The 72,089-nt window shown below is 38.2% G+C and overlaps 1 protein-coding gene across 1 annotated transcript; it reads right to left on the bottom strand.

Annotated features, from left to right (window-relative positions):
• Positions 1 to 18,238: 18,238 nt before the first annotated feature.
• Positions 18,239 to 61,525, bottom strand: FAM83B (family with sequence similarity 83 member B). The gene is made up of 4 exons (XM_066545880.1): positions 61,082 to 61,525; positions 31,289 to 31,453; positions 22,673 to 22,797; positions 18,239 to 20,594 (listed from the first exon to the last, which is right to left on the bottom strand). The coding sequence occupies exons 1-4, from the start codon at positions 61,523 to 61,525 to the stop codon at positions 18,239 to 18,241; spliced, it is 3,090 nt and encodes a 1,029-aa protein (XP_066401977.1).
• Between the last annotated feature and the right edge of the window lie 10,564 nt (positions 61,526 to 72,089).

The following is a 72,089-nucleotide window of genomic DNA, read 5'->3' as shown; positions in this document are numbered from 1 at the left end:
CAATGAACATGAGCCTTTCAGGACATTTTGTAACCTGCACTTTCAGGTGAGTCAGCAGGGAGCCTGCTTAAGTGGATAGCCATGCCCATAATTAAGAGGCTTGGCTTGCAGACTTCAGAGTCTTCATTGGGTGTGACATCTCTAAGGAGAGCCTAAGAAAGTTCAGAGCAGATTAATAAAAAATGCCATTCTAGTGAAAACTCTTTAAATTTTATTTAAACTTTATTTTCTGCAGTCACACCTTTTCTTCAGCTGTGCCAGTGTCATTACTATGGGTATGTTCTTGATTATTCCTCTCCTTAGAGCTAAACATTTTGCACAGGGGAGACCTCCAGGTCCCACTTTCTATTGGAACATAGACATCTACTAGGTCATTTCAGGGTAGATTCACAGAAGAAATTTTATAAAAGAATTGAGCAATATCCCCTTTGCCTTAGTTTGCATTCCCTTAAGAGTTTATCTTGCAGGCTAGTTATTTATTAGACTTCACTGATATTTGTAGGTCAGATCTGAACCAGGTGTTTTCAAGAGAAATACTGTGATTCGAATAAATCAGTTTAGCACTTTATAAAAAATTATCAAAATATGTACTGAATGTCTGTTCATTAACATGAAGATTTTATTACAGAGTGCTCAAAATGTCCCAGACATGTGATAAAATGAAGACTCCCAGCACACAATGAGTCATATTTTCTCTAGGGTTGAGATATTCACAGCTGAGAGAAGAGCAAGAGAGTATCTAGGTTAGCTGTAATTCAGAGATAAACATGAGAACTAGAAACTAGATCAGTGGTGCTCTGGTCTCTGCTCCCTCCCCAGACACCCACACTGGAAGGTGACCAAGTTGAAGCAGAAGTGGATACTGCTGAGAGTAGAAGGAACACCGAGGAAGTCCTCAGTTTGCCATTTCTAGTAAATTACCTAGGACAAAACAGATGTCTGAGGCCTAACATTTTTCTCTTGGCCCTGCTGAGTCCTTTGAAGTATTGGTAAGACTCACCAGTTGATAGCTCCAAGGCATTTCAGCTTTAGTCCTATAAAACCACCTCACTGCACATTTGACAGCTATACCTTGAGAACACTGAGTAGGATTTTAATTGTGAATATGAAATAATTATAACTTCACACAAAATAACAACATTAACAGCAGTAAAGGAATATTTATGGAATATGACTGTGAGTAATGACTTCAATGTGGGTGATCCTGACCTACACAATGGCACAGTAAATCCTCTGTAAGGGACAAACACACACAAACTTTTGTCCAATCTCACATCACTGAAATCTAAGAAAATCACTGTGAAGGCCAGTGGATTTGTTCAGATGCAAAACTAGTAGGAAAAGAAGCAGTTTTTTCCAGATCCCGTGATAATCATTAATACACAATTTTCACAAACAACGCCTGGCAAACTTGGCACAATAGTTGCACATTTAAATGCAATAAAACACTTTGTCTTCACTATTTGTCTTCATTCCTGCTTGCTGATTGTAAGAGGTTCTGAAGGGTTAACCACATAGTTGGGAGGCAAGGAGATGCAGGGAAATGTAGCCAGCTGTTGAATGAAGCATCAAGACACGAACAGGACAATTACTTGAGGCAGTTTTCCTGCCTAAAACAACAGGAAGCTTCATCTACTGGATATGAATTTTTAACAGGAGACCTTTGAAGTGACTTCAAAGACATCAGGTGATTAAAACAGATAAAGGGAGCAAAGGGAGAGGCCGAGCCTGTGCCATAGGAGGGGCTGGATGCAGAGGGGAGTTGGCTGGGGTTTGCAGACAGGAGCCTGGCCAGCTCTCCAGCTCTCCAGGGACTAACACAGCAGCCTCCCTCAAGGACTGCCCTGCTTCCAGACAACAAGTACACACTGCTTTGTCTCATACAGAAATATGTGCTCAGCTGCTGATGGTCTCCATCCCGTGAGAGGGAGCACCTTGACTTGCCTGGCTCTGAGGCCACGGGTGAAGGAAGCACCCCAAGGCTCTCCTAAAACCAGGTTTAGGAGATGTTGCTTATCAACAGGAACTGCATCTGGGGCTAACTGCAAGTTTTCTCTGAGGATGTATTGATAAGATACTAGCTGAAAACAAAAGTACTGTTTGGGATAAGGGCACAATACCTATCCTTCACACCCCCTAAGAGTTATTCTAACACATCTTTCCACTGGATGTTCTTAACACAGACCTGAAAAGGAGCAATATTTTCCTTCTCTTTTCAGAAAGCAAAGTCTAATGCAGCTACTGTATCATAGCTGGCAATTACAGAAATACTTGTGATAAAGGACTTTTCTGATGGTTTTATCCATTACTCACAAACTTGTGAAAAATCTCATTATTAGCAAATTTGGTATTAGCAAGCCACACTTTTGAAAAAAACACTGCTAAGAAATTTTAAGTGCCCAATTTGGGACTATATTGCGGCTGGAATATCAGTAAAGTGCAAAAAGCCTTTTAAAGTATCTAAAACAAAATGCAAAATTATTTTGTTTTACTGGCATGTCAGCCAAGTTACTTAGTTAAAGGATTGTCTACTATTTGCAAAGAAAAAGGAAGGACTAATTAATGAATTTCCAGCACAAAGTTATTCTTTTCAACACAGAACAACGGTCTAAATTTTAAGTTCTCATTTAATATTTGATTTCACTCATGTTGCTTCATTTTGTACCTCACTACACAGGAGGGTTTCTTTTGGCCTATTTTCTGGAGTGGGAAGGAGGAAGAGTCTGAAATTTCTGAAATTTTGTGGAACATCTGTGATATTTTGTGGAGCAACAGAAGCTCACAGGTCACAATAATAATGAATAATGCTAAACTACATCAGGAAATGCTGTATCTGTTAAAAAAAGATCCCAGACCCCACAGAGGAGGCTTACGTAGACATAGTCTGCAGATGCTCAAACAGAGTCATGAAGTGCACAGTGCAGCTTGCACATTAAACCCAAAGGTTACAATAGATAACTAAATAACTTGTGCATCCCTTGAGGATACTCCCTCAAGGAAGAAAGATTGCCAGGTGAGAAGAATAGCAGCAGCTCCATTTGCAGCAGCAGTTTCAGGCTCCAAGCAGCAGGGGGGAAACGGAGGTTTCCCTCCAGCCACGCTGCACAACACCTCTGTGACTGCTGTAGGACGTGCCAGGGACTGCCCAGCGCTGGGGGCTGCAGGCGGGAGTGACAGTGGGACACACCAACCACTCTGCACTGCTGCACTCAAGGCAACTTCCAAAGCTTCAGCAGAGCCAAAATGATGCTGGGCAGCCATACAAAAGTCAGCTGTTGTAAAATATTCCAAATCAGAGAACGACAGAAGAGAGATGGGACCATTTCAAGATGATATTTAACAGTCATTCCAATCAATCACTTTTGTTGTTTATGTTTACCCTTTTGTACATGCTTCTTCTTTGAAAGTATATGTTCCTTTTTGAACTGGTTGGTCTGAAATTTCCGCTTCCAGAATGACTCAATGCAGTAGTCAAGCTGCTTTGGAAAAGTGTTTATAAACACTTTAAAGTCTAAAAATTCATAAAAAGGGGAAGGGGAAAAAATGAAACTGAGAAGCAGCAGTGAGGAACAAAATCCTCCTTAAAACGTTGGGAGCTACTGACAGAGACTTGGGGATTAATTTTACATCTTCTACCCTCCCTTCTGAGTGTTTGGTCCAGTAGTCCCCAACATCCTTCTTCATTCCATGGGAATCACCAGCAGCCTTCCTTTCTCTATAGCACACTGGCTTTGCTCTCAGTGCCATGAGGAGAAGCAGACACATAGATGCCTTGCATTTGTCAGCTCATTTTTCCATCTTGGCAGAAAATTGTGAGAAAAAAACGATCAACAGAGTGGAATTAATTCTACAATTGTTAAGTAATGTTACCTTAAAAAGCAGCAAACTTAGAATTACTGTTTTGTTGCCACAGTACATTTTTCAAACCAAAATCAAACATTTTAGTTTAAGAGCACCGTTGAAACAAATACAATTATTGCAGAACAAGCCATGTACATGCATTCTTATTAAAAATTCCAGAAATCCACAGATATTTATTAGTTATACTGCTGCAAGTGCTGCAGATTGCAATGACCAATGTTAAAGATATTTACACAGCAGAGTTGTTTCCATCTTTTTTCACAAACCTGTGAAGTTACACTCAACCTATTCAAATAAACCTAGCGGTAAGTTATAGAAGCAGTTTCACCTAGTAAAGAAGCAAGAGAAACTTTTTCATCACTCTGTCCTGAAGGTTATAATAACTCAGAAAATTTTAAAAAGGGATACATTAAGAGAAAATTTAGGATTTCTTACTGTCTAGACAGAAAAGATATGAGACTGCAGCCACCAAATGTACCATGGACACAGGAGATTATTTTGTCCCTGGTATGCTGTAGACAGGTAAATGTCAGAGTGTTTAGTTTTTTAGGGAGTTTTTTGGGTCTTCTTGTTTGGATGGGGTTTTTTATCTGTTTCGTTTTGCTTTTGCTTTTGTTTTGCATTTGTTTTTGTTTCTTTTCCTTTTACAGTGTGGTTACTATGTACAGTAAGAGCAAAAATGGACCAGAAACTACCCCAGCTAAAGTATCTCCAGCATAATACCCAATTTACTCACATTGATCCAAATTATTAAACCTCATAAGCCAGCCTGGTTTCTTCCAGACTAGAAAGTCACTGCAGACACATAAACTGTCAGTATTACAATTTCTGACCACTTAAATTCTGCTTTGGTCACCCCTAATGGGCCCTGATCTTGCTGGCACAGTCATCTCATCTTTCCCATATCTCTGCCTTTAAAGTTTCTCAGTTAAGCTTTCCTCCATTTTTGCATTTAAGGTACCAGGATGTTCCATCTATCCTTGGTCTTTTTGTGTCTCTGGCTGATAAAAGAAGTCAGCATGGAGCTGAAGGAGAACCAGTATCCCCCCAGAGCTACCCCTGTAGGAGCACCACCGATGAAGATGAGCAATCAGGTAGTGAAACAGGCAAGGACAAGAGAAGAGGTGTCTGTTGATTGTTGGAAGAAGAAATCCATCTTTTTGGTCTTTGTATCTGTCTCTGCTTCTTTATTTTAGCTTAGAGGACAAACAAAATATAGAAAAATGGGATTGCTTGATGTGTTTAGAAATCGAATCCTGGTTGGCCACATAAGAAAACTATGTAAGAGCTGCTGAATCTTAATCTCCCACATGCTAGTCCAGTACTTAATTTAAAAATATTGCCCATCCTGAAAATCAGGACTTGGGACTGCCCTCTCTCAGGTGTAAATCAGCATGGAAATTACCTTAGGGTTGTTTAGATGTAGCAGTTGTGGGCTCTAGTATTAGCTGGAAGTAATGAATACATTGCTGTTTTACAGCAAGCAGAATGCATCATTCATGCTACTTTCACTTTATGATTGGTTTGTAGTTTTTCATCTATACAGGGAGTATGCATGATGCACATAAAAAGAAAATCCAAACAAAAAAACCCCAACCAACCAAACAAAAGAAAAACAAAAACAACAAAAAACACCAAAACCAAACAAAAACCCCAAACAAAAACCAACCAACCAAACAAACAAAAATAAAACAAAAATCCCAAAAAGGTGATTGAAAAACTCTGTCATCAGGTTGGTGTTTTCTGTACCTGTTTTTCTGCCTGCATCATCACCATACTGAAAGCAAATTAATTGCATGTTTCCTAAGTATTATTTCCTGTAAGTGATTACTAGCTAAAGTAAAACTCAAAGAACACTCTGTTCTTACTTGAAGGTCAGTAAGGAACCATCTGCAAAACCAGAGTTGTTTATTAATTAATGCACTTTATTCTGGGGCATTTTACTACCTTTCAGATCAAACAAATCAGTATTAAGTATTGACTGATTATTTATTTAATACTATAAATTTTATGTGTATAAAAATATCACAAGATATAATCACTTGTCATGTGAAGACTACTATCACACTGGTACATTGACATGGAACCTCAAAAACTGGAGGTGGTTTAAATGCCAGTTTTGTCATCTCTTCAGTAGCCACGTGTATACTTTTGTCAGTGCTAAAGAACAGAGATACCTGAGCAGGCTGTGAACTGTGGCACTTCAGATATTTTAGCAGCCTCATTACACCTGCAAAATTGACTGTAGCTTGCATATTTCTCTGGAGTATGCATTGGTACTGATGGTATGCTGGACCCATGAATGCATGGGTTGCAGTGTGAGCAGAGAAAAAGAAAATTTCTTTCAAGAAATGAGGAAAATCTGAGGACCAGGTTCTTTACAATGATTGTGTGGTTTTGACCTGTGAAATTTTCATCAGACACCGAACACCACAGAGCAGACCTGCTTGAGACTTCTCAGAAGTGCTTACAGGAATAGCTGTTAACTCACTGTACTGACAGGGTCAGATTCCTGCTTTGTATGGTTTTGTGTCACTTTGTGCTTTCCAGTGGAGAAGTGATAAATCACACCACTGGTTCCTGCTTTGGCCTTCTCAGCACTTCTCCCTGACACAACGGTCTGCTTTCATGTGAAAAAAACCCCATAATAACTATTGATGGGAGAGAATTCTTTTGCTTTCTCTCTTTTTGTGATATTTAGGAAGATTGTTTCAGTTTCTCAAACAGCCTCCCTGCCAGTAATAGCAATCTCACTATAGCCTGGTGCGGTCACTCATTAGCATCAAGAGAAAAAGTTTTGGGACTGAATTTTCTAACTGCATTATCTGACAGTGCATGAGTCAGAACAGGATACAGAACTTCTGCCTCTAGGTTTGAGCTTCACACTCAAACAAATAAAAGCAATTATAGGGAGGCTAGGGGATACATACAGAGCATTTGGACAGGAGTTCATGCCCTTGCTGGGCAATGCTAAGAAAGAATGCCAGGTGAGGAATCCCCTGCACTGTGTGCTGAGCACCCTGCTGGGATGGGCTCTGCCCCACCTCTGCTGCTCAGAGTGGGCAAACTCTGCTCTCTGCTCATGAAAATAACAGTGGAGTCTAGCTCTGGTAATTATCTGAGATTTCTGTGAAAGACTAAAGGCACAGGTGAGCATAGTGCTCTGAGCGAAATGTTACCCTGGGCTTTATGAGATTTTTAGTTGACACCTTATTTTGTTTGTCACTTTGAAGCACTGCTGACTTGGCTTGCTGCTGGCAGGGAATTAAAATATGCCAATGTACATTTTGATTGCCTTAAGCAAGTGGAGGGATTAATATATCTTTCTGTACTATGATTCTTTTTTGCATTTAATTAAGAGATGTACATATGTGCATACAATTTTTGTGATATAAATGCACTGACCTACATTTCCTCTCACATAAAAAGTATTTCTAAATAGTTCAAGGGCATAATGGCTCTTGTTTCTCAATAAGAGAAGAAAACATTCCATTATTTGTGAAGGAACATGCTAAAATATGCTTAATGGCATATTTCTTGAAACTTAAGGTACAAAAAAATTGCAAAGTCATGTCTGTTTGGTTTCAATAATTTTGGAACCCAAGGCAGTGATTATATTAGAGTGAATTATTTAAAATTCAAAGGAATAAGATCTATTTATTAATAAAATACTTTTGATCTTAGGAAATGAAAAATTAAAAGTTTTTTTTTGCAAAAATGAAGCATACTATATTTCTTGCTCAACGAAATGCAGATGAAGTAAATGTTGTTTGAATTTAAACTGTCAACTATCAACTTCATTTATTATTAATCTCTCCAGGTAATGAGATTAACATTTTTATAAATAATTGATCTGAAAAATAATCCAAACAAATTACTGGTTTGTTGACTGAATAAAATATTCCCTATTAACCTAAAGATTATAGACTGTAAATTTTTATCTACTGATAAAGTAATCTCTTTTGGATTATAGTCCATTGTTGAATATACTTGTCTTAAGAGTCTGATCAAGCTGGAAAATAAGCTCATGTGAGAATGTATGCATGGAATATAGATAACCCTTAAAATATTAGCTCTATAACAAGTAATACTCCTCAGGAAAAAGAGATTCCCATATAGATAATGCTTTTCTCAGAGAGGTGAAAGAAGTAATATGATGAGATGAAAGCAGGGCTAAACACAAGTCTGTGAAATGTGGGTTTGAGGAGCAGTGTAAGAGGAGCAACTTGAGCCCACAGGCTTGCAGCAGAGACATAAAACCAATAGCTAGCACAGAAGTCCTGTTAGGAAAAAAGTATGAGCAAGTATAGGATACAAGGGTGCCTTCTGGTTTACTCTTATTTTCACAGCTTTTTTTCCTCTCTGTATACATTTGTGGTGTGGGTGGGGGGGAAAAAAAAGGACAAAAATGCTTCAGGCAAAACCTTCATTCTGCCTATAATCTCCTAAAGTTCAACACTTTATTGTTTGAGAAGTTTTATTGCTTGAAGTCTACACACTGTATATGAAGAAAAAAGGAAATTCAGTTAAAAAAAAAAAGCTAATTTGTGGAACATATGTTCTTGAAATCTGCAGAGCAAAACAAGTTTCCCTTTCACAGCTGATGTCTTCCCAGCAAGTGAGAATACTATTCCAGATCCATGATTTGTGATCCTATCTCTGCCCAAACATTTGAAGCATCAAAGGGCAATGACACAATCTCTTGGACAATGGTGCAATCCCTTGGACAGTGGCAGTTACCTGGCTGAGAAGTGGCTGTATACACTGCATTGCTCCAGAATATTCCTCCCACCACCAAGAATTTGCAGTGCAGGGACTGTATGAGTCCAAGATAGGTGTCAATGAGGTAACTAAAACCCAGCAGGTTACTTATTTGTCATGTAACCAGTGACAGATGCTGTCCTCCTAAAGGCTTTTTACATAGCATGAGAAAAAAATCTGCTGCCAAACAGGTTTCTGACCTTCCCAGATCTTTTTTCCTCCAGTTTTTTCAGTTTTCCCCCAAACCCTTGTTCTGATCAGAAAAGGAAGAACAGAGGATATGAATCTTGAGGCATGCATGACATCTTTAAGGAACCTTTCTGGCTGTGAGAATAAATATATGGCAACCACCTGCTTCCCTATGGCCTGCATTGGTTGCTGTAATGTTTTTGGTTAGGGAAACAATCATGAGGAGTTTCTGAGAACATCTTGACCCCAAGGCCTGTCTGCCCCATTGATTTATCCACTTACAGGCTGAGTCCTCTGCATCACTCTGGTGTAGGCATAAACACACTTGAACAGACTTAAGAGCCACATGCCTGCCCCACCTTAGAAAGCACAAAGATATTTTTGTTTTGATGAGCAAGTTGAGCAGAACAATTGTGAAGACCATGGGTAACTGATTTGAAACTGGCCACTGCACACAGAGTAATGGTTAATTATTTTTTTCTTTGTTTAAGGGTTTTCTACTTACTGACATCTATCACAGTATAGTGCCCCAAGTCCTACTAGCCACTACTTCAAGACAAAAATAGCTGGGTATCACAAATACAGTGTGAAAGTTTGTTGTTTTTGAGATACATAGGGAAAGGCCATTTAGTACATACAAAGATCTGCAATTTTACTGGCACTTAATAGAATCATGGAATCAGTTAGGTTGGAAAAGACCTCTGAGATCAATTGAGTCCAAACTATGGATACAGACTTTACCAAGATTTTAGTTTGGAACGTGCTTGTGCTAAACAAGATCCAGTTTGCACAGCTGGAAATGGACTCTCCGAGTCACCATATTACTGGTAAATTCAAGGCAGAGGGACCAAATGGAAGTAAAACAAGGAGACATCCATGTCTGCAGCCACAGCTACTCTGGCATGCAGCAGCAGTAAAGCCTTGGGATTCCTATATGCCAAAAGGGGATGACAGCTCTTACTCAGCTATGAGGAATCCTTGGATAATAAAGTAATTCTGCCAAAACTCTAAATATTCTTGTTTTCAAAAAAGTTTTGACAAAAAATTTTTTCTCACATTTTCAGTAATAACTGGCATGCAAATACTTTCCTGCAAGAAACCCCCTACTCATAACATTCATTGGTCTTGTCCTCATTAGGTTATATGCATACCTTCCTTCTCAATCCAATTGATATGTCCCAAAAATGAAAAGGGTTTTGGTTTTTATATATTTACTTACTGATCATACATTTCAGAATGATGCACACAGAGTTGGTGGCAGGGTAAGGTTGTCCTAAGTAAGGAAAACACAAAGTAAAGGAGAGGAGGCAGTAATTATTATAATGATTTTGTGTGTGGGAACTGGGAAAAGACTTGAACTCAATGAACCATTATGAGTTTTACTTAAATTACAATGTAAGTAGAAGTTCCTGCACAAGCAGGAGGCTCAGTATTATGCATACAGGTATGTGCACCGGTGCCTGAAGACATCATGCCACAACCCCAACCATCAAAGTCTCCATATGTGTAAATCACCTCACCTTTTACAACTGAAAAAGCACAAACTTCCTCTCTTTGTCTTAATTTCCTTCTTCCATTAAGTCTAAATATAGACCATAAGCTGTTCAGAAAGGCTACTATGTTTTCTACTGTTTTTTCACAGGCACTGAGCAAATATTAAGGATTCAAAATCAATTTCTCATGAGCCATCCCATGGTACAACTCATGCATGGAGTTGTCAGAAGTAAATTCTCACAAGCCATGTGATGGGAATTATTTTTCCAGTAGCAAGTACAATGCAAGAGATAGTCAAACAGATTTTCTGAAGGATGTTTCATTTAAATAGGGAAGAGGAAATTAAGTCGGAGATAGGAGGAAAAAGAAAACACTATTGAACCTGACATTACTAGCAAGGCAGAATTAACAGAAAGGCAAACAAACCCAAAATATTACAGCAAGGAAGTGATAGAAGGCTCTGAAAGCAAACATGGGATACTAACACTGTGGACCTTACCCCCCTACATCTTTGATCCCACTTACTTTCATTATTATTATACCAATATTTTATTCCAGATACTTGATTTTAGTGATGTTGGCTTTGGTCCTTTCTCTGTGGTTTCTGTGAGTTCTTGGTCTCATAGAAGGTGCAACAGTTCTGCAAACAGTGATGCTACCACAAAACAGCTTTGAAACCTCAGTTTTTTAACATTTCACTCAACATTTCTGATGTCAGCATTTTTTAAAAGATGTTTAAAATTTTGAAATAGGAATTGTTAATAACAGTATGAGCCAGTGAAAAACCAAACAGAGAAATGAGCTGAGCTTTAAAAGAAACATTTTATTTGGTAAAAAATAAAGGTAATAAATTATTTCAAGGCAATTTTTGGTTTGTATTTGTACAAACACAGTATACCCATAACATAGCTGCTATGTAATCCAGGAGTTCCATCTTAGGAAAAAAGGATTTACATATCAAGTAGTTTTAAATGAAACCAGCACAGTCCTTTACACCTGTCAGTATAGAAACCAACTTGGAATTCCTTTCCCATGCTCCCCACCCCCCCCCAAAATTACACAGGAAAGTCCATTCTGGGTCTTGTGTATTTGTAGCATCCATCCCTCACACTTCTTTTGCACCTAGATTAGTATCTCAGCTTTTACTGGATTAGTAGCTCAGCTTTTTTTAACCAAAGAGCACCTGATTATTATGTTTCCTGCCCTGTTGGTGCACTAGCTTTCATTTTCAACTGGTAAAATGTTCAACTGGTAAAACATTATGAATATTCACTTGTGATTTCATCTTCAGATTTTACTTGTTTCCTTTGCTGTGTGTTAAGATACCTGCAAATGCTTTTTAGTTTTGTCTCTTTGTTTTTTTAGTAATTCAAATTCACGTCCATATCCTCTTCTTATGGATCATCGCAGATCCACATACTCTGCTTTAAAGAAGATTGATCTAAACTGAAATCAGAATATTTTCACACCAGCACACGTGACATTTGAAAGACACATATTAGACATGAAGTCTAAATGTGGTGCTGCCATGGGTCAAAATCAGACATGACTCAAAACAATGAAAGTACGTAGTCAACAATTACCCACAATACATCAGGTAGGATTGAGCTGAGAGTTTTAATACCAAAATCTAAGAAAACGTGTGCGTGGTATGCTTTATCCTGGGATGGCCTACTTTAAAAATCTAGCATGTTTTTAATGCCTCATTGGAATAGTTCTTCAGAGTAATATTCAAGAGCTTGGGAAGCTGTAGACCATCAGTCTGAATTTTGAGCAGGTTGATTGCTAAATGAGGCAAGAACAGACATACAATAGACATGTAGGAGTCCACTGTTTGAATGCTAATTGATTAGTTGCATTCATTTCTCAAACACAATAAAATGTTGTCACTGGTGCTCAGTCTTTCAAATATTTCCACTTCAACTGGCATAAATTCCATGTGTTCTGGAGAGACAAGAAGCAATTTTTTTCCCAGCTGTATTTATATATGGAAGTAACATTTTCAAAATAAGCACATATCATGGCCCACACATCAGAAATTATTGGTTTTCCCTCCAACTACCATCTTTTGCACTTAACCATTGAATTTTTAGGTATTTCAACACACATGGTGAAAGAAAGATACATAGCCATGACAGAAGCTTCTTCTGAAGGGATGCCAAGTAATTTTTAGCAAACCAGGTTCTCCTCCAGAAAAACACAGAGATATTTTGTAAAAATCCACAAAGACATATATGAAAAAAAAATTATTTATGTCTTTTGGAAAAAGGGAGAAAATTAGAGGGGCCAAAGCCCATCTGGAACTTAACCTGGCCACTGCCAGAAAAGACAAAAAAGATAAAAAAGCCTTCTCTGAACATATAAACACATCATCAACATGAATGTTGAGGAAAATCTCTATCCTCTCTTGGATGGGGGGGGTGGGGGAACATAGTCACAATGGATGAAGAAAACACTGAGGTACTAATGCCTTCTTTGCCTCTTCACTAGTAAAACCAGTTGTTCTCTGGGTACCAGCCCCTGAGCTGGAAGACAGGGATGAAGAGGATAATGAAACCCCCAAAGTCCAAAGGGAAATGGTGAGATACCTGATGCACCACTTAAACACACATATCCATGGGGCTGGATTGCATCTACCCAAGGGTACTGAGGGAGCTGGCAGAAGTGCTCACCGAGCCCCTTTCATTTACCAGCAGTCCTGTTTAACTGGGAAGATCCCGGGTGAGTGGAAGTTAGCAAATGTGATGTCAACCTACAAGGACCAGAGGAGGATGCAGGAAACTACAGGCCTGTCCACACTGATCTGAGTGCCAGGGACACCATTTCCCACAGCATTCCCCTGGAGAAAATGGATGCTCATGGCTTGGATGGGTGCACTGTCTATTGGGTACAAAACTGGCTGTACGGTCTGTTGGTGGATGGAATCCATTCCCATTGGCAGCCAGCACAATGGTGTTCCCAAGGGCTCAGTGCTGGGGCCAGTCCTGCTTAGCACCTTTACTGATGATCTGCGTGAGGAGATCACATGGACCCTCAGTCAGTCTGCAGGTGACACCAAGTTAACAGGGAGTGTTGACCTGCTGGAGGGTAGGACGGCTCTGCAGAGGGGTCTGGACAGGCTGGATCAGCAACAGCGTGGCCAACAAGACCAGGACAATGATTGTTCCCCTGTGCTTGGCACTGGTGAGGCCACACTTTGAACAGTGTGTCCAGTTCTGGGCCCCTCACTACAAGAAGGACATTGAAGTGCTGGAGTGTGTCCAGCACCAGTGTGTCCAGAGAAGGGCAACAGAGCCCAAAGGGTCTGCAGCACAAGTTTTATGACTTAATTAGTCAACATCACAAAAGCAAACTCAGAACTACCAGCTTTGCTTAACAGCAAAGGAGCCCTGTTCTGAGCAAGAGCAAATGTTTTCTCCATCCTGTTTATAAGTACAGAAAAGCATTCTCAGAACATGCAACATGTTTAGCATCATGTGAAATGTGACAATTGTAGACCTAACTGTAACTCTTAGAGCTGAAAATTGTGAAAGATTTCAGACCCCGAGTAAAGGTACCCAGACATCTATCTGTAAGCACCACTCTGAAATAAGGAATGAAATGGCAAGACAGTCCTTTGAGCAATGCAGTCTCCTCTTGTCACTGGGGTGCTAATGGAATACGTACTTGTGAAAGTGAAGGCAAAATTGGAGGAACATGCTTCAATTACCCATGAACTACTGCAGCTTTATGTTGCTCTAACTCTCCTGACTTAAATGAAAACAAACTAACAAAACCCCAAGTACTGTACTGTGCAATACAACACTGATAAGGGGAATAACTTACACTAAGTACCATGGTAACCTTACTGATCTCTCTGCATTACACAGTTGCAAAGCTACTTGTTGATGGTACAGCTTACCCCACATAATGCTACAAATGAAAAAACATATGTATTTATCATACAGCTTGGTAGAGTCAATTTAAATTTTATTTTTACATTGTCCTGCAACAGATTTTAGTATTTTTTATGATGTCTTCTAAACCACAATATGTTTTAATACATCTCAGAAAGCTGAAAAATGATCAAACAGTTGTTGTCTTTGAATAGTAATTTTTCACCTATGCACAAACATCTAGTGCCTGATAAGCTTTTTGTTTTTCTCCAGGTTTGTCACAAATACTACTATCCTCATTTATTAGACAGCTGGCAACTCACTTTTTCTTGATTTATAATCTTTCTTCACATCTAGTTCGTGTTTGTTAGCATGAATAAAGAGGGCAGTGCAAGGTCATTAATAAGAGATCAACCAACAATTCTGCAGTCTGAGAGGCAGCAAAAGCTGTTTATTACAAGGCTGAAGAAATGAAGCAATTTATTCACTGTATATTATGACTGTATGCAGGGGTAGTTTATTTGTGACACAAATTGAATGAGCACTGTATGAGGAACCTGCATCTCCCAGCTGCACTGCCTTCTGCTCCCAGCAGTGCTCCTGAGGGAACTCAGCACCCTCAGCACTGCCTAACTCTACCCAGCTTTCACAGAGATGTGTGACAGTGCTAATGTTGTTTTATTTAATGCAGGAATGATGTGACATTTCTTAGGGATTTCACAACTCCCAAGCCATGTGGCCAAATGACCATCACACATGGCAACAGCTATTACTTCACAGCCTTACAAAACTGGGAGTGCACTGGGTGTGTGCGGGTTGTAAAACTTGTAACATGAAATGCACATTTAGGACACACTGAATGAACTGCATCTCTTTGGAAAGGCAGAAACATCAAGACAAGCTTTGGGAAAAAAGACGTTGAAAAACACAAATTCCAACTTTTCCCTCCAGAAATCTGCACATCCTTTTTCTCTGCTGATAGACGGATTTTTTTGCCACCTACATTTTCCTTCTTATTTTATGGGCAACTGGGTTCCCATGGAGACATGAGGCTATCACATCAGACATGAGTACATCAGACAGTACTGGGTGAGCATTTTCCCACTAACACAGGCTCTGGAGGGAACAAATGAACACTTGGTCCTTGCAATATCTGTGGACCTCCCTAGTGTGCTTCCCAACCTTCAAAGCTGTAGCTGCAGGCAGGGCATTAAGCTGCTCTTCCCATGGTGTCAAGCAGAGCCTTATCCTCCCCAAGCAGCACTGGGTCTTGTTACATTCCTGAAATAGGGATGTCAGTACATTAAGAGTCTGATCCTACTTCCCCTGAGGTCCATGGAATTCATTTTCATTAACCTCGGATCAGCCTGAGCACAGACCATTCCTATGTGGGAATTCTGAGAAGAAGAGAGCTGAAAATGAAAAAAAAATGCTAGTTCTACAAAGATTTTCTTTTTGCACTATCAAGTCTATGAGCAGGCTCTTCACTGAAGGATCTTAATCTTCTCTGCAGGTAAAAAACAGCAGTACATATATCTACAAACACAGGTGACTTGGTAAATTAAAATATCTGCCTTATGAAGACTCTTTAATTAGCAATGTACTTTGAAAAATACAGTAAATATTTCCAAATTTTATGAGTACAGATTTCCCAAAGCTTATTCAATATGGACAGAACTTGCTCTTCTAAACTTGGCCCAAGACCCTTGTTCTCCCTCTTTCATTTCCTTCCCAAATATAGTTCTGCTTACAAGCATTTGTCAGAGATCACTAGGGTACAAAGGAAAACTAAAGATCTTCCCAAAACTAACCCCACCATTTTTAGCACCAACTGCACTTCAATTCAGGTACTAACCTGGGCAAATGTCCAACTGGCTAAAAATTATTAAGTGTTTTAAAAAGTACAGTATGGCATTGCTGGTGTCTGCCCAGCTGTGGAAGTACATTGTGCCCATGCTGAAAACATGCCTTGAGAACTAAGACACTCTTTATCTTGGGTCTGAACATGTTGCCTCTGTTGGGACAGAATATTTAAATATAAATGTTTCTTTGGGAAAAATAGTAACTATGGCATTTCATCAGGGAATGAAAAAAGTGCTCACCAAGAAATCTATAAAATCTTTTGTGATCACAAGCAATGGAGGGACCTAAACTTTCAGCAGAGGACTGAGATGCAAGTCTTTGTCAGTCATATAAATAATTAGCATCCCCACAATGAAACAGTTATTGCTATGATGTATGAGCCCTAAAAAAGGTGCCTAAGAGCTTGAATAAAAAGCTGACACTGCTTCATTGAAATCACTGACAGTAACTATGAACAATGGGAACAGTAACTATGGTGACTTCATGGGAACCCGAGCAGGTTCTCAGTGAGAAGTACATTTCCATTTAAAATCTATTCCCATGGTCACAGGTAGATAGGACAAATTGACTTCTTCTAACTGGTGCATTTTTGCCTTTTTGGTATTTCTTTCTGAAGAATGATGACGAGACCTTTATGGTGGACTCCTCCACAGAACACTGTGGGACCTTTCAGATCTGAGACTGAAGTTTTCTCCTAAAACTCTTTCCTGAAACACAAAGATCTGTATAAGAATTCTAAGCTTTTAGCAGTGAAATTTCAAAAAAAAAAAAGAATTTTAAACAAAACTGTCACAGAATATCTTACAGCTAAATGGTTATGGAGTCCTTCTAAGACACGAACTTCACACCCAGGACAGGCTAAGCCAGTTGAATGTTCTGGCTGTGCACTGCAGATGAGAAGTGAATGCCATGCTGCTGCCCAAACACATCACCACACCTCTGTTTTTGTGAGCACTAACCTGTAGTCACCTATTACTGAGAAATTTTTTATGATACAGAGGCTCAGATAAACCAAAGGTCCCTTAGACTGCAGTTAGGTGCCTCAATCCCTTCACTGAAGTTTAACACTTTCTACTATCACCCTTCACTGGTACTTTCTTTGTCTTAGGAAAGGTGCCCTATCATTTGATGTGTTGATTTTTACAAATCTCACTTTTAGCTACCTAATTCCTTGCAAGCTTGTAATAGTCATCCTGACATAAGGCCATTAAAGCCACAAAATACCTGGCCACACTTAAAGACCACAGTTGCAAAAATATCTGCCAACACTTTAAAAAGACTGTTGCATGTGAAACTCAAAAACTTACCTGAGAAATGGAAGTCCACAGAATTTTTTTTAAACACCAAATACAAAAATGTAATAAAAAAGCTTTTTTAGTGAAGACATTACAGAATGCTGGCATGCTGTACAAATGTGATTAATGCACTGAAATTTAAACTAGTTGTAGGGTTATGTTCAAGGCACCTTTTCTAGAAATAGCTGTTTTAATGCTCATTCTACATTCACACTAGTTTAACCATGTAAACAAGTCCGTGAAAATTCAAATTAAGGTCACTTTCAAATCTGTATGCCAAATACTTCAGAAAAATATCATATTACACAGAAAATTCAATAAAGTAAGACAGATCCATCTACTGCCCAAATAGTTCAATAGATGCTAGGAGGTAAATTATTAACAAGATGAAACCTAAAAGAGGTTTCCAAAAATTAAAGGTAAGTAACATGCAATGCATTAACATTTCTGTTTATCATTTGAAAGTGTGCATAAATGCTGAAAAAATACTATTTACTATTCCTAGTGCTATCCTATTTTTGAAGGGCAAATCTTTGGAGACAATATTAACTGAAGTTTAAAAAACATTCCCCATCTTTTTTACCCCACATTTATTAATCTTAAAATATACTAGAATGTATTTTCTTCACAAGGAAAATGTATAAAATTAATCTTACAATATCAACACTATAAACAACTTCCTTGAAACATCTTCTGGACAGAGAATTTCTGTGAAGATTTAAGTATAACAATTCTAGAATAATTATTTTTAAAAATATGTACATTCGTTCCAATGTCCTAGACCCAAGAAGAAATCCAAGTAAACTCTACAAAAGTTAGCCACAAGTCTTTGTCCAGTTAAGATTATGTCCAGCTTTGCCAGTCTTGCTGTATTACAATATAATCAACAAAATTATAACATTACTTGTTTTTGTGTAGGAAGTTCCCAAACTTTTGCATAAATCCTCTCAGCTTGTTTTCATTAGGCTGCAATGGGTGGTAAGCAGCTGAGTTGTAGCTGACCATGTGATTACTCCTGCCATAATTATTCCCTAAGGTCTTGGTTTTGATATCTGAGAGATGTGAACTGCTGTTGGCTGCATTTCCTGCAGGTTGGCTGGCATTTTCCATCTTACAGAACGGCTCAAAGCGACTGTAAACACGCCTTTCACTCAAACGAGACCTCAGCTCTTCTTGGTGCTTTGAGCCTGTCAGCTGTGGTGCCACTGAACTTGCTCTTTGGAGAGCAGAAACAGGAGCGCTTTCGGAAGTAGCATTTGTGGAGATCTCCTTTGCATCTTGATACTGAATCTGTTCTGTATTAAATCTTGGAGTAGATGGATCTCCTGCAGTTTCTATGAATTTACTTTCAAGGGGGCACAAGAGAGGACACTTTTTATTGCTCTCATCAGATGGAGGTTTTGGAGATTTTGGTGACTTCGGAGACTTTGGAGACTTTGTTGGACTCCCGGTGACATCTTCTTTACTTCTGTTCAAACTACCTTGAGAATTTGATGATGAATTTCTTTTTCTCCTTGGGGAAGAATCTGTTTTATTTTCAGAAATCTTCGGTTTTTGATTTTCATCTTCAGAAACCAACGTGTCAGAACTACTACACATTCTGTAAAAGGCCGGACCTTTGTTTTTTGACAAGTTTTCCTTCTTGTCTGGTGTGAGATTAAGAAGTGACCGCAGTTTCTGGGATCCTTTCTTCAGAAAACTTGGGGAATTCTTACTTTCTTTCTTCGATGTGCAATCCTTACTGGACTCCTCCCTGCTAGCTTCAGTGAGAGCTGCCATGGAGATTGCCTTGCTAGCAGTTGGGCTCTTCAGCTCTCCTTTCAGGTCCTTTTCCTCCTGTGGTGAGTGACTGGTTACACTGTGCAAACTTTTAGCACTCTTCAGCATGTCTTCTGGAAGTTTTGGACTAACTGGCTGCTTAAGTCTATGTCTAGTCAATGTGCTGTAAACATAATTGGATGCATGTTTGTTGGTACCAGGATCCAATATGGACTTGGAATTAAACATGGGAAAACTTCTCCTTTTGAGCATATTTTCATTTTGAAGGTTCTTCATATTTTCTGCATGTTTGTCTGTACACAGTGTTGTGTACAAATACAGTGATGAGTCGCCAGCTGCATTTGAATTTACCCTAGGTTTTGTGTCATCTGCAACCTGAATTCTGTGGCCTGTTGGTGCATCTGATTTAAGAGGAGAGTTTGTGCTAAGCTCCTCTAAATTATTATCCGTTCCATTTTCCACACTGGGAGCATGGTTAGATGTCCCTTTGGGTGTTGCACTTCCCTCTGACCCAATTATAGTTGAATTTGAAGAACTTGCACAGCTGCTTACTTCCTGCTGTTCAGGTAAAGTTGGCTGAAACACCAACGACGACCGCAAGCGAGAATGAGAGTAGAGCGCATGAGCTTTAATATTTTCAGCTGTGTCATAGCTATCATATCGGTCACCCAAGGCTGACCCATTTGACTCTACTGGACAATCTGACTGGTCATTCAAGTAGGACTTTATTCGCCAGTTACGTAGGAATGATTTTGTTGTGTGCTCAAGGGTTGGCATCCTCTGCTGCAGATGGCGGATATGATTGTCTGTCCCATTAAAAGACCTCCGTACAATTGAATTTCTCTCTGCAAGATTTACCTTTGGTCGTGAGAACTGATCAGCAAAACTCTGCTGGGGAATATTGTAGTTATTGGCATATCCTCCTCGTAATGATGACACAATACTAAGGCTATCAGATGGCATTTTCCAAGTATTTGGTAGATTGTTTGCTCTGTTAATAGCTCTGTTGAGCAACAGGTAAGGTGTCCTTTCTGGCTTCTCCCCAGCATAACTATGTCTCTTCCAGTGCTCATTTTTTTCACTAGGTTGATACTGCTGCACTGGATTTTGAACATTAAAAGCTGGATTAAATGGTTGCTTATTATAGGCTTGATTTCTCAAGCCGTATTTATCTATTTCATTTACTGCATATCTTCCACGACCTTTCCAAAGAGGATCTATCTTGAGAACATTGTCTTGCCTACCAAAAAGGTTTCTTTGGCTAGAAACTGAAGCCAAGGAAGACACTGAATGTTGGTATGTGTCATTATCCCAGAGCATCTTGCGACTGTTCACCCGCACTAATTCTGGGGCAAACGAGCTGGGAACGGAAGAACGGGCATACAGAGTCCTGAACTCTTCATCAAAGGATTCAACAAGCTGTCCTGTGATAACTTGAACCATGCTGAGGTTGGTTTTTTCAAATGACCACATAAAGCTGAAAGAACAAATGACCATTAGATACAGTTCTTTTGAGCTTAAGTATTATACCAGTCTTTCTTGAGAAGAAAGCTTTTACACAAACCTTGGGTTTGTAAAAGTACCTTTTAAATAAATAAGTTGAGGGTATGATTCATGTAATTTAGACTCAGAAGGTCTAATCTAACATCAGATTAATTCAGATGGAGTTTTTCCCACTGATTTCAGTGGGAGCAGGAATGAGTCTATAACTGCCCTTATAAGAAGTATTCCAAAAAAGGATTCACAAATGTAGAACAGTAAAGTACAAATACCTAATGGAAAAAAATCACTTCTACAAAGTCTATGGCAGGACTAACCTGTACTCACTAAATTACCTCTTCTGTCAGAGAATGTTACTGTGTGATTATGTTGTGAAAAAAATACATTTGAAATAACATGCAGGAGTGTTTCAGCAATTTTGAAAGTACTTAATTCTAAAGATTTTCAAAAAGATCCACCTCAGAATTTGAAAAAAGTTTACATTTTCTAATATGCACATTGCATTGGATATGAAAATTTCTTTTAATTGCAATGATAATGCTTTGATAATGCTTTTTACTTTTTTCTGCTGTAAAAGACTGAACACATGCTCAAAGCTAAGTAGCTGCAATTAACTTACAGCTACTAAATGAGATAAAATAAATTAACATGTACATTAAGGATGCTGCAACAAGGCTAATATCATGGAGCGAAAAACATACAATTTCTAGGTTACAGAAAGAAAAAATTGTTTTGAAATCCTATTTTTCACGAAAAAAGGAAAAAATAAAGAATTTATTTATTTGCATTTTTCTTCTAGATGTTAGAAAATGGGTTAGTTTTGTTCACAAAAATAGCTTACTGATTAAGGGGTTGTTTTTTTTTTGATGTTTTTGTATTTTTCAGGAAATTACAGCGTATCAAGATTAAATCAAATCATGCGGCTAAGTTCTTCTCCTATTAATGTTCACAATTAAGAACAACGTATAATATTGGAAAAAAACCCTGAACTTTAAATTGAGTTCAGTGACAGAGTTCAGAAAGATTTGTTTTTCCTGTAACAAATCACTAGATTCTTTTACCAAGGTGGCCTAATTTCTACAGAAATTGATGATTCCAGCCCCTGTGGTGCAAGGTGTTCAGGCAGTGCTGTTTTTCAAATTGGAATGAGAAAACCTATCCCATTCCCAGAGACTATGAAGTGTCATCTCACACAGTGGTGTGGAGATGTCAAAGCATGCAGGCTGTTCCTGCAGTCTCTTACCCTGAGTCATTTATGAACTTGTCACTTACCTCACTACCATTTATACGTGTCAGTCTGAATTTGGGGCTGGCTGAGTCTTAGAGGAAATAAAAGGTCAGATTTTCAACAGCTTACAGTGGTGGAAATCTGTGAAAGGCAGTGGCTGTGGATCTGGTACCCAGGCACTATGCTGGCAGAAACTAACTTACTTGGGCAAAGGAGAAAAGTGTAGCATGAAAAGAAGGAAAATATTTAAATATATGTGAGTTAAGACTCTCTCTGCTTTAACTTAGGTTTTTTCCAGCTCTGCAAAGCTGTTAAGTTCTTCCAGCCTGTTTTGCTCACATACACTGAAAATATAAAGGAAAACAGAATACAGAAACTTAGCCAAACACAGAAAGAGACATGTGCAAATTTGATTTTGACTATCATATACTAGAGAGCCACAGAATCAGTCTCTAATGTTAGCTTTAGATTATTACATGGAGGAACTATCTTATGAAAAAAATTTGACACTCACTTCTCTGGAGTGAATGTTAAACAAGAATAATTCAGAAAACATAAGACAAATCAGGATTTTTTTATTTTTACAACTCTTCGGCTGTAGCAAAACCTATATCCTTTATTTCTTATTTGTGAAAAATGAACAGAGGCTCTCTTAGGCTAGTTAGCAATCAGTATCTATGAATGCTTGTTAAATTACAGAAAACAAAATCAAATTTACTCATGTGATTCCCCAGAAGAATTTTCACAAATACAAAACCCCAAAACTCGCTATAGCAGCAGTAATGAGATGACAGGTTTGCTACAGACATTTCAGTGATTGATCTTACCTGTAAGAACCATATATGACTTTCTTACAGTCAACAAGAATGAATTTTTGTTCCATTTTTCCATGGAATTTTGCTCCTGTTTTAGAATAGTAATCTTGTCCTTTCACTGTCCGCACCCTCATATTCTGAAAAAAACAATCCAAACACTTTATTTCATCTACTGTAGTCTGTGTTTAACATTCAGAGGGCTAAAATTCAGAGGAGCAGTAGGAGAAAAGTTAAATTATTACATATTAATAAATTCTGCAGGGAATGAAATGCTGATTCAACTTATCACCTAGGGACCAAAATGGCTGGTTACTGTTTTGGCTTCAAGACTGATGAGATTCCCTAGGCCTCAGAAAATGAAATTCTGCTTTTCCATAGCGATAACTTCAGAAAAGAGGTTCTGGCAGAAAACACCTTCAACAAAGGGAAAGAGGTTTTGTACTGCAAAAAAAAATTATTTCCATCAGCTGATGCACATGTTTATATGATTTCCAAGTACCTCAGCTAATCATAGAGAACACTTAGAAAAGCCAGGATCACTTTTATTTTAATTGAACAAGGCTGTTGTATCTACAAATACATATACCCTACTCTGAGATCATCCACTGAATGATACCACCTGGTGCTAGAATCCCTTGCAGATTTACCACCAATAAAATTTATCTATCAGCTTTGCACCATGAGATCAATCCCATTTTTAAATTCAGAGACACTAACACAACATGCATAGGTAGCACAAACTCAATGCAGCAGCTGATTTTGAATTCCATTAAGCTTTATGCTTTATTCATGCAAACTCAGTAAATGGCACTTGGGAAATTTTCCACACTGGATCTCAAAGATATGGTGAATTTTTATCCCAGATTACTGATGAAACTAAATTACTGATGATTCAGCTAAGTCAGCATCTTGTAATTTTTCTCTCTCTACTGTCACTTGGGTTTTTATGCTCATAGAAACAGAAAATTTGAAAGAAGTTGTTACTATACCTCAGGGACTGTACTAATAACAATTTTCTAAAAGTTCTTATGGGGATGTAGAAAAAAAGACACATTTAACAGAAATTGTTACACAAAAGGTGCTTACTTATCTAAAATTTATATTCAATGCAAACCAACCCACAAGCAACTACTTCATGTAAATATGAGACAAAATGCTTCACGAGAGATAAAAGCAGCTTGGAAGATAACTGTGAATGATCACAATATTTACTGTAGTTTCTAGCCTTGGAGTATTTTTTCTAGCAACCCTAAGCTTTCCAGAGGGAGTAAAATCCATAATTTAGTATTGGCAGTAAAAACCAAGAATCTACATGATTACGACATACTCTGTACATATGGAAATGGTGGCATGTAAGACCTGTGAGTAGACAGGAATGTCACACTTCAACAGGACTGCCACAAGGGCAGGCTGCAGATCACAGCAGATGTGCTCTCTAAAGGTCAGCTATGGGTGGAAGGGTTGCTCATGAAGCAAATGGAAAAGACTGTGTACATGGTAATTCCAGCGAAATCAGGAGGATTAAATAAATATGGTAGGGTAGGATAGGATAGGATAGGACAGGACTATTTCAGATGGAAAGGAGGTACAATGATCATCTACTCCAACTACCTGACAAATTCTCGACTGACCAAAAGTTAAAGCGACTTATTAAGGGCATTGTCCAAATGCCTCTCAAGCACTGATGGGCTTGGGGCATCGATCACTTCCCTAGGAAGCCTGTTCCACTGTGTAACAACTCCCTTGGTGCTTCCTGATGTCCAGTCTAAACCTCCTGTGGTGGGCTGCACCATTCCCACACATCCTGTCACTGTATACCAGGGGGAAGAGACCAGCACCTCCTTCTTCACTTCCCATCCTCAGGGAAGCTGTAGAGATGTTCAAACTTACAAATTCATTTAAAATTCCAGTCTATAAAGTGTGACTGAGTTTGCAATACAGTGACATAAGCCTTCATTATCTATGGGAGCATTTCTACATTTGCCTAAAACATATGAAGTACTGGTAGATAGAGGCTGTAGGAGTTTTAAAGATAGCATCTACTACAATCCAATTCACGTTATCTTTCCAAACAGAAAATTCAAAAATTAGGATAAAATATCCATGTATCCATGATATGAAAGCACATTTCCAAATAACACATGCTTTCTAAATCAGTGTATATTTCAGTGTTGGTTTCTTGAAACTTCTATCAAATGAAAAATCCAACCCCAGAAGCAAGAGTTACACTTAAAAGCTGCTGAGTTGGAAAATTAGGGTTTAACTCAAGTTATCAAAGTTGTTTAAACTTCATTCACTGTTAGGAGAGTTTTTGCTCTGCATTTTTGTCAAGCTTTGAAAAAGCTCAGCTCCATTAAAATGTACTCAATTCAACTCAGTTAGAATGTACAAAGACAGCATTTAAGAATTACTTTTGTTTGTCTAGCAAATGTAAAACATGTCTAACAAATATAAAACATAAAGTTTATCGCTTAAATAGATAAATACAAGAAGTATCATCTAGAAGTGCTGTAACATTTTAAAAGGTAAAAAATTTAAAAGCAAAAATACAGGTGGATACTTAGGTCTATTTTCAGAAATAGCTACAAAAGAATTAATAACAACCCAATTTGCATTACTGAATGCCAGGTTAACATAAATTTGCATCTCTAACTGCTAATCACTTTTGCTGACCTAATGTTCTGTCTTTTAAGTTTTCTGCATTCCAATTAGAAGTTTTCTTCTTGACAAAAATCAATTTTTGTGCTTTTCCAAATGATTTTGTTGAACTTTGAACAAGCCCACTGAAGAAAATAATTTCTTCACCAGCAGCTACTCAAGCTTCAACTAATTATGTTAAAAGCTTTTATTTGAAAGATAAATACTACAGAAATAGTAATTCTTGAAAAAGAATAAAATACTGAAATTTACCCATTCTAAAGATAACCATAATAGTAACCCCTTACTTTAATAAAATCCTGTGAATTAGTAATGAAATTTGCATTTACTTTGATGATTGTTTTACCCAGCTCTATATACCACATAATTATATGTGTTTTTCAGACATATTTAATTATATTTAATCATATTTATGTCATTATAATTTGAAAAAGGTAACTTGAGAGCAGCTTATACATTTTCAAGTACCCATAACAAGTAATGCTGGCCTAAAGACATGCCAGTTGAACACATTAAATGTTCCTTAGATAATGTCTGATCAGTATTGGACAGGACATAATTTGGGAATCAATGCTGGAGGCACAACCAAGTCTAATGGCTTGCAAATTACCATACTACACCCAAAAAAACCTTTGCCTTAGGTACACATAAGTTGATATATAAGTTTAAGTAGGCATATGTAAAAAAGGAATACAATTATTTACATTAAATTCCTGGGTTGTTAAAAAAAATAATTGTAGTCACTGTAGTCACTCTTTTGCTTTTGTTTACCTTCTCTTCAGTATTTTCCCCCTTGTAGCTTTTCTATCCCTATTCCCTGATTCTGAACTCTTTTCTTCTCTTGGTAGGTCATCCATTACCAGATGGGAACGTGACAAGTGGCAGAGATCATGCTTACCTTTCTCACATAACACTTCCTTTTCCTGCACAGTTCATCCAGCATTCTTCACCAGCTTTAAACCCTCTAATTAAGGTGACAGGAATGCATGCTTTTATTAATCACCCAAAATCCCAAATCACCCAAACCATATCTGGAATATGGAAACAATGCATTTCACTTGGGATTAGAAGCAGTAAGCATACACATACTGAATTACAAGCCCCATCTGGTAAGAAGTGCTGGGCAAGATGAAACTCCTGCCCTGGCTTCATCCTCAGGCTATAGGACTGTCCTAACAGCAGTGTGCTCATCACGGCATCATTGTGGGGAAAGCAATCACTCATTTACAAATGGATCTCCTCTCTTGTCCAAGAGTTTACAGGACACTCAGGAACATTTAAAACATCCAGTGGCTGCAGTTTAAGGATAGCCACCAGTGCTATCCAGTTAAATGACCCAATGATGAACAAGAAACAAGCTCTAACCTCTTTTCTGTACATTTTCTGTACATTTTCTTTACATTTTCATTCCAGAGAGTGCCACATAACCATGATTTAAAATTTTGAAGTATTATTCACCACTACACATTTATTTTCCTTAGTAAAATCTCTCAAATATGGTAACTAGGTACAGTGAGTATACTGGTCTCAAACATTTCATTTCAGCACTTTTTATTTGTAGGCACTGCTTTTATCAGTGTTCCATTACTTGCCCTGTATTTGCTGTCAAAATATTTACAAAGAAGAAAATGGATGCCTACCTAACATTTGGCCTAACAATTTCAAAGGAAAAACAGTCAAATTTCTCATACTGTTCCTCATTACTATAATTATTTATTGTCCTGTGCCTCTCTTCTCTAGTAAGACAAAAGAGGTCACAGAATGATAGAATACCAGATTGGAAGGGACCTCAAGGATCATCTGATCCAACCATTCTTTGCCAAAGTACAGTCTGGTCAAGATGGCCCAACACCTGCCCCCTTGACTCTTAAACGCGTGCAGTGTTGAGGAATCCACCACTACCCTGAGGAAATTATTTCAATTATTTTCACAGTGATAGGTCTCACTGTGACAAAGTTTCCTCTTGGAATCTCTCCTGGAGTAACTTGTTCCCAAGATCCTTCATCCTTTCCATGTAACTCCTTGTAAAAAATGAGTCTCTATCCTCTTTGTAGCCTCTCTTTCCATGCTAGAACACAGTGATCAGGTCTTTCTTTCTCTTCTCAAAGCTGAAAAAACTCAATTCTCTCAGCCTTTCCTCATATGGCAGCTTCCCAGTCCTTGGATCATCTTTGTGACCCTTCTCTGGACCTTCTCCAGCCTGTCCAGATCTTTTTTAAGTAGTGGGGATGAAAACTGAACACACTACTCCAAGTGCTGAGCAGAGTGGGACAATGACTTGTTAATCTCTGCTGGTGATGGTGTTGCTGATGCAGCCCAGCACGCTGCTGGCTTTCCTGGCAGGAGCAGCACACTGCTCACTCACACTGAGCTTGCCACGGGCAGAACCCCAGCTGGCTATATCCCAGCCTGTGCTGCACTCCTGGATTATGCTTCCCCAGGTGCAAGACTTTATCTTCATGCTTCCTGAACTTTGTAAGGGCCTTGCTAGCCCACTCATAGCTAATCCAGGCCCTCCTGCAGGGTGCCTCTCCCTTCCATAGTGCCCAGTTATTCACTCCATCTGGTATCACCAGCAACCTTTCTCAGGGTACACTTGATCCTCTCATCCAGATGACTTATGAGGATATTAAACAGCATTGGGCCCAGAACTGATCCCTGGATGATTCCACTTGTGACAGACTGTCAGTTTAAAAAGTAGCTATTGACCAGATATGTGCTGTACAAATGCCAAGTAGTTTTTAAGTTTGCTTCTATTCTGACTCTGAATATGACTCAATGACCACTCAAGACTTGACTGTAGTCTGGCCCTTATCACAGAAGTTTGCCCACAGATACAACATCATGCTGCGAGTGCCTATTTAATAACCAAATTTGCCTTAGATGTGGAAGTACTGGAAAATTTTTGATGATTTTGGTAACACTAGTGAGGAAAAACAGGCTGCAAGCAAGTCTCAAGAGCAGCTCCTACTGTGTATTTAAACATGCATATCTGGGAGTAGATTTCACAGAAGGAAAGTAAAATCAATTAGTGGTTTAATTTTCCCTTTCCCTTAATTCATTAAAAATATTAAGAGGATTATCAGGTAATAAACAGGTCCTGTCAAACAGCTTTCAATATCCTCCTGTAGCAAAATGATTCTTCATTATTAGCAGAAGAGTAAAAACGAGGCTCCTACAGAGCATAGAACCTCCACCGTCTCACCTCATATCAAATAAGATACCTGTCAGTAGCAGAAAAAAAAATTACTTATTACTTTCTGAAAAATCACCTGGAAAAAAAAGTTTGAATCTGTAACAACTCTTCATCTCTCTATGCAAATGAATTGCTAACCAAGTAAGTCAGACCAGGGACAAAGTTAATCAAAGAAGCTTAGGTAGAGAAAAAAAAAAAAAGAAGAAAAAAAAAAGAAACAAAGCAATTAATTACTGAGGACAAATGCAGTACAGCCAGAAAATGAATGAAACTGGAAAAGAGTAATGGGAAAGTACAGGAAAGGAATTATTCAGGCTTCACTGATGGATGTGATGTCAAGATTGAGTAAAATACTGAGTAAATATTGAGTAAAAAACAACCTACATGAAAAGATGCTGCAGGAAAGACTAAAAATTATTCTAGTAACCCCTGATTTCCTAGTTTCCTACATGGAATTCACAAAATAACAGCAGAATATATGGTCCATCCATTTTTTCAGCTGTATGTTTCAAAAAAGAAGAAAACATGCCCTGAATTTGGAGTCAGACTTCAGATGAGAAAAACTGTCTGCACAGACATTTAATGAAGATTTATGAACAAAATCCTCTTTCTTTTCCATACAGAAGACTACTTAGTTGTAAATGTGAATTAAAAAATACAGTATTGTTCATTAGTGCATTTCAGGTTTTTTACTGATTCAAAGGGAGAGAAAAAGATACAGAGGTGTTGAGTCTGAAACACTTTGCAGAAAACTCATCACAAGTGCAAGGACTAAGATGCATCATCCATACTCCAACAAGACTGAACCAAATCGTGCCAGACAAGAACAAGACCAATGCTGCTGGTGCTACATTTTCAGGAAAAACAATAGACCCACACAGCTCTGTTCTCTTCTTGCCCTTCTCTTCACTGAATAGAAGGGCAAGACTAGAAGCCAGGAGTACAAAAAGTTGAAGATGTTCATCTTTTTTCTGAAACTTGAGTAATGTGAAAAAGGGAAAGGGAGAAAACATCTTCAAAATACTGGCTGTTCTTTCATAGTCACCTGCATTTCCCTTTTATCCTCTAAAAAGGCACAGGAGTTAATCTGCAGGAGTAACTGCTATTCTCTGAACTGCTAGTAAACTGCTATTCTCAGAGCAACAGTCACTGGGAGTAGCCCATGGATGAGAAGACCATTAATTTGAACAGCTTTATTACAAGCTAAACTGGAAACTCAGCACAAAACAGGATTATTGCTTAGATCTTTGGCATACATTTTTTATTTTCTGATTAAACTCAAAGTATTCTAAGTTAACCTTGCAGAATAAAGATGTATTTTATTTCTCCCACCAAAACCCAGAAACCTATAAAACATAGTGTCACTGAAGAGGCTGCATACAAACCTCTCCAATCCCCACTAATCCATACAAAATCCACTCTGATCTAGGTATATTAAATTTTCAACCATAATATAAATACCTAGAAGTCTATAAAACTGCCTTAAAAAGACAACCTTGAATCCAAGGAAGGTAAGCTTTTGAAACAACTGTTCATGGAAACAGTTTTCATATTTTGAAAGTGCATATGGCATGTTTGAGATATCACTTGAATGAGACAGTCTTAATTGATTTTTTATTTTGGAAGGAAAAAACTCATTCCATATATGGACATAGACCATTTTTGGCAACTTCTATGGTATAATTAGCCCAAGTAATCAGCAAATGGTGATATCTCAAGTTCCAGAATATGGAAGTACTGCCAAATACTGACTTCATGAAGGCAATCACTACCAGTGTTTATAAAACACCACAGTTTTGGTGGTTTTTCCTCAGAAGTTCCCATCACTCTGTGTATTAGGCAACCAGAGACAAAGAAACAAGCACAGCAAGTAGAATGGGAATACTTCCGAGGATATAAGTCAACACTACAGAATAAAAAAGGGTATAAAATAGAGTTTGCTCCAAACATCTACCAAAAAGTCTTCTTTATCCTCAAAAATACACCACATCTCTCTGCGATTCCTGGACTGGGTTCTTAGAACAGGCAAGCAATTTCAAATGGAACTATGAGTTAAGGCAGTGCTCAGAACTTTGCAAAAAGACTTTGACAACATCCTTGGAACTCCTTTATTACTGCCAGCAGTACAGTAAACCTACAAGTATTTATGAAGCACTTATGTCAGTTCAGTGCAGCTCATGGTTTATATTCTAATCCCTGATAAACATTTAGGCAGTGCAGGACATCTCACCAAAATGTAAATGTCATCTTGTAATCTCTCTTACAGGATAAAATTACATATTTAATGTGTAAAAGGAATAGGACAAAGCACAGACATGGAAATATGGATTTTCAGGAAAACACTACAAAAATAGAATCTTGGGCCTCCTGAAGTATTTTAATGCAGAACCTTAAAGAAGAAATCATGAAATGGAGTACACGAATTTATCTAAGTCTTATGACTTTATCTGCAGGCAACTATAGGAGAAAGGATAAAAAGAAGCTTAGTTTTTCAGTATTCCTAAATACACAATAATGGAAAAATATTTTATAAAATATATATGGAAGTTATGATATTCTATGAAATGCTCTTATTTTGACACCTGAAAAAGATGCTTTTAAAAATATATATATATCTGTAGAGAAAGTTCTGCTGAGAGCTTACCTATTTACACCTGGTTTTTAATTTGAAAAATTAGTATTTAATAACCACTCTTCCAATAATAATCACTTTTCAGTGGGCTGTGGACGAGTAAGTAGTGAATGTTCATGCAAAGGAAGACAGTATGCCTTACCCTGAGCCTCTGAACTTGACAGCCTTGTTTCTCTGTCATCTTCAGAAAGTGACTGAAGTTCGATTCATCAAGCAGGATATACACTGCAATTCCTCTAGTAGATGCTTCCACGATTTCTCTAAAAATATCCACATCTGTAAACATGTCCATAACAATGGCAATGACCTGAATCAAACAGGAAAGACACAAATTATTGTATTGTATAAATCATATATAGAATTCTTCACTGAAGCCTGCACTGAGCAGCAAATACACTAATATTTTTACACATTAAAATGTTCTAATTCCTATGTAGTTCCACTAAACCTGAAAGCTTTGAAGACCACTGGATCTTCTTTTTGAGAAATCAAGTGAGCACCTGGGTGATGTTTGCCACAAGTACCAAAGTCCAGCAAAATGAGTTATGGGTTGTCTTGATTTTGTCTGGAATCAAGATGATTTTGTTCCTAATAGATTGTACCATGCTGTGGCTGGGACTTAGCACAAGAAAAATGTTAATAACAAGCTGATGTGGTTGTTGCTAAGTAGAGTTTACCCCAAGTGAAGGACTTATCAGTGTTCCATGCTCTGCCAGTGAGCAGGTGCTTAAGAAACCAGGAAGAAGCACAATCAGGACAGCTGACCCAAACTGGCCCAAGGGATATTCCACACTGCAGAATGTCAGGGTCAGGGTGCAAACTGAGGGGAGTTGGCTGGGAGGGGCCCATCACTGCTCAGGGACTCTCTGGGCATTGGTCAGTGAGTGGTGAGCGACTGTAATGTGCATCACTTGTTTTATTGGGCTTTACCTCTCCCTCTCTCTTATCCTTTTACTTACAATTATTGTTATAAATACCAATAATATCCTTTTATTATTATAATATTTTACTTTCTGTGTAAAAATGTACTTTACTATAGTAAATTTACTTATTCAATTATTAATCTGTTCTTATCTTTACCCGCAAGGGTTTACTTCTTTCCAGTTCTCTACTCCATACCACTAAAGGGGTGAATGAGCAAGTGGGTGTGTGGAACTTGGTTGCTGGCTGGGGTTAAACCATGACATGGGTGTGTGTAGTGACTGGTTTTATGAGGGAAAAGGAAACTTAGTAAGGGTTCCCTCCCAGAAAGGGAGGGAAAAACAGCAATACAAATGCTGTGGAAAAACCTTCAAAATACAATTCCATGATGCATTAAAAAAAAAAAATCAGATAAAATTTTTGTACCTTGAAGCAGCTAATAGGCAGACACTGAAGAGCTGGAGGCACTCTTACTGGGACAAAATGTTCTCAGCCTGTGAGAGCTTGGTTCAAGAAGATCAGCATGCTGAACACCAGCTGCCAACACCCTTCAATCCACAGGGATAAAGCAAGTGTGTCTGATTTGGAAAAGCAATGTCCCTCTAGTGGTATTTTGGATATACATATATAGAAATGTTGTACTGTTGACATAACTTTAGTAATTTGGGAAGAACTACTGTTGAAACGTGAAAGGAAATAAGAGGAAGAACCAGGGTCTGTGTAACTTGTAAAGGTATTATTTTTATCCACTAGTATTTTCATGAAAAGTTCCAATGAGATGTCTTAGGTGCAAATTCAAACCAAATAAAACCTTTCACAGATATCAGAGCAGGTTTTACCATTTTCACGAATCTTTAAACTACCTATACATCAACTTTAAAGGTGTAATTGTTAAGTTGCAAGTACTCGTCTTATTCTAGAACTGAAATATTTACCTCACACAGCTAAATGCTGTTGCACACAACCAGGTAAAAGTTATGTCTCCAGTCAGTTGTACAAATTACCTTTTTTGAATCCCACCTGCTTAGAACTAAAAGCTTCATTTATGCTGAACATGTAATTAAATCACTAGAACTATAAATGAGAGAAGACTTACATAAAGCAAAAGTAAAATAACAATGAAAACAACTAGAAAAGTAAAAAGACAACTCCCGAATAAGAGAAAAGGAACGAACTTGGCTTCTTCATTACATGTCACCTGGCAATAAAGTCTTCACAAATCCACCAGTCAAAGAGGAACTGAATAGCATCAAAGAATTCCATTCTTTTGAATATCTTAAGTAACATGCCAATGCACTACCTCATTTTCTTTACTGACTTTTTGAAAGTAAAACCTAAACGTGTTTTTCTCCAGTACAGAATATGTTTCTTTATCTGAGGACTGAAAACATGAATGTTTATCTTGACTCCAAGGATCTCATCACTTTCAGACTGCACCTTCTGCTTGGTCTTGTTTCTGAGATATACAGCGTTAACTGAACAAGGCAACCCTGTTTATTCATCTGTCTTGTTTCACTTGTGTCTGAGAAGAAAACTGCCAAGACAGATCAAATATGGTAGGTAAAGACCAGCAAATAACCTGTTCTCAAATTTGAGTCTGTTTCATTACCTGTTTACCCCTTCCTCTGAACTCCCTAATTTCTTCCTAGAATTTTCTTTTCTTCAGATCTTCAAGGAATGGGTGCCCATTGCATTCTGGGATCAATTTAAATGTAAGAAAAAAATCCTGAATAGATTCATTAGTGTTGTACACTGATACAAGTACATCCATTTGTGTATTTCCTACAAACCAGAGGTGACTCTTCTTGAATGTCCTCATTACGCTGCCCATTTACTCTTAGCAACACTCAACACTCAATTAAACACAAACATAACTAGGCTTGGCTGCTGGAGAAGAGTGCCAAATTTGAATAATGCATACAATACACATATGATACATGCAATATGTAAAAAGTCATTAAGAGTGATAAGGTAATTTCTGCATACTGATTTCCATAAACCAAAACAGATGTTTGACCCTAAACTATAAATTTTCATTCAGAAAGAGTGGATTCCATAAAGGTCATGGAACAGTCTGGCCTTTAAATGTATTAAACTTCCTTTTTTTTTTTCCCCCCCCTTTTAATAGGGGTGTGTGTACATTTCCCCTGTTTCCATATTTTGCAGCAGAAGGGAGTATTGCACATGGGAAAAGACAAAGCAAATACAGTATTCAAGGTTCCAAGTTTTGATTAATTAAGGAGACCAAGATTAGGAAATTACTTCAGTGAGGTATTCTATAATGTGTACCTACCTTTAATTAAAGCTGCAAAACCAGCTGCAGGATTAGTTACTTGCTGCATCACTTTGGAAGAAAAGATTCCACTGCTGTGTTTTTACTTTTGTTTTTGCAATTGCAGAGCTAATTTCCACCCTGGTACTTACAAGAACACAACAGTGGATTCCAGCAAGGAAGAAAAACTGATATAATTCAAACTGCAGAAATACCTCAGAAAATTGCCTATTCCATACATCCTGTTTCTTTTAGTCATAACAATACTATCCTGAGTCAAGAAAACCTCCTCAAGGCAGAAAGCTATAATGTCATACAGGAGGTTTCCTTACAAACTGCCTTTTTTCCAAAGCATATTTGTCTTCCACAATGCAAAGATCTTTTTAAAAGGAACCACTCATGCTTTTGAAGCAAATACCGTGGCCTTCCAACCATTCCAGGAAAACTGGATGGGTACAGCAGTTTTTTGATGAAAGCACCAGAATTCTGTGAGAACTTTCCAAACCTTGTCAAACTGATTATCATCCTGATCAAAAATGACCCTCATTTGGGAACGGCTAAGCAAGCATGTTACAGGAAGGAGAAAATAGTTGATAGAGCAGACACTTGCTGTACATAACATCACACAGCACTGAAATTATGCACAGCAAGAGGGAACTATCACCACCTGGGTGGGTACTGGATAGAAGAGAACATTTCAATGATCAACTAAAAGTGAAGACAATGCAGAAACCAGTTTTTATGCTAGTGTTCTTCTCCCAGAATTATCTTTTGATTGTCACTGCTAGTATTTTTATCTTATCTACCCATTCTTCTTTTTTTTTTAAGTGATGATTATTTTTTAAGCTTAAAATTTGGTTTCAATGACATCCTTACAGAACAAGAAAATCTGCTAAAGTCAATAAGCACAAAATTACTCCTAAGGACTCTGACAGGATGATCAATTTAACTGGAGGCCGCAGTAGAGCCATATGCTATTATCCTTCTTACTGTCTTGACACTAAGACTATGCTTTGCAACAGAAAAGTAAACTATACACCATTCTTTGGCATTTAAAAACATGTAAATACAGAGAGGAAAGTATAATTTTGTTGAATAGAACTATTTTTATGTAAATATCCTAAACTGATCTTTTTCAGAAAGCTGATTTATTTAATTTGCATGTTAGTGAGGAAAGTACCATTTTAAAGCTCAGTATCTCTAAACTATCATCACTCTGTACAAATACAGAGTATTCTTTTCATTCTTTCAAAGTTCTTAATCTTCAATTTCAGTAAATGACAGACTCCTATAAAAAGTACCAGTGACAAGGTTCATGAAAGACACATATACATTTCTTTGTTGGTTAAAACAAGAAGCTATAGCTGGAATATCCTGCATATCCTTGATAAACAGGAGATTATGTACATGGTAACATGGCAACAGAGTGGATAACATGACATAATGGAGGCAATGTTCAGTTCTGTGGCGCCTGTTATGCTACATGGTAAGTTACTGCTACTTTGGGCCCATCCATGTGCATTGTAACTGCTTAGATAGTTCTCACCTTCAGAAACTAACTCTATTCAGAGGCTTATCCAGAAAGAAATTGGCACAGGCTCAGTGCTATGTGAGTCTGGCCCTTCTCAGAGAGCAGGCAATTCCAACAGTGCAGAAGGAGGATTCAGGGCTGTGTACCATGCTGCTAGAACAGGAGGCAGGCAGCAAATGGACTGCTGAGTTTCTGGCATCAGAAGAGGAAAATTTGGTGGTCAATGCAAACAACCTCCCTCTAGTAAGCTATATAATATGTCCCACAAATTATTGTGGTTCTTTTCTCAATTATATTATGTTGGTTTTTATGGTTGAGGGTTTAGGTCCAGTTTACTTTTCCTGCAATTCATATTAACAGCTCCCTAATAAATCATCTGTTATCCTTACATTCTGGCACTGTTGCTCACACTAGAGTGCTTCTAAGAAATAAGTTCATTAATTTGGTATTAATTTGCAAAATTGAAGACAGCCCTGAAATGCTTTGCACAACACATCCTTTTATGGCAAAGTCTACTTTGAAACCATTTGTCCTGGATGAATTGCTGAGGTCTCACAATACAGTAACAAATGAGAAGTCTTCCAATAAAGTGCCAAAGTGTAATGTAATGAGGGAAGCCTTGCTCTGTAAATACAGGCTAATGCAATAATATAAATAGTAATCAACCATCTGAGTATTATCCATTCTCCTACAATTTCTGTGGCAATATAATGGAACAAATACTGAGATTATTTATACCTATGCAACATTCATGAAATTAATATCACTACTTGTTGCATTGTCACTACTTGTATTATCATCATAATTGACCCCCTGAGATCTTATTTAATATATTTAATTTGGCTCTACAGACACAGAGCAATATACCATAACTATGCAGTGTACTTGGAAATGTTCTCCCACTATTGCATTCTTTAAAAGCAATTTAATTAACTACAGGGTGAAGTCTGGCACTTCATTATTACAAGCAGCTACACCACCTCAGAATCTGCTCTCCTAACCCTCACTTATCCTCTTTTCCTCCTCCTGCTCCAAATTAGTTCTACCATTTATTCTGAGGATAGAAAAACACATGCTCTCAGAACCAAGTACACCTTCTGTTCTGATCACCAAGCCTCATTTTATCATGCCACATATCACCTACAAAATCTAAGAATTTTAAAGTAAAAACTAAGTGTATGTGGAATAAAAATTAACTTCCAACAGGTACATGAGCAATCCTCAATAACCTTAATAGTTTTTCCCTGCAACAGGACATGACAAAAGCTCAACATCAACACAAAATCATATAAATAAGTTCACTGTCCAGAAAACATAAACTAAACTTTTAGCTATCTCCTGCAACAGAACAAGAAAAACCAATGCAAACTATTAGAAAATTATGAAGGTGGGTAACCACATAAGGCAACTATACAAATAATTTTCACAGAATTCACAGAATGACAAGGATGGAAGAGACCTTAAAGATTGAGTCCAACCCATGCCCAAACATCTCACTAAACCATGGCACCAAGTGCCACATCCATTATTTTCTTAAACACATCCAGGGATGGTGACTCCACCACCTCTCTGGACAGACCATTCCAGTACTTTACGACTCCTTCTGTAAAAAACTTTTTCCTAATATTCAACCTATATTTCCCTTGGCACAGCTTAAGACTGTGTCCTCTGGTTCTCTCAGTTGCTGCCTGGAGAAAGAGACCAACCCCCACCTGACTACAGCCGCCTTTCAGGGAGTTGTAGAGAGTGATAAGGTCACCCCTGAGCCTCCTTTTCTCCAGACTAAGCAACCCCAGCCCCCTTTTAAACTGCGTTTACCTGTGCAGTCCATATGGTATCTGTTCTGTCCAAGAAACACACAAAAAAGATGTGCAGTAGGGGAACTTTCTAGCTACCAGTAACAGGGGAAAATGTTCTGATTCTATTGGTGAAGAGTAATATGACAATAAAAACAGGAGCTCTGAGAAAGGATGCAATTTTACTTTGAAAAACACTGGGAAGATCAAATTTTTACAGTGAAGAATCTTCTTAAAACTACACGAGAATTCTGCCTTTTGCTCAATTTGGGAACTTTTGTATAGCTTAATATGTCTAAAAAAAGCAGATCAGAAGACCAGCATTAGATCTTCGACAGGTGAAACTAAAACCAAAGCAAAAGTAAAGTTTTCTAAAATGGAAATAGGTCTGTTTTCTCTGAAAAGTGAATGTATAGGAGCCTTCTGCATTACCTTTCAGAAAGCTATTGCAGGCCAAGCTAACAAGTCCTTACCTAACACCACCTTAAAGTGACGCCTTGTCTGTCACCCCTTGAAACTCACACAACTGGGAATTTTATCTTGCAAAACCAATGGGAGTGAGCTACCTTAATTCTATAAATGTGATGTTTATCCATGAGTTTGGTAGTAGTTATTCTGGCTGAAGGATTAGTAAGAACTCATCATGAGCTGACCAAATCACAGGAGATACCTCCTCACTCTAGCCAGCAGCAGAGGCAGTAATTCCTCTGAAGCTTTACTTCCACACAGGCAGAACTGAGTGTCAGCAAGTCATGGCAACGAGAAGATGAAAGGGGATATTCCAGGGATTCTTCACGGGACATTCCAAAGAGCATTCATAAACCTAATCCTTGGAATGAAGGATCTGCAAAGAAACAGCTGCTACTCAGTGCTGGGACACCATAGACAAGAAAGTATTTACCTAAATATGCAAAAATCTGTCATGCATGATTAAAACAACAGGCGTTCACAATGCTCAATTTTAACACTTTCCTTCCTGCTTGCAGTGCTCCCATCAACAATTAAAATGCCTTAGGTATTTAGCAAGCAAGTTGTGTTCTGTCACTGAGAACAGAAGCAGGCAGAGGTCCTACAGAAAAGGACATAAGGCAGCACAGAAAATCCTTATCCTTGGCAAGATGGAGGGAATGCATTAGGGACCTTCCTCTGCCCTTTCTTCTCTTGCCATTGGTATTGCTGCTGTATTCCCAGAGCCATGTGGGCTGCAGCTGGTTGGGTAGCAAGATTATAATATTTGTATTTAGCCCTTCAGAATGTTCATATTCAGTTGTTATGTTGAGAAGCTGCCAAGCTTTTTCTGAGGAAAGCACTTCAGAAAGGAAATGCCAGGATTTCTGACGGCCTACGACTCTGCTATACCACAATGGAAATTCATGACAAAAACCAAAGGTACTTCTCTAGCCTCTGGCTTTCTCTATGATGAATTTCAAAGACTTGCTGCTTCAGAAATACTTTTTTTATTTAAAAGAGTATTAACAGCTTCAATATGAGGGTTCTCATGGGATCCCTTAATATTTAGTGAATGTTTAGGCTACTTGAATTAATATTATAATGTTATACTTTTTTTTTTAATTTCTTTATAAGTAGAAGCACTTAATTATTCATGTGTGTATTTAGTGACTGCACAAAACCAAACAATGCACAGCAGTGTGATAAGTCTCAATTATTTTATTTAAAAGTCTCAGTAGTATGAGTTACTACTACAAGGTTAAAAACTCCTTCAATACCTGAAATTATTATCTCACACCTGAGAACAAGGGAAAGGGATACCTCAAATGCAGGGAGGGATAAGGGAAGGCAAAGGGACAAAACCTTTTTTTAAAATGTATGAAAATTGTCCTTTCAAATTACTCCTGCTTAAAAATGCCCCTCATGCCACAGTAAACTAGATTGGACATTAATACTTCTAAGGGCTTTTCCTGTGATTTCTTTCAAGAAATATTAAAATAACTGACTGCTTATCAAAGAGTCAAAGTAAATGTATGAGATTTCAGCTACTCTAGATAACAATTCTAGAGAATATTTTAGGGGCTTGCCACTTTTAACGGTACATTTTGGTGGGGTTTCTTAGATTAGGAATGATGTTCTGAGTCAGTCTTCCTTCCCACTGATTCATTTGGGTTTCCTCAAGAGTCCTGTACACATTTTCAATACTAAACCCCTCTTCCTGAGAGTTTATATATTGAAAAATGCTCGACAACGTATAAAACCCCACAATATAAATGAACATTTACAGGGTGTAAACTTTAATCTATAACAGAAGCATTTCCTAAAGTATAGAATTTTGTTGGCATTTGTTAATTAGTCACTTGGAAACAATGAAAGATTCTCTTCATCAAAGGCAGATTTATAGGAAGAAGAGATGATTCAGACCAACTTCTCTAGACCAGGAAGGATAATTTTGCTTTTAAGTTTGCTTATGCAACAGCTGTGTACTGTTTGTCATCTTTAGGACCTTAATAGTAAACTGCCTGAAATCCCTTGCTCTTGCTTACAAGAATAAGTAGGTACAACAGGAACAACTTGCACAGAAGAGAATCCAAGAAGAAAGGCAGGTATGTAACACAGGGGTGGAAACTACTGACTGACTCCACAGTAGATGCTGGAAAAGAATAGAGTTAAATGAAAGTAAGGGTCTCAAAAGGAGGAAACACTTCTTTTTGCATTTATATGCACATGAAAATTTTGGTGTATCCAAGTCAGCAGACAAATCTGATGTGTTTCAGAGTGCCTTATGATTTAGAAAGATAGACTTTGGAATACCTATATGCAGTATATTAGACACAGTCCACATGGATGGCCTATCAACATTTTTAGCAAGTGGAAAAATAAAAGCATACAGTTGAGGAAGACCTGTAGGCCATGTACTGCTAAGTCCACAAGTCTTACACCAGGGTGACCCTGCATCAAGCAAACACAAATTCATGCAAAGACTAATAATTTCTAACATGGAACGCACTGCATCCGAGAGAACACAAATCTATTTTTGTAGGCAGTGCCCAATTTAAAACAACAACAATAACAAAAAATCCACCAAAAAAAAAAAAACCCAAAAAAACCCAAAAAACCAAACCAAACCAAACAAAAAAAAGTTCAATCACTAGATTTCAAATCAGTGAAAGGCTGAAGAACAATGAGCATGACCTGATTATATAACTGACTTTATGACCTTGATACTGAGAAACAAGTCCTAATTATATCATTAATTGTTGAAGGTTAGTCCTCTATAGACACTCAAAACTTCTTCCAAAAGGTAGACTGCATAAGAACACTGGTAGAAGAAAGTGTTGCAGAGGTAAGTGTAGGAAAAAAAGAAGAAGAAAAAATTGGGAGTCCTTGCAGAAGACACTGTTGTATGTCCATCGAACCCCAAATGAGCTAAAAGCAATTCTGGTTAAAAAACTCCTCTGGTTCATGGTCTAGAGAATGTAATACCGAAGTGAAGAAAGGAAGCCTCAACAGAGGCTCCTGTTAATCTTTGGAAAATAGTGGCATAATTTCTTTGTCTTTAGGTTAAGAAGGAGCATTACAGTCTACTGCAATAGAGTAATATTTGTTGCAGCTGCAATTAGCAGCCTGACCTGGATGGATCACATGCAAGACAGCAAAATAATTTTGCTGTTGGTCCTTTTTAATTAAACATTTGAGTATCAGGGAAATAATGCTTATGGCCACAATTCAAGAAACAGCTTGATGACCCCAAGCTGGTTGCTCAACCTGACTTCTGAAAGGAAAACCAAGAAAAGAGTCAATTAATACAGAAATGAAGGCTAATCACATATTTAGGGAACGGTAAATGGGAAAACACCTTTTCAAATATTGCTTATTTCATCCATTTTCAAAATACAGCTTTTGTATTCAGCTCCATCCATGTGATTGAGAGGAGTCAGTAAAAGACACGAGGTATACACACTTAAGGACTGGTTATTGGCCAGATGTATAAACTAGTTGTCCAATGAAAACATTTTGATTGCATGTATTTCTAGCAGCCTGTAAGGCTCAATGATATTAAAGATTTTCATACAGTTGTCACAAAAGGGGAAGCAAAACCAGTATAATTCACAGATTATTATGGCCTATTTCTGTTCCCCCTTCCTTCTGTGACTGCCTCGCCTTACTACCCTCTTCCCTCGACCTCCCCCCTTCCACTTCACTCCCTTAATTCTTTCTTTTCCCTTCCTGTCCCTTCTTCCCTCTTTCAATGGAGTAACTCCAAATGGATTTAAATTTGAGACTGAAAAGAAACTGATATTGGATACTGAATGTGGGCTTAAAATGGGCTCCTATGCATTTTATACAAGCTTAAAAATACTCCCCTTTTTATTCTACATTTTATGACTATACCCTTACGATATTCACAACAAAGGTTTGATTCCTGCTACAACTACGATTTGCTTCCATGCTACTAATTTCAAGTTCTATAGATGTACTTAAATATGTTTAAGGAGGTGAACTCAAGCAGTAATACGGTTAGAATAAACCAGAAAAATACAGAATGCAGGCTGTTTAAAATTACTGGTCACAGGTCAGTAATGGGTCAGTATAAAGGAAAGCCAGTGATCCTCTGGTATAAATAAGAGAGGACGAATAATGAAAATTTCCTGCAAGGTTTAGCTCTGCCAGATTCTCTGTTCACCTTCAAAATTTTTCCAGTATAGCTACATGACATAGTAAAATGCATTTATAAGTAAAAATAGAATGACTGGACAACACCTGTAGTAACATTTATGTTGCAAAAAATGCAACAGCAATTATGTCAGATCTCTATTCTGAAACATATATCATAGACATAAGGTAAGCCTGCATTAAGTCCATATGGCACACAGTTACATCTGAATGCCAGTAAACAACCTAATCAGTTGATTTAAACTATTTACTTTTTTAAACATGCTGCCAATTGAGCAGGAACCTTCCCTGATACTCAAGAGAAGCAGATTACACCACCTGCTCATAGAGCAGCCACAGCTACTTGTGCAACATATTGCTAATGACTGTGTGCTGGCAGACTGCATTTCAATTTCACCTATTTAAGACAGGTTTTGAAACTAATTAATTAATTGTTGTCTGCAAATCATGTTCAGGTCCTCAGGTGAAATCCATTACCCTGGCATGCCAGGTTATTTATTATAGATTAAATGAAAAAGGAAAAAAATAATTGCAGACTAGTCTGAAAGCATCGGCAGAATGTCCTAAAGATAAGAAAAGATTAGTCTTGTTAATAAGTAATTATGTGCAGCTTTTCAGGAAGAAAACAGATTTAAATTTTTATGCACAATAACATATGGAGCAAGACATCTGAAATAGTAGGGAAGCAATTATAGAAACCCTGCTCAAACCTTCTGTGAAGCAAACTGAAATGAAGAAGATAAGTAATGCTGCAATTCTTGTAGCCCCAGTGGAGTGAATCGTGAATTGGAACTAAACAAGGTACTAAGCAGAATTTAATTTCTGGTCAAATGCAGCACTTAAAAAATACAACAGTAAAATATTTACAAATAATTTTTTTTATCAAAGAGTTATAATTTCAGTACCAATTTTATACTTTAAAAATACTGTATTTATAAAAATTATTTAAATTTTTAAATCCTTTAAAAGCTTTTTAAGTGAAACCTGACAATTCTTGTTTGAGTGTGAATCCTGCACAGGTAGTGAAGTATTTGAGGGAGTTGCAAGTCAAGGGATAATAAATGGAATTAAAAGACACAAGTGGAAAAATTTTTAAGAAAAATTTCTTTCTTATTTGTTTCTGCCAGGTTTTTGCTCAACTGATCTTTTGCCTCTGTGCGAGCTGACTTTTGAATAACCATCTCTGTCAAGGAAGAAGCAATACAGCTTTACAATTATCTTGGTGACACTATTATTTTGAAAATGCAGTTAGCATCAGCTTTCACTGATCTGCACAGCTCTTCCATAAGACCACACAAGTATTAATTCATCACTTGCAAATTGATACTACAATTATGAAAAATCAGAGGAAGGATTATTTGATCCTTTTGATAAAAGTCTGGTCAGGTATTTTTAATACTCCATTTTTGCTATATACTACTCTTTCCAATTAAATATAAAAGTTTATTTTTGATGGTTACAAGTTTATTAAGTGTATTCATAATGTTTTCTTAAATCAGACCCCTAGGCCACTTCCAGGACACATCTGGAAAGGAGCAGACACACAGCCAGGCTGCAAGACTTCCCTCCACGACCCAGATTCCATCTGCCTCAGCCACACATGGGAACCATGGTCTGCTCCTCTCATTTTTCTCATTCTCACAAGGATAGGATGCATAATGAAGCACTCATTCAAGAATCATTAAAATGAACAATTATTCAAATAAATTATTATCACTGTGCAAGTAACTGAACCCTTTATACTCAATTGAGCTAGTGACCAAGTTAATGGCAAGTTAATAGGGTTTTTTAAGAAAAAGAGAAACATGTTATGACAAGTCTTCCAATGTACAGCTTCATGTGTGTGAGAGCATTCCCCTTTCTACAAAATATTCCTCCTACTGTGCATTGCATGCCAGTTCACACACACACACACACACACACACACCTAACTTCCATTTGGGTAATGATATTTAGATATCTAATCAGGAAGCCTGCTGAACATCAGCAAGAAATGCAAAACTCCTGCTAGAGCAAGGTGGTATTCTCCAAAACATCACAGCAGACACCTGAATTTAAGAATGGAGGAAGAAGAAAATCAGTCTCAGGGGTACCTACTGCAGCTCTTCAGCACCTTTCTTTGCAAGATTTGCTGCCTATTTGTGCCAATGAATCCTCTGTAGCCACAAAACATTCCTGCATTGAATATCTGTGTACCTCAAGGGTATATATGTTAGGAAATATGAGGGGCAGAGAGGAAAATTCACTTATTTTGCTATCAAAAGTGGAAACTTCTAATAATAAGGAGTGAAAGCAGAAACACCACTGACTAAACCACCCATGGATTTACAGTAAGCCACGTTCTATTGGCAAATTGGCTCTGCTGGAAAATGTGCCAAGCATGCTAATAGCTATATTTATATGAGTTAACTCATATATTTATATGAGATAACTTCAGTTGTTTGAAGTAAGGATGGAGGTGAGAACATGCAATATACATCTGTGGAGGAGAGGTGAACATTTTATTCCAAGAACACTTTGCCAAGTGTTGTTTTTCAATGCAAAGTAGTGCCTTTCAAATAAATATTTGTTATTACAAAGTACCTCTCAGGTCTCAAGAAACATGTTCCCTTGAGTAACTTGCCTACTCCAAGAAAGCCTCTTCCCTTCCCAGACTGCTTTGCTCCCTGTGCCTGTGTGCATGCATGGAATCCACATTTTCTGTAGCACAGTGCACATTTTCCATGCGCACATGTGCACACACACTGACTGAAAAAACCCATTTTATTATTTGCCTATTTCCTTTCTATAAAAAGTTTCAAAACAGCACTGTATTGACAAAAGAAAAATAGAACAATCATTCCAAATGTAGGAACAGGACAGTTTTTATCCTTTTTTCTTTCTCACTTAAAAAGGTGTACACCTTTTCCTGCTCTTCAGAGTGTTTCACTGTAATTCTGAATCTGTTTTCAGATATTGGTACAGTGTGCACTCACTCAAGAAGTACAGCTGTCAGGAAGGAATTTTTCAGTGAGTCTATTATAATTTTTGGTTTCCTGTGACTAGCAGTTCGTAATTAAAAGATACTCCAATCTCTTTTCAATATTAGACGTGCAATATACATAATTTTCACTAACACGGGAACAATTTTTGCAATGAAACAAGACTCAGGTATGCAGAGGTAAGACTTTCATGACACTTCTGTGGGTGACTGAGCATTTGCTGAAATGCAACCTAAATTAGAAACACTATTTCAAGTGAACAACAAAAAAGTTATTCTCTTGTTTCTCATGCATAGAGGGACATTTTGAAAAAAAGTAACATCAGAAGATGGGCAGATAATGGCGAAGCAAACAACTCTGTTTCATATGTGGATATCACTGAAATATTTCTGCTTGAATGCTCTAAAGGAAACAATCTCATGGACAAAACAAATACACAAAAGATTAATGCAAAATATAAAGTTTTAAACCATTGGAAGCACCTGAAAAAGGTAGATTTCAGCAAAAACCCTTGTAACTGTTCCCTACCCCTAGCACAAGGTATGCCAAACTATCTATGTCTCCACAAATCACTCTGAGATTATATTCATATTTATAACTGAGGAGTCTGCGTTCTACAAGGAATTTGTATACAAGTCTCCCAAGTCCTAGACCATTGCATTTAATCATAATTTTTTTATATTCAGCAAAAATGAAAACATACAAAAACCACCATATTTTTTAAAGGATGTAAAAGACCTTTGAATTGAGACAAATGCAGGGAACTAGAAAAACACGTAAATCACTCCCATTTTATCCAGTTCAAGAAGATATTAGCATAGAAATATATTTTTAATAGCGTAATGTTATTTACAGCCTCCCGAATCATCCCTGGAGCAACTAAAACACCAGAAACTTACTGAAATCTTTTTCTACTACTTTGTTGTAAAAGACTCCAGAAGAATTACCAGAAAAACTAAGCATCTTTTTTAATTCCTCTTAACACTTAAATGCACACAGAAAGCTTTTCTCCTCTGTAAAGTGCAAACCATTCCATAAATGCAGGAATAACATATTGCACCTATTTTTATCTGGGAAACTGAACAGGGTGTGTGTGTGTGTGCGTGTCACGCTGCTGTCCTGTGCAGGGACACCTGAGTCAGCCCAGTGCTAATGAGCTCTGCCACTGGGAACAGTCTGGTCACGCTAAGGTGATGCTCCAAGGAGTTGAGGACACTCTGCTCCTCCTGAGTGCCCTTGTGCACTGATCCCTGCTGTGTGAGCAGCTTCTCAGAGGCCAACAGCCAGGCACTGTGGAGAGGCTGAGCATCCCAAGGTCCCCATGAAAGCAACTCCTGCAGCTACAGATCAGCCCGAGCCTCACCTCACCCTCCAGTCCTGCATTTAGAATTCTCTGCACCTTCTCCTTTGGCTGGCTGTCATGTTGAGTGATGAGATACACAAGCAGAAAGCTCAAGCAGGCTTGGTCTGTGTTTGCAACCTGGATTTGCTCAAGCAAATTCCATCATTTAGAGAAAAGTGATTGTCTAAAAAAAAACCTTATCTCCTGGGCAATTATGAATTAGTTACCCAGAAGTGTTGACGGTAAGACTAGCACCCACCTGTTTTAAGGTCAGATTTATTCTTATTATCAGCACTTTGAGGATGCAACACTGTCAGGCTTGTGTTATGCAGGGGGTCAGATGTCATTATCATTACAGTCCCTTCTGACATCAAAACCTGTGAATCTCTCCGTTTTATCAGCCTCTGCTGATTTCACAGTCCAGAAATGGCTGCAAAAATGAACAAGGAGAGCCCAATCAAACTACGAGTTTTCAAAGGCTACAAACACTGATCACAGGCTCACGTTTACCCAGCTCTTTCTTAAAACAACTCCCAGTAAAATCACTTAGAAAATCATATCTGAAAAGGAAAGCAATGACAAGGCTCATGAAGAGGACACATGAGCACAGTAAAAGCAGTGGTATATAATCAAGAAGTACAGAAGACTGCTTTATATGAAAAAACAGCATTCAGTAAAATACCAGAATAACTGCTAGTCTTGAGGGAAAATCATCTCTATGAATTGAGGTCAAAATTACAGGCCTGCCACTGGGATTTTGAGGAGAATGAACCTGGAGTATAGGAATTACAATGCAAAGAGCCACTCAGTTCAAATTCCCAGGCACAGAGACCCCCAGAGCATGCCTAAAAAACACCAAGGAAGCAAAAACTGCAGATTCTGTGAAGCATCCAGGAATATTTTACAACTCGAAAACAAATGAAACATTTAAATTGGGATTTTCTCAGTTTTGTGGCTTTGAACAAATTTGAGAATGGAAGGAAAAAGGAGTGTACAGTTTATTACCATGAAAATCCTTCCTGGACAACCTGTTGACCTTCAAGAGCCAACCATGACTCTGAAATTAATTAAACTGTCCGAAGTGAAATACCATTCTCAATTTTCATAATGCATTAATTTAGTTAACTATGTTCATAATTACAATGAAAGATTTTTGGCATACATCATATTCACAGGTGTTTAGCATTTCAGAAAAACTGCTGACAGCAAGTTTTTCAATGAAATTACAGTGTGTGTGTGTGTGTGCGCGTGTATTTATTATATTAATATTTTGTAACCTGCTAATACAGATTATTTAAAAATATATAATGTCAGTTCTTACTTTTTTTTCAACAGGTAAAGAGATTTCTCTTATTGCATTTATATATTTTATAAGCATAAAATGGATCAAAATAGGATGCTTTGCATTTTTACTGTTTCAGGCCAAAATCCAATTTAGAGCCACAGATCAGCAATTTAAAAACAAAATCCATAATAGTTCAATGCTTATTACTTACACTGGAATTGTTTTATTCATGGCTGTTGAAAAAGAAAAAATACAAACCAGTGTATTTTTACTGTAATTTAGGACAGTCAGTGGAAGTCACTAAATTAGATAAAAAAAAGTAAAGTACTGGATTATTTTTAACGTTTATGTTACAATGCTTTCTATATTTCCAATTTTCTCCTCATTAGAGAAGTAGCTTAAATTCTAGCCAAAGTGATTTCTTTCATAATCTCCAACTGAAGTATATTTAGCATAATTTTCAGAAAGCTCTCCACTGTTAGGACAGCAATGCCTCCAATAGGCATTGTCAAGAAGCTTTTTTGTACCATATCAGGTATTTCTTTTCTTTAGGGAAAATTTTAGATTCTTTACACAGATTCAGCCAAGACTGATCAAAGAGACTGCACAGATTTAGATCTACTGAGTAAGGAAAAATTATGCTTACACCCATATCTGTTTATTTTTGCATGCACTATATATATATTATGAATCCCCACACACACTGTATGACAAAAAGCAGCTCTAAATTCCGTTTGAGTTTTTAAAACTAGAAAGTCTGTGTGAACATCAGTGTGAAATGAAAGGCAGCCTAAAATGCCACTGTTACTTCTTTGAAATAGGGTCAGAAAGATTTCTGTATTTGGCATTAAAATGCCACAGTTTTTCATTCAGTATCATATTTCCACAATCACAGTTTCTCATTCAGTATCATATTTCCACAACAGGTAACTATAAATGTACTCCTAGAATGCTTCAACAAATGTGCTTAGCTGGAAATCCCCCCAGATCTTTAAACACCTCGCTTTTTGTGGTATTTTCAACCTAATTACATTCTATGGAAAAAAGTCTGACAAGGATTATCTTCTAATGAGACTTTCAGATAGAGTACGTAGCTTTGTAACTTCAGTTCCTGCATTGAAATACTGTTATTAAATATTTCAGAAATTAGATATTTTCCCTTTTCAAATTATTTCTGGTTTTGTTATGTGCAGTCTACTAACTTAAAAATAGATGGCTGGGTTATGAACTAGACAGTAACACATTAAACTGTTTTCTTCTTTTACTTTAGTAGTCCTTTACTCAAAGGACTACTTTGTATAATTAAATTTAGCAAATAAACTCTCAGACAGTATGAGCAAGGTCTCTGCACAGAATTTAGCAGACTATGAAATTCTGATCCCTAGAATTTTTTAAACACCACTAAGAAAATTCAAACACCATTCTCTATCAACATATCATTATTGTCCATTTCTCAAGGTAACTGTTTTGTTTTAATTTAAGAATTTGGAGCATTTAAAAAAATCCATAAACTATTTTGGACAGTTCTATCACAATAACTAAATTCCAGATGTTCACTTCTTACTTGTTTTTCTTTCGTTTTTGTTACTTGCAGGCCAGCATACATGGAAAAGTGCACGTGTGCTTTTTGCAATACATTTTGCAATCACTTTTAAAGCCTCCATTTGTACTTAAGAGTACCAATTGAGAAACTTTTCCATGGAATCTTCCTTGCAGTGTACATAAGCTCAGTAAACATGTGTAATGTGGCAGAATAAAGCCTGTATCCCCTGTATAGACTGTTAAGGTTTGTTACCTGAGGACTTAATCATTTTGGTTGAAGCTATTTATAGGAAACTACAGAATAAAATGTTCTTTGATCAAAATTCTGTATTGGCAAAACCTCTTTGTGCTCTTAATTTATCAACATGATAAATTAAGTCTCACTTCTGTATTTCTTTTGAAGAGACCAGCCTATCTTCTTTAACATTAATACATGTACCCACCCCATTTCTGTGGGACCTGAGCCTGAATGCAGAGATCAGTAAAGGGATGGAATAGCATCTGGGGAAAGGAAAACATTCCACTGGCTTCATGGCTTTGCTTGGCTTTCAGATATTCAGCTATTCAACACAGTTTTCATTTAGAATAAAAGAATTAGAGCAGTCTGCTTGGACACATGTTATTCTTTTTCAGGTGCTCACAGTGGAAGCAATCACCTGAAGATGTAGCTCATTTTGGACTACAAATGTACTGTGGCATGATTTAAGAGAAAGAAATTAATTAAACCTTCAAAATCAGATCCTTAATGATATATGGCCATATCCCTAGGCATCAATCCTGCAAACATATGCATGTCAAATTAATAGAACCTCTCATGTACACAAATTACAGTATTTAAATCCTCCCAGAATTACAGATCTAATTTTGCTTGAAGAAAAAAAAAAGTGTCTTCATCGAGCAGATATTATTTTTTGTCGCTCTGCCCTTTACTAAATATTCCCCAAAAAAATTCTTGTCAAATTTTATTAGATGTACTGTTTGATAAAAGAAGATGAAAAGAAATTGTGTATACAAGTCATGGTTATAATTAAGTAGCCTACTGTAATTTCTGATACAAAATTGTTCAATCTTTGTAATTTTTGCCAAAAACATCAGTAAGGTAGTCCTGTTCAGAAAATATACCTTCCTATTACTTAATATCAGAGATGCAATTTAAAATAAAAATCAGAAACCTGGCAATAAAATTGATGAGACAAGCAATTCAAAAGCATTGCTGTGTTTCTAACACCACGTTGGTGCTTCACAAGTTCTTACTGGTAGTGACAAAGGATGGGGAGCTGACACAAACACCGTACTGCAAGCACTGTCTCCAGCTATGCTGACTGGCACCCTCCAGGGCAGCCACATTTCTTTACCGACCAAAGAGGGAGATATTATTTCCAGATGTCCCACTTGGAATTGCTTTCCAGAAAGATGCCACAAGTGTCTCAAGCAGGCAGCAAATGTCCACCTTTGTCTGAGGTGCACAGTGAAAGGAGAAAGGACAGAGGAGGTGGGGCTGTCCAAGGGACAGAGCTGGAGAGGGGGGCAAAGATGGCGGGAAAGGAAAGAGAAACTATGACCAAAAATGTATGTAGGATGGTTTCCTGGCAGGTATGTAAGTATAATCAGTACAATACTTCATACATACACTTCAGTATGCATAACTTTTGTGCCTTACTCCCACCCCTTTGATACAGATTCTCAGGAATTACTTCTGATCAATGCTCACCACCATAGAGTGGAGCCCAGCTGATTCAAACACTGGTCCATCTGTGTATGTCTTAAGCTGTCCCCTTCCACATGATGCTCCAAGACTCCAGTAACCTCAAGCTGCCAGCATTTTCACCCTGGGTGCAGGCTCCAGAGTGTTATGGTCCCTCAGAAAGTCGAAACAGTGTTTAGTTGCTGCACTGATTTCTAAAAAGAATCAACTGGAAGGACTGGCAGATCTCTGCTCCTCTGACATGCCTCTTACCCAACACCCAAGAACAGCACATCTTTTCCTTCCTTTGCTCTCCTTTCTCCAAAAAGCACCTGGAGCTCTGGCTTTGAAAGGCTCTGGCATGCACACAGAAAGAGCTTCCTGAGATCTCAAGAACTCATTGCAAAGACACTGTTTAACTCCTCTAACTTCAAGATGAAAAACAGGGCCTTCACTTGGGACAGAAATCCTGTAATGAGTGATTGCAGTATCATATGGCATTTCAGATCTGGACTGAACTTTCATCATTAAACTTATGCATAAGAAATCAAATCCTCTGACTAATGAGATTTCTGGCACAAGTGGCTTACTAATATTCATTAATCTAGAATTCATTAACAGAATAGATGATGATATTACTGCAATAATTTTGTGCATCATAAAATCCATTATAAAATACAGTGATATTACTGGTGCTGATGTTATGCTGAAACATGAAATAGGGTGATAGCAAATAAATAAACTAATAGAAGAATCAGTCATAGTTCCTGGTTTCATATCTATACTTAGTCTTCTCATTTCAAAAGTATATCCTTTGAGCAAAATAACATAGTTTTTGTTATGTTTTCAAACAACTTTCTGTAGACTTGCTAGAGTACATACTGCTGTAAAAGTTACACTTGTAAATGGCTGTATTTTTAGGCCCATCCTCAGCAAACAAAGGTTACTGATCTCTATCAAACACATTCTCTGCAGTCACACAGGCCTGTCTGTTATTTAAAAAAAAAACCCACGCCCTTAAGAGTGACTTTCCAGGCAATTATTGCATGCCTGTGCTAATCCACCATTAGTCAGTGACAGGAAATTATCAGAACAGCAGACAGCTTCAGATATTACTGTGCTCTGGTCATGCTGGATGGAGACCTAGTTGCTTTGACAAGCAGCATCTCTCTGGCATTTGAAACAAATCAGTGTTGCTGGCCTGACACTGCAACTTCTGTTTGCTGTCTCTGATGTCTCTAATCAGAAGGCACAGCTCACTAACAGGGAGTTCTGCACAGCTTAAGGAGAGCTTAGTCCTTCAGTGGGAATTTCTCGAGAAAGGTCCCACTTGGAATCATAATTTTTTTCTGTGTTGGTTATTTCATCTCATCCTCCATATTATTTCCTCCTTATCAAGCACCAAAAGCCTAAAGAAAAACACCAACTAAAATGCCTTCTGCGGACTGATGCCACTCAGATTCACCTGAATTCAAAGGTGATGTCTTAGTGCTTCACCTAGTGCTTAAACCATAAAGGGAATTTATTGAGCTGAAGTGCAGCCTTCCTAGGAAAGAGTGCCTGCAGCTCCAGGAAACAGCATGAAAATAGGGCTGAGATGTTGTATCTGCTGTTTGAACTGAAGGCACACCTATTTGGCTACCTGAACACACAATCCTGTGCTACTGTTCAAGCTTGATTGCTAGTGAATGATGCAGATCTCAAAGTTTTCTTTTCATCTCTTAGAGATATGGCACGTAACTTCTCATATTATCCTATCACTCAGCTTCGTCTCTGACAGCAGGATCACTGGCAGAAGGGAAAGGGCCTGAGGAGATCTGGTGCTGCAGCTAGCAAAAATGCCTGGATAAAATTCATACCAAGAAGCTTTCTGAAAGCAGATACATGCCCATCCTCCTTGCTGGGGAAAGCAGGGGTCACCATGGACCCTGGTTTTGAGGAATCTGTTCTGTTCCCTCACACCACAGATCTTCTGGGCACGCAGCACAAGTACTCCAGACCAAAAAGACAGAACTGGTTAAGATAACCCGCTTCTAGATAAGGTATGAGAACACCCTGCACACGTCACACCCTTCTTATCTGAAGCTAGGAAATGCTTCATGCTTTTACAAATATATTTGAAAAGTAAGCATTACATAGCTGCAGTTTGCAACTTTTATCAGGGAAGTACTGATGTTCATCAGAAATTAGTCTGCATAATTACAAATGCACAACTGTAATTTTTATCAAAAACTAAAACCACAGAGGTCAGAAAATAAAAAAAAAAAGGCCCCTACTTGCTTTGAGTACTGTTTGCTAATGTGTAATATTCTCACACTTTTGGTTTATTACTGTATCTTTAAAAAAAAAAGTGATTTATATTCATTTAATGCTCAGTGTGTCTCAGTAGTCTCATTTACAGAACCACACACACTTTGGTTATGCTCTTTGCTGGCTAAGGATAAAGGAGAGCATACAAATTCTGAATCTACTGTTTATATTGTAGTAGTGGTATGTCTGTACTGGCTGGCACTAATCAGGGTGACTACAACAGCAGAAATGTGTATAATATACAGACACACAGTGAAACATAACAATGTTCACAGATTCAGAAAGCAAACACCTAAAATATGGGAAAAGACGACAAACATGGGCAAGGAAAGCAGAGATAGATCATTTGATTGCTTATAATTCTGTATTTATAATGCAAATAACGCTACTATAAATTCAGCTGGCTTACTGATCAGTGGATTGTATACTGAAAAATTATTAACTGTTGATCAAGCAAGCAATGGCCAGATCTTGCAATTATTTATTTTGAACAGGTCTGTTGAGGTGAGTCATTTTATGGATGTCTGCAGATCCTACGGTGAAGTGGCAGGCTCAGCCCCAGTTACACCCTGTTATGGCTGTGATGCCAATGCTTCCTTCCAACCAAAGGTAAATTACAGCAGGGTTTTAGAGAGCAAAAGCCCTCTGAGGTCTCAGGCATGTTGACAGCATTTCTGAAAATGTGGACTTTAGCTTCTCTTGCAATTTTATTGTATTCTTATTAGAAAATGGTTATAGATAATAGAAAATGGATATAGATAGTTTATCAACAGGCTAAAACAGAAGGCATGACAACACAGCTATCTAGGGCAAGGTCTGCACTACATTTAGAGAGGTAAATAATAAAGTGTACTTTGACTCCTCTATCATCTGGGCTGGAATACTTGCAATACTCCTCAAGGAAAATAATGCAGCATTAAGCAAGTTGCTCTGAAATAGTTACAAGTGAAGTAGATACTTCTACTCAGATCTGATCTATGAGGAAACAATACATGGAATTCACTGGCATGCAATCCCACTCCTTCCAAACAGAAGAATGGGAAATTTTGTTGTATTGTCAGCACTTTTCAGCTTTCTATGTATATTCTATCACACTGTGTTACACAAATACTGTTCAGTACTGCAGGTATCTGCACACAAAGCTATGCTCGTTTAAAATTCTACCACAGATAATATAATATTTTAGTTTCCAAATTCTGATATATAATAAATTCAATGTTCAAAATGACCCTAAATGTGTCCCCCTCAGAGGATCATTGACTGTGCTGGAAAGCTATCATGAGTTCAAAAGCTCTTGCAAAACTGCAAAAGATGAAAAAAGGCTTATGGATTTATGAATGTGATTAGAGCTATAGTTCTTCAGGCAAGATTGCTTCCTGGCTGGGGAAAAAAAAAATTCTAGAAAAAATTGAGATCTCTCTGGGAGAGGAATTCAGATGAACAAAAGTAGCACTTCAACATTACCAGTATTTTTTGGACAAGCAAGAAAAGGAGAGGGGCAAAACCCCAGTACACTAGTCTGAGCACTGAAAAAAGCATTCTGCCTGGGCAAAATTATTTTAAATCAACAGTTATGTATTTATAGCATATTTTGATCTGTAACTTCTTCAGCATAATGTAGTACAAAGTTATTGCTGAATATGATAAAGAACACTTTAATCTACTGAATGTGCAAAAAGCGTAAATGACTTCTTAATGGCACTTTTGTTTTGACTGACAGAGACTAATGTCAATGAGAGAAAATGTTTTAATTAAAGAATTGCTACAAAGCATATGTGTATGCTTACTTCTCATATGTATGTGAATAAGACAGACATTAACAAAGAAATACAGCTGCCTGCAATATCTGGTCTTTAATCTTCCTTATTCTATTTTTAAATTCATGATGGAGGTGTGGTATTTTGATAACACATTAGCACAGTTCTGACATAAAAATGGCAATACCTCTAAATTATTTAATTACATCTTTTAATACAAGTATTGAAGATGTCAAAAGTCTTGCAAAGACAGAAACCTATGAATACAAAACTACCACAACTAATTAAAAATTATGTTCTTAAAGATTCCCACTCCCCAGGCTCTGCAGTCTGCTTGCTCTTCACTTTTGTATCTTCCCCATGTAACAGGAGCACTACCAGGAAAAATTGTGGGTTTCATGTTTAGAGCATATAAGAATTGGATTTCACAAAAGTCCCAGGTTTTCCAGACTATAAAACTGCTTGCAGATTTGTCCCATGGATGGCAGTCCTCTCTGCCTGCACTGAGGGAACTGCTGTGACTGCTCTGGGACTACCCTTACGTGGGGGGAGCAGGACAGCAGGGAGAAAAGGGGACAGGACAGGCAAATAAAACAGTGTGAGGACCCCTAAGGCAAATCCAAGCAGAGAAAATGCCTGAAATAATTACTTGTTGTGAACAGCACTACTTTCTGATGACAAAAATTGATACTGGGTCACACAGTAGCAACAAGAGCAAGAAGAGTCCTCTTCCAACATGTTGCATGTACTCTGTGCAATTAGAAAAAATGGGACATGATCTCACTTTCTGAAATAAATCTATCACAAACTATAAACTATGTTTCACCTGGAAACCATACACATTATTGCCATGCTGGTTTTCAACCATCAGGAAGTCTTTTAACAGACTTTGAGAGGAAGTTAATGATGAATTCACCTTTCCACAGAGCAGATGAACCAAAAGGCACCTGCTGAAATCCTTGTGGGGCAAAATATCTTGGCAGAGAAAATGCTGCCTTATATGTTTTCAGCCAGAAACTGAGTATTTCTATGCATTACTCTCATCTTAAAAAATTATATCTGCTGATTATCTAACACTTTAAAGATAATACAGAAAATGTCTGAGTGGGGCAACTACTGTATTTTTCTATTCTTTCTCCCTGAATTCAGCAGATTGCTCTGGTTTTTACATCCAAAAGTTGCAGCCTCTCTCTCATCTGCTTGAACCAATGCAATTAGTGAGCTAAGAGGAGCACTGCCACAAGCACTACTCATTATCATTGTTCCAGTCTGTGTTCAAATTATATTTAAAATAGCTGGCAAAGAGTACTGGTGAAAGAGAAATAAAAGATTGCTCAACACATCCATATTCTACAAGTTTTCTCCAGTACAGAAACATTACTCTTCATATTTGCATGTAAGAATTTGATTTTCTTTCATACTAGACTGCAGCCAGTACTAGACTATTATTACTGTATTATACACATGACCAAATGAGATTAACAGTACATAATAGCGAAGAATGAACAATAATTAATAATAATTAATACCAAGTAATAACCAATTAATAGTGAATAATTTTTTCTGTAACACAAACTTTTCACTCTTGCTTGAAACAATACACAACAAAATAAAAACACCCCACAAAACTAAAAGAAAATATTTTCCTTTTTATATATTTGTAAAATGAATCAACTGGTTTTTATTTGACGACATCCACTGCTATAGAAAACAATGCAGACATTGCATTTTGTACATAACTCTCTCTCACAAGAATAAAAAGGAACACCTTTTTGACCAAGTGCTTACCTACAGTGTGTCCAGCAAGACTAATAACAAGTTACACTGATTCACAGTGTACAAAGTAATTCTTTCCCAAGGGTCCAAGTTTTGCAACTTGTCTCATTAAAAGCCCCAATCATGAGTATTTCAGCAAAAACAACTGCCTTTTTTATCTTCTAAAATAATAATACACCAACCATTCTAATTTTTATTTAAGCTTCTAAGCAGTTATATTTTTAAAAAATTCTTAAAAATATCACTGACTTCATGAACCCAGGCTTATGACTGCTAGTATATTTGAATAAAATAAAATCAGTGAAAAGTATTGCATATTTTTTGAATAATGTGCTACCTCATACATTCCATCATAAATCCCAAAAGTGCGTCAGAAAGTCTTTAAGTGTTTTCTGGCATGTGCTACAAACCAGTAACCCTTGGGCTGTCTAAGCAACATGGTTCTTTAAAAAATAGGTTTTAATTCTCTCCAGGAAGAGCAGATCCTTATTTGGATATGAGTCTGAACCGTGCCTTCTCTCTAAAACTGTGTAGGAACGTCTCCATGGTCGACAGAGAAATTTAGTTGCTGTAAAAGAGAAAAACACACTGCCAGAAGGTCCCTTTGGTGCCCTGTCCTGTCCTTTCCCTGTGGCCTCACCCTGTCAATCACACCTGGGAAAATAGTACAAGAGCTTTCTTGCACACATACACGATCTCATAACTGATGGTTTTGAGGCAACTCTTAGGAAAAGTCACAGAGGGAGAGAACACTTCATTATTGAAGTCTCTGTCTTACAGTGTACTAAAAGAAGGAAGTTTCATGTTAACCAGCATCAACCCACTACAATCTGACACAGATGAGTAATAATCTTGATATCATTTCCCAGATGAATAATCTTCTCAGTAAAAACTGCTAAACATTATCAGTTGCTGTTCAGACAGCCCAGCCGTGGTGAGTCAGGCTGCAGGAGCACCTCAAGCCTCAGAGAAGCCAGAAACCTGCCAATGATTAAAGGTAGAAGCCTCCAAAACGAAAGAGAAATAAGGCTACCAGCTTGTTTACAAAAGTCTCCATCATTAAGGTCAGACAGACCTTGCAGTGCTTTTTCCTCACATGGTTATATCAACATGTGAAAAAGACTCGCGTCTCCCAGTTGACACAGTCACGCCAAACATCCTCCTTGTGTGAACACAGGTTATGTTGACAGAGGAGGGTGGCTGGCAAGCTGTACCATTTAGAGATGAGGTCTAGTTACACCAACTGTAAGCCCATCTTGTTGACATCTTGGTTTTACCTAAGGCACTCTGCTAACATCACATCTGTCCCATGAAGTGCTGTAGTATATCGGTGACAATGTAATGCCATGCTGTGTACAATTCAGTTTCCCTGCTCTAACAAACCTTCAGAAACATATATCATGGGCATGGATTCATCTCTTCAAATGGTTAGCTCATTTTTCTAGGATTTAACAGTATTGATCCTTTTCTATAAGAATTCCACTATTATATCACCTGTATTTTATAATGAAGGTGATGTCTGTAATTTTTATGCTGCTTGAGTATTCAAGAAATACATGACAAGACTTATTACAACACTTCTCTATAGTCACTGGTTTTATTCTAATGTAGCATGGGCTTACAAATGATTTTCTTTAGTCAGGAAAATATCAGTCAGCAAGCAAGTTGCTTAATGTTGTTTACATCATCTTCTTAAGGTCAGAATTAACATACATAATAATCATTTTAAGGAGTGACACTGTGATGCATCAAGCATGAAAGAGGTCAAGAATAAGTCCACTAATAGTGTCATCTTATCCTTATATATATCCCAATATTCAAAAGCATCTAGGTTTCAACTGGCTCAGTCTCCTTCATGAATTTTTGGGATAGTTTATACATATAAATACACATCAAATGGGTTCCTTCATGGAGTGAACCAGGGCAGAAATATTCTCTGCCTTGCCCTTGTAGGAGCTGGTTTCCTATTACACCGAGCTGTCAGGGTAGCCCAGGGAAATCAATGCCTGAACTCAAGACACTCAGGCTTGGTGCTTGAATTTAAGTGGTATGAACATGCCCACCTCCAACAGCCTGTTTATTTTCACACAGAAGTCTTCTGAAATTCCCATAGATTTTGCTTAGAGCTGTGTTGGCTGAATATGATTTTCTCATTTATTCTTTACAGGTTTCTCTTTTTCATGTGCAGCATTATCCTTTGCCTTTGAACAGTCTCGAGACTACACATCTCCACTACTACATAACAAAGAACCCTGTTTAATATAACTACATTTTTTTAAGTGGCTTAGGAGAAGTGCACTAGGCTGTTTACAAAGGGATTACCTACTGTAAGCATGATTTAAATACTTTACCTTACTTAAAAATATTTTAAACTTTTCTGTTCATCTGCAGACAAAAGAGGCTGAACAACACTATGTCTCTTAGATTTAATTGCTGGTCCCTGAAGCAACCAATCTATATCATTGTATCAAAAGTGTTGTGGTTGTTGATGTTGAGGTTGTGCTGATCAACTAAACAAACCTTTCAGCTGTCAGATTTGACAGTGACACATATAAAACATCCTCTTTATAAAGTGGAAGCAATATAAGCACACCAGGGAGCAACATACTATGCATTCAACCTCCTTCCAAAGCAAAGCAAGAAGCACACCTAAATTTTTTCTACAATCGCATTAAAGGAGCAACTAAGGGGGACTGGCCTAATTTCATGACATTTCAAGACCTTGAAGCAAAACTGAACTACTTTTCTCAACGGAGTTAACAGTGTTTTAGTTGTTTCCCTTATAGTGGATACATTGGTAGGTCAGGAGCTGCAGTTGAAAGAGTATTTTGGGCAATTTACAGTCAGGCCTCACTACATACCAGAAGAGAAAACATCCTATCTTACTCAGAAAGGGATAAAGAGGGAGAGAAATAACGAACTCTTCCTTGAGCAAAGTCATTCTAAATTATAAACTGTAAGATAAAAGACCTAGTGATAACTCTATTATGGCAACAAATTATATGCTTTATCTAAATATAGCAGAGACATTGTAAAAAGACGCAGTCCTTCCCTGCCCTGCCCTGTTCAGTTCGTTTCTATAGGACACATGTAGAAACATATTTCAGCCACTGAAGTGTTTACAGATGTTTGTGAGATAGAGCCCATTCTACCAATTTAAAGCTCGTAGAGTCATGCAAGACACAACTGTATTTCATGGGGAAAATTTTACATAATTGCTAGAAATACTTCTGAAACGTTGTCATACCTTTTAAAGAGGTATTATGTACCTGTGTCAAACAGATCTGCATGCTAATAATTTTCTGATTTTTTTTTAACTGACATTGTTTTAAAAATGTAAAACTTAAAAGTTTTAAACTGACACACTGAGAGCAAAAGTGGTTTCTACATACAACATTCTGTCACTAAGGTGTAAGCTGGGTGTGCTGTAGGAAACTCAAGATATAAGTGTTCCTAAGTGGAGACAGGTACATTTGGAAAAATGTCCAAATTTTCTAGTCATTAATCAGCAATGAAGGCAAGATACACAAGTAAGATCTATTTTCTTGTTGCTTAGTCTAGTTTGGTTTTTTCATTCAGAGTTTGATTTCTGGAAGGACATGCCAAAATCAGAAAACCAGACTCCCAAGGTACGTGAGTTGGATGAACACTGAGGTGTTGTTTTCTTATAACTGTCTGCAAATGCCAAATCAGTGCATGTTCCCTCTGATGCAAGACAGAAACATCAGGATAAATCCTAAAGTTATACAGAATTGTATCAATGCATATTCAACTGAGGTCAAAGAAAAGGTGTGCTGATTATCTAAAAACTTCTCATGCACTGGTCAGCATTACAGTAAAATGGTAATTATTCATTATAATGGTAGTATTAATTAATCCCTCCAATTAACCCTTGATCCCTCTGAATTCAGATTACTAATACTGGTGCATGTGACACCAAAGGACTGATCTCAGTCTGGGAAAACCTTTCCTACTGAATTGTGAGCGACCAGATATTTTTTTCCTGCCAGGATAAAAATAAAACAAAAAAACCCTTGTAATAAAATACCAACTAGATTATTATTATTATTATTATTGCCATTTTTTTTCCCAATATTATTTTTCTTGTTTACCTTTCTTGCATCTCGTATCATCTTCCGAACAGTTTCCTTTATGGTGTAAGGCTGTGCTCGTGGTGGATGAAAAAGCAGATCAATATTTGTGCTACCAGAAATTCCAGGCATCAGATAGGGCCACCCTAAGTCAAGATTTGGAGCTTCCACATCTGATTCAATGGGCCAGTAGGTTCCCGAGGAAGAAGTGTCATCAATGGCATGGTTAGAGGAATAAATTGTGTTTTGGGGAAGTTTGTGAACATTGTTCAAAATATAATCAATTTCCTCATCCGCTAAGAACTCTGAGCATCTCTCCTTGGAAAGAAATTCTTTGTAGGCTTCTAAACCTCCTTCAATCAGAGCATCAATAGCTATTCGGTACCATTCCTTGTAATGAGGTTCAATATAGTTGTCTAATCTGCATTCATCATGTAAGGAGGACAGCAAAGATGAAGTTTCCATTTTCACATGTATTTTGTATAAAGTCTTCTAAGAGTCCATTCATGAGCAGATGAAATGTATCTGCAAAGAGAAAATAAGTAAGAAAACAATGAAAATATTTCTAGATAACTATGGCACGCACAGTTATTAACTAAAATACTCTTCTGGTAAAGTTGCTCTAAGTTTTTCTAGCATTTTCCAAGACTTTAAAAATATTTTGAAAAGGCTCAGGGACTACTATTGCCAAAAATTAAATATTAAAGAGATAGATAAATATTAAATAGATAGACAATATTATATTAGAGAGACAGATAAAGAGCTTTTACATAAAGTAAACTAAACACATAATTCAGTGATTTTAGGAAGTTGATATTACAAGCTATGTCAGAGCTCATAGTACACCAAACATCTGTATCAGCAACACCAATACATACCCAGTGCATGTTCCAACACACATGTTGTGTTTCAAAATGCCCTTTGCAACAACTGACTGAGTACTGTCCAAAGAAATACCTCAGAAACCAATTAAATTTCCTACTTTTCAATACATTACTGAATCTGCAATGCATTTCTTTTCTTTGGCTTCTTTGAAACCACAGTCATTCAGGTACTTCTCCTTATCTATCTGTTCTCCCATGCTGATCTAATCCATTTGTTGCTCCCAAGCAGGACCAGCCTACCTCATTTCAGTGAGTTATGAGGAACTCCAGAAAGATTTATCCTCCCACATCTGGGATCAAACTCTGAATCAGCAATTTGATGTCTAGTTTCCACCCTGCTCATTCCTTCTGCCAAAAGGAGCGGCTGCTTTAATCTTTTTTTTTTAACATTAATAACAAGTTGTTTACTGCTGATGTTTTATAAATTCATTCTTACACTTTTTTATTTCATTTAGCAAGGTCTGAGAGGGTTGCTTTGTGCTGCACATTGGAGATTTAAGAAAGAGAGAGAACAAATACTCAATGTTTCTTTCTTCACATTTCTGCAACCCTCAGTAACTCACCAAAAAAAAGGGGGGAAGGTGTTTCATGGCAGCAGCATCAGCATAGCCATGTAAAACAGAAAGATGGTAGTACATCTTCCAGGGCTAGGGCATGAAGCTTAAGAGAAAGACTGCAGAAGTAAGAAGAACATCCAATGAAGGCAGAATAGTTAGAAAAAGCTCGATAGCTTGAAAGTTAACGTTGGGTTTCCCTATAAGCCTAATTAATAGTATAGCAGTATAATAGCAAATAGTCACATGGAGTTCTGATTTCACGTACTGGCATATAAATGTAACTTAATTCCCTTTTCCCATCAAGACCTTCCAGATATTTTTGCAAACAGTGCAATTGCTTTCTACTGTCTGTTGGGAACAGTTTAAATCTTCCCGAAAGGAAATGTAAATTAGCTATGTTAACCTAAAGGAATGAAAATTAAAATCTCCATATCTACTGATAGCTCAGATACCAATTAAATGTTCAATTTAACCAAGATTTATAAGGAACTTGGGAAGTCTGAGGTTAAAAAAAAGACCAAGAAATAAAAATCCAGATCTGAAGCTGGCATCAGGCATGTCATATGGAATAATTCCATTTGAATCCTGTCTCTCAGCCAAGTAGCAGGGCAGATCTTCCCAGATAGGATTGCTTTCGAGCCTGGGGGAAAGGAGTGTTCCTTGCTGCTTCAAGAGTAGCTCTTTGTGGTGAACTGGAAAGCAGAACACGAAAGGGATCTAAATGCTCTCCCCCAAATTAAGAACTACATGTATTCCTCTGACAGATACTCAGAGCTTCATTCTACACTGCTCTCCCAAGAAGAAATGAAATGTTACAAAACAGGAGCAATACCATTTCCCTTCTCACAGATGCAGAGACAGCCTGTGGCAGAAGGTGACGAAGAACCAAGCACACAGTACAGGCAAGACAGATTCAAAGATTAAACTCTTAACATATTGTAAAAATAAAACAGTCACATCAGGACCAGCCCAATCGTCTGGACCAGGTTTACAAGACATTTTAGATACAGAATGAAGAACAACCAAGAGTACAAAATGCAGCTGAGTTGTTCTCAAAAGTCTGCACAGTAATACAGGTGACTTCATTGAGATTCCAACACACCCCTCTTTTAGGGTCCTCCAGGACAAATCATTCTCTAGTCACTGCAGTAACATAGTCAGTCTTAAAAGTCAATCTTATTATGACATGTAAGAATAAATACGATTTTACAAAGGCAAGTGAAAGATATTCCTAAAATTCTCGCTACTTTGGAATGGATATACTTCTAAAATAGAATTTTTTCCACTGACTGAATATATACAGTTGTGAAAGATGTGTCTATTTCAAAAGCCTGTCTGATTTTTCCTTCTTCTCATTCTGTCTTTTGAAAATAACTTAAGGGAATAGGACTATACTTAATAGGTAACATTGTGCAATATCAAATATTGAATGTTATGAACAAATAAAAAGTAAAACAATTATTACTTGTGTGTTCTGCCTCACAAGCATTTCTTTTATTTTGTTTGGTTCTTTCATTTGTTTTTCACAATAGTATAGTACATTGCTTGACTTTTCATTGAACAGAATGAATTACTTAAGTGTGGAATAGGTGAAATACAGCAACTTATGCTCAGACATATGCTGAAAGCAGGGTATAAATATAAGTAACCTTGAAAAGGTGAGACTTCTGGTGCAACATCTTCCAAACAAGAACAGTCATTTTACAGTGAACATCTTTGAAGCTGATGTTTGATTAACAAGTGGTGTTTAAAAAACAAGCTTAAAGCAGTGCATATTCATTTAAAAAGTAAATGTAAAATTTGCCAGCATGAAAATAAATCACAGAACACTTGAGACAAATGAAAAAATTTTAATCCTGGTTTTTGAAATTAAGGACACCAACATGAGATACATTCATATGAAACAAAAGTGAACTCCTAAATTAAAACAGTGGCTTCAGGTATACTTGACAAAAGCTCTGCATGTCGTTACACAGGTATTTTTCTCCTTAGAAGGTAAGAGCTACTGTGTAGAAACTGAACCTGTGACACCATATATTTCTGCATAAAACAGCAGAGATTTGGACAAAATTCTTAATAACTTTTTGATGTCTTCTTCAACCGTGTATTGTGATTTCCGCATAATAAACTTGATTCTTCAAAGGTACTCCTCAGGTCAACAATTACATTAGCAAGGTTGTGCAGAATGAGGCCCATTTCTTGAGGCTTACAGATCTTTATCACACTTTATGTACACGATCACAAATTTTACCAGCACCGGAAAGTCGTCCTTCATCCTCTGAGAAACAACCTTGCCTGCTAATCCCAGCCCATCTTCTGTACTTGAACACAGGGATCAGTCACTTAAAACTTTTTTAATAAGTGCTATTAATGGCCTTTAATTGAATTTAAACTCAAATGGAGCTACTATAACTGGATCTTCTGCTGAAGGACACAAATGCTGAATCCTGTATTGATGTGATCATCTTGTCCTTCTATTAACATGTTCAGACCTTTCTAATGCCATTACCAGGAACCCAGCAAAATAAGGCCTTTTTCTATGAGTAAGAAGTAACTATGCCTTTATACAGAAAGATTTGGAGAATATCACAGACTTCACAAATGCAGCAGATGACAAATGTCCACTAAAGAGAATTATGCAACATTATACAGGGGTTTCAGACTAGTACCTAGAGACAAGGAGCTTCCCGGCCATACTAATATTCACAAGATTTGAAAAATTTCCTATTCAGCAACTTTAGGGAGCAGCTCTAACCCCAGGCTTGTACAGCCGGTCCTTGGCAAGGGCCTGGCCATGGTGCTTTCCTCAGGATGCCCTTATCGCTTTTCCAATGGAAATGTGATTACTTTGACAGTTTCTGCATAAAGTCTCAACCTTGCCAGGAAATTTACACCTCGAGAACAGCTTGTTACAAGCTTGTTACTTTCAGGTATGGTTTTTAGGGCATCCACCTGGGCACCTCTGGCCCACGGCTCGCCCAAGGAGCCTCCCCACGGTTTAAGGGCCTGGCATGACCAATCTCTAACAGAACAACAGGCGTTTTATGACACCTGCCTTCCACCAACCTTTCTATTAAAGAATTGTATCAAGAATAAATAATAATTACCTCACATTAAGCAGTGACAGGCAATTATTTCATTATTAATGAAATTAAATTTTCTGTGAATACAAAGGCCATCAAATCCAAGTGAAAAACAACACCGCAAGCGTTCCTGCTGCTTTCCTTTTCTCTTTCTCTTGTGTGTTTGCCGGGTCGTTTGGCGGCGGGTTACTTTTGGGGGCTGGCTTCGTTAGTTCAACCAGAAAGTTTAACTTTCCAGGCAAAAGAAGGGCAGCGGGCGCTCCGCTGGCCGACACCGCACGTGCGGCGCCCCCGGCCCGGCCGCTTGCGCAAGGCGGCCCCGGCAGAGCGCGGCGGGAGGCGCTCCCCGGGCCGCCCCCGCTCCCGCCCGCGCCCGGAGCGCCCCCGCCGCCGCCCGCGCTCCGCGACCCGCGCTCCCCCGTTTGAACGCCCCGCGGCGCCGAGCGGGATGTTGGCGGGACGGGGGACTGCCCTGCCCTGCCCTACCCCTGTCCCGTCCCTTCCCGGGGGAGACTGAGGGGAGACCCACTTACTGCGCCGGTGCCCCGCGTGGGGTCTCGCCTCCGGAGCGGCGGGGCGGCTCGACCCGGCTGCTGCGAGCGCGGCGGCGGCGAGTCACGGCGGCGCAGCGCTCATCGCAGGGACTTCCCGTGGCTCTCAGGCGCGGTGGGTGTGGAAACCAGTTACAACATGTCAGGACGGTGTCGCACCAAACCCGCCGCCGCGGGAGCGGGGCGAGGACTTGTCTGAACTGGGGAAGCCCGGCCCTCTGCCGCGCAGCGCCTTCCCCGGGCCGCGCCGGACCCCCCGCCCCAGCCCGGCCCGGCCGATCCTGCCCTGCCTTTCCCTGCCCTGCCCGCAGGCCCGGCCGGCAGCCGCGGGAGCCCGCGGGGCAGGGGCGACCCGAGCCAAGGCATCGGCTGCCCCGCGGCGGGCCCGGGAGCCGGGTGTGCGTGGGAGATTAAACTCAAAGTAAACGCTGGCTTCAAGAAAAAAATAAACCCGTCAGCCTCGAGTCACGGTTTCCAGGTTAACTCCGGCGGAGCGATACCCGTTCGAGACCTTCAAAGTCAGATATATGGACAAGCCCCTTTTCCATAGCTCAGGTGGCTTTGAGAAGGCTCTTCTTTTGCTCTTGATGTCTCGGTGGGAGACACAGACCTGCAGGCAGAGCCCCCCATCCTGGCAGCAATGCACCTGGGCCTTCCTCCTTCGTTCTTCTCTCCAGCAGCAGGCTGGGCACGCCGCATAGCAATGCACGTGTTGAAACTTTGGAGAGCCCTCTTTGAAAGGCGCTTTGAAACCACGATCATCGCTTCAGCAGGGTCTTGCAACCACCAACGGATCAGCACATCCCATGTGCTCAAACACAGTGAGGGTGTTTTATAATTTTAGACTTTTTGTTGAAAAAAACCTTTTTTGTATATAACTTTTTGTATAAAACCCCCGCAAGCACACTGAGGGGGTTGTATAATTTTAGACTTTTTGTAGACTTTGTCCACATGATACTCTGGTGCTTAAATGTGGGCAGCTCTTTTTTGAGGCATTTAAGACAATGCAGTATAACCCTGACAGTTAGGCTTTATTAGCAATAACTCATCCAGTCTGGCTTTAAGCACAAACTCATTTTCCTAACCTATACTGTCTAATAGTAAGTGTGGGATGTATCCTATGCTGTGGCATCTTGATGATGGTTTCTGAGAAAAAAACAGTAAAATATGCAGTATCTGCACAGTAATATTTGTATATTTATATGTATGTAAGGGTATAAGTCTGGCCATCAGGGAGTGTTTTTTTTCCTGTGCAGTTAATTCAGGTAGTGGAGTGCACAAGAGAAAATAGCTGGTGTTAACATACTCATGGACTACCCTTTACAGACAAAGGAACATCTGGATTAATGACTCTTCTCACACTCAAAAAAGAATTTCCCTGGTTTTGATGGAAAAAAGGGGTGAAAACCGCTTTAAAAACAAAATTTTAAAATGTACATAGAACTTTATAGTTAGTACACAGCACTTTTTGTCCCATGAAAATACGTAATCAGGAAGGAGAACCTCTTTCTGTGGAAACTTACTCGTAAGGAGGTGAGGCTATCTAATTTTTTAAGAAAGCAGATCTATTTTCTAAAATTATTTAAGAAAGGATAGGAAGGTAGATGAATGGTCACAAAACTTCTTTTGACCTTGAATGAACTGGTTGCATTTTTATTACACAAAATTTACAAGCCGGTGTCTTCTAGAGATGTTAAGTGGTTGAGCACAGGCTTAGCATAAACAAAAAGTTGTAATGAGACCAATCATATCTTTCTAAACAAGGAAATCTGCATGAAGGAAAGTTATCTAGGTTTTTTTGCCTTATTAATATCTGTACAAGAAAAGGTTTTTTTTCTGCTCCCTTGCAATTTATCAATTGAAGCCCTCCAGTAGCTATACTAGACCAGACAGTTCATAAAACCTAACTTGAGTAATGCATTTTGGAAACTGTTAGCTGTCAAAATAAAGAATGTTTTTACCTAGCAGGTAGCAAACTTATGTGTCCTGCAGCCACAGGCATCAGTGGAAGCAGACAGTATGAGCAAGCTTAATAAGCAGTAAGACAAATTCTAAGCAATAGGTACAAAACTGTATTGTAAATGTGTGAGGCAGGAGAATGTGCTTCATTGTCCTTACTCTTAGAGCTGTGGAACTCCAGCAGTATGAGGGGAAGGGACTGCAGAAACTGGGCAGCCTAAACAGCTTTTCCTTTTGCCATTGAAAATGTAGCATTGGGCAGGATCAGTTGAAGCATCCTATTGTTTGGGACTGTTTTACTGTAATCCAACTGATTCATAAAGCCTCAAAACTACAAAAGTTCTTAGACATAGCTCTTTTCTAAACTACATGAGAGAAAAGGATCAACTCAATATGTTTGATGGCACCATCTTTAGAGTGATTGTCTTAAGTGACCCGGGTACTTGGGTACGCAGGTGGGATGATGGTGCTGATGGATGATCATCCATGCTACTCCCATCTGTTTGCAGTTCTGAGGCTTTTTTTGTAGTGACAGATCATCTTGCCCTATACAACCCTAGCTGAATGTAAGCAGAAGATAAAAGATTATTAGCACATGGGCAATGGCACCAGTCCAAAGTTTATTGTAGGGATGTTATTAAGGATCAATACTTATATGAATTATATTTCTATTCCTACTGCAGGGTTACTAAGATTTCATTTAGATTTACTAAAGGAAGCATTGATTTGGAAGCAGTGGATGTTTATACAATTCACGATACCTATGAGCTGAGCTTTTATTAGATTTTAACAGATGAAGAAATAATACAGTCCTGAAGATTCATACTATTTATTAATCAATGGCCATCTACTCTAAAGCATAAGCATGGAGACTTCACACACTAATCTTAAAATTAGAGGAAATGTGCTTTTACAGATATGAATATAAAAGGAGCTACAATACATTTATATCAGCTTGATGGGTAGTGATACAAAATCCACACCTTTCATAAAGTAGCAGAGAGAAAAATGAGACAGAAAACTACAAATTAATATGGAAAAGCAGGCATCCTCCTCTCAGTACATCTTTTTCAAATTAAATAATCATAACCTACTCTATTTGGTATCATATTCTTAAATCAAGAATACATTAATTTGGTCCGTATGATAGTAAGGAAATACTTGGCAATGTCCCATCACTGCCTAGTTTGCCAGTTACTTTCACAGCTTCTATCAAGAAAAAGCCAGTAGTCAAAATACAAAGTATTAAAGCCAAGGTCTTTTACTGAAAGCATTCTTAACCTGTATATTGGGGCCTGGGTATATGTGCTATATACCGTATGGTAAATTTTTGTTATAGGTCAGGTCCTGTGTTAAAAGCTTGTACAAGCCTTCTGAAATTACTTCAAGTTCAATTGTGTAAAGAGAAATCTGTGTGTTTCCTTTGGGAAGTTTTGGTAAGAGGTGAGTAAAGTTATGCAAAGTACATAATTTTTGAGACACAAGTAAATAAATAGAAATCCACCAGTCCTAATTTTCTGCCCATAGCATAAGTAGCTGAGAGAGAGGGTAAAAGAGCAGAGTGGGAGGGATGATCAAAGGTGAAGAAGAGCTGCCATCTGAGGAAGAGTCACAAGAGTCTGGGACTCTTCAGACTGGAATGGAGTTGGTGATTGAGGCTTCCTGGTGTGGTTCATTACATGACGTGGAGCTCAGTGTACAACAGGTCTGAATGCAGAGAAGGAAACTCCTCTGAGGTCAGCTGTAATGTGAAGCCAGTATCTCTCTCTCAGACAGTTCCAAGACAAGAAGCTCTAAACTGATGGAGGTTGACAAAGTATTCTCTCCTCCTATAATTCATTCCTCTCACTTTCTGCATGTCATTAAAGGGCAGATACAGGGCTACAGAGACCTTTGTTCTGAATTCATACAGCTGTTCTTAGATTCCTTCAGAGCATGCTACAGCCAATGTATAAAGAAACTGTAGAAGCACAGATTTCTTACTTGGGATTAACTTCCTTCTCTATGGATCAGAGAGGTAGCTCCTCTTGGTGTTCTTGAAGGCTTGAGATATCAGTGTGTGCCATTAAATATGATTCCACCCCTGCCCTTGGGGAAGAGGACTGCACAATGGGCAGTAGGTTTCTCTGAGGCTTTATGTCTTCATAATACCTAGCTTAGATTTCTGCTCTTTCAATTTGTACCTCCCTGTTCTGTCTACAGTTCCTTACGGAGTTTGTCACCAGTTTCCCTGTAGGCCCCTTCAGATACTGAAGGTTTCTTGTGAGCTCTCCACAAAAACTTCTCTTCTCCAGCCCCAACTTTCTCAGATGGAAGTGAAGTTGCTCCAGTCCTCATCAACTTCATGATCTCTTCTGGACTTGCTCCCACAGTTCCATATCCTTTTTATGCCAGGACCCAGGAGATGCAGCACTCCAGGTGTGGTCTCACAAGAGCAGAGTAGAGGCGTAGAATCACCTCCTTCACCCTGCTGGCCACGCTGCTTTGAATGCAGCCCAGGGCACAGCTGTCTTTTTGGGCTGTGAGCACCCACCAACAGCTTGTGTTGAGTTTTCATCAGCCATCACCCTAAGTCCTTCTCCACAGGGCTGCTCTCCATCCCTTCTCTGCCCACCTCTAGTGGTGCCTGAGATTGCCGTAACCCAGGTGTTGGACCTTGCATTTCTCTTGGCTGAACTTCATGGGCTTTGCATTGACCTGTGTCTCAAGATTCTTAAGGTCCCTCTGGATGACATCCCCTCCCTTCATGTTGACTCTTGCTACATAGCCATAAGGATCTTTGAGCCAAAAGGAGAATTCATTGCTCCTAGGATCCTTCTGACTGGGAAAAAAGGTGAGTCTTCTAAACAGATTCATGGAAAGAGAAAAATGAGATGGGGCTAAGGGAACAAATCGTTGCTTGATTTGCATGTGGTTTATTTTCAAAGCTGTAACCACTGTGGCAGTGGGTTGCCACTTACAAGGACCTAATTTTGGCCTAGTATTTACCTCTCTGCTTGGAGGTAAGGTTGGCAAAAGGATGAAAGCTGTTTGTCTCCTACCAATCCCAGAAGTGCCTGAAGCTAGTTTTCCTAGAGCTGGTTACTTGGAATCTTCAATGTTACCCCAGTGTTTGCTTGGGTGCTCATGGTCCTCATGAGCTTTATACACCCAAGCCCATCTTTCGTGTAGATCTTTTCTTATTCTAAAACTTGGGGAGGTTTAAAGGTCTCATAGTGCCTTTGGGAGTCCTCTGGCCATCAGAAGTAATACTGGCAGAAGTAAAAGAGAAAAATAAACCAGGGAATAGACCAGCCTATATCAAGTAATAAAATCACATTGAAGTCTCAACAGCAAAGGAAGTTATGTTCATATTCTAAAGAACCAACATCATAAGTCTGAATGCAGCTACTACAAATGGCAGATTTACTCTGTCCTGGATAGCTTCCTAAACTGCCAATGAAGTTACAGCCAAGGAAGTTATTACCAATGGCATAAGTGGCAGACAAGTAGCAGAAATATTCCATCCTCAAATACAAGGTTTTCTTAAGTGTCCACATACCTGTCCAGAAAATAAAAATGCACTATGATTAGGGAATGTTTATTGGCTGAATGGTGCACAGCAAATGTGGAGTTCACTTATAAGCACTATGGGGTTAGAAAAGGTTTTCCCATGAACTTGGTGCTTTATAATCAGTGTGAAATTGTTAATTTACATGTACAATTAATGAAACAAAAATAATTTATTCTGCATTTATCAAGGTGTCTTCAGAATTAATGTAGTAGTGTAGTGGTGACCATAATAAACTAAGAATTTCTATGATTCAGATTTTTAAGAATAGTTAAATCTTTCATCAAATCATCTAATGCTGTTGTGGAAAACAGACAAGCTTATAGTCACTGACACTTCTCCAAACCTGGAATACACACAGCAAACTTCAAATACAACTACAAATTGTGAACAACTGCACTGGGCTAAACGGGGGATGTTTCAACTACAGAAGAGAAACAATACA

The sequence above is a fragment of the Molothrus aeneus genome, chromosome 3 (genome assembly GCF_037042795.1).
Source record: "Molothrus aeneus isolate 106 chromosome 3, BPBGC_Maene_1.0, whole genome shotgun sequence".
NCBI lineage: Eukaryota > Metazoa > Chordata > Aves > Passeriformes > Icteridae > Molothrus > Molothrus aeneus.
Note: the sequence above shows the minus strand (reverse complement) of the source record. Positions and strands in the feature narration are given on the sequence as shown.

Excerpts from the sequence above, each read along its gene's own strand:
- FAM83B (XM_066545880.1), bottom strand. The coding sequence starts at position 61,525 with ATGGAAACTTCATCTTTGCTGTCCTCCTTACATGATGAATGCAGATTA. Across the intron at positions 22,798-31,288 it reads GTCAAGTTCAGAGGCTCAGG|AATATGAGGGTGCGGACAGT; the intron begins GTAAGGCATACT and ends TGTTTTTTTCAG. Across the intron at positions 20,595-22,672 it reads GTCATATATGGTTCTTACAG|CTTTATGTGGTCATTTGAAA; the intron begins GTAAGATCAATC and ends TTGTTCTTTCAG.